This window comes from Diabrotica virgifera, chromosome 3, assembly GCF_917563875.1.
Source record: "Diabrotica virgifera virgifera chromosome 3, PGI_DIABVI_V3a".
In the NCBI taxonomy this organism is placed as follows: Eukaryota; Metazoa; Arthropoda; class Insecta; order Coleoptera; family Chrysomelidae; genus Diabrotica; species Diabrotica virgifera.
This window is the reverse complement of record NC_065445.1, coordinates 241,659,112-241,725,908: the sequence shown is the minus strand read 5'-3', so window position 1 is coordinate 241,725,908 and position 66,797 is coordinate 241,659,112. Positions and strand designations below refer to the sequence as shown.

Sequence of the window (66,797 nt, the reverse complement as noted above, 5' to 3'; positions counted from 1 at the left end):
TTTTTGGTTATGAATTTAAATTCAAATTATCAGTTAAGCTGAAAGGATGTTAATAACTGTATTAAAGTGCAATTTAAGTAATAATAAAATTAGATTTTATTGTAAAAGTCTCTGCTACAGAAAGAACTGTTATTATTGTTATGTTAATAAAAATGTTATTAATAGTAAAATCAATGATATCATTGATGACAGTTTAAAAAAGAAGAAGAAAGTTTAATTTAGTGTTGAAATAAAAAGAGGACTGAAAAAACTTGAATGTAAACAACTAATGGAAGGAAAATACAAGAAAACTATTAATATTGTAAAAAATTGAAAAAAGAGTAATGTTGGTTGCCTATGATTATGGTTGTAATGGGTAACAGAGAAAGGGAAATTGATAAATTCAGATGATTATTATTTGAATTAGTTAACTAACAATTTGAAATCTATTGATGGTACTGGAGGGAACAGACTGAAATGGGTGAAAATTTTTTTTTTATATTACTGTAGAAGTTTTTTAAAAAGAAGTTTTGCAAAAAGCATGTTAAATACAAAATAAAAAATAAAAACAAGTAGTGATTGCTTGCTATGGTAATGTTGAAAAAATATAATTTCATTAAATTACTGAAAGGATAATAGATATGTATTTACTGAAATGATAAGGGATGTAAAATGTCAGATTAAATGAAATTATGATTTGAAAGAATGTAGAAAAAAGGGGATGACAAAAATGTTATTATCAGAAATGCAAATTGAAATGTGTGACAAACAATTGTAAATGAGCTGTAATTAGTCATAGAACGGAATAGATGTAAAAATTAATGAGTTATAACATAACAGGCAAACTATTTATTGCGTGAATGAATATTAAGGTGATAGCTAACTAATCAATGTTGAGGGTTGAAGGTTATTGTCTGAATTGGCAAACAGAAAATTTTGAATGTTTGTAGCTGAAAAATCAGAGACATGACGAATGGCAAAATAACTATGAGATTGGGAAGGTGTATGAAAGAGGATTGGAAATAAAAGGAAGAAGGTAAACTGTGTTAGGGATGGCAATATAACTATGTGATTAGGAAATAGTATGAAGGCGGATTGGAAAAGAAAGAAGGTAAACTGTGTTGGGGATGGGGTAGTGAAAGAGGGAATAAAAAGATAAGAAACCAGGGGTATATTGAAATATGTGTTAATGGGTGATTAGTAAGGAAGTAGTAAATGTTAGATACTAGTGGGGTGAATGGAAAGGGGAAAAACACAGTTACAAAGGAGAAGAAAGAAGAATGGATAAATTATAAATTGAGTCTGATTTTATGTTAGGGGAATAATTGTCGGTTTGAATATATAATTTGTATACAGGGCGAGGCAAATAAAGGGCCTATTAGAAATATCTCGAGAACTAAATGCAACAGAATCATGAAAATTGTAATAAAGGGGTTTTGAAGGATGATCTATTAAATGAAAATATTTTCATCTCTTTGCAACTTCCGTTTATACCAGAAGTTGCTTATAACTTCGTTTTTTTAAATGGGACACCCTGAATATTTTTACATTTTTGGATTCTCTTCGATTTTTTCTTTCTTAAAATATGAGGTTTTGTAATAATATACAGGGTATTTTAAAATATAATTACGTTTTTTATTAATTTCGTAGCAAAATTAACACCCTGTATAATTGTAGTAGTTTGACATCTAAAACTCTACTTAGGTTCAAATGATTTTTAATAATTTCTACTATTGTTAAGAATCATTAATACAGCTAAATTTTTAATTTTAGTATACAGGGTTTATCGAAACTCGGAATGAGTATTTTCTGAGTTTTCTTAAATGGAACACCCTGTATTTTAGTATTGTAGTGAAATGATATTTTATGGTACTTTTTTATTTCTTAACATTCCCTATACCTAACTGCTTTAATTTGTGCCTAATTGTTAATCGCACCAACAATCTTAACAAAGTAGGTATTTCGATAGCTAAACCATTATTGGTAATTTTAAGGACCAGTCTGGATTAATATGTATTATTTCTGAAAAATTATTTGGGATTGAGTATTTTCACGGCCAACCTAATAAAATTTTACGTATTTTTTGTTGCAATTAATGTTTAGTTTGAATCACCAATAACTCACAAATTAAAGCAGTTAGGTATAGGGAATGCTTAAGAAATAAAAAAGTACTATAAAATATCATTTCACTACAATACAAAAATACAGGGTGTTCCATTTAAGAAAACTCAGAAAATACTCATTCCGAGTTACGACCAACCCTGTATACTAAAATTAAAAATTTAGCTATACTAATAATTCTTAACAATAGTAGAGTATATTAAAAATCATTTGAACGTAAGTAGAGTTTTAGATGTCAAACTACTACAATTCTACAGGGTGTGAATATTGCTACGAAATTAATAAAAAACGTAATTATCTTTTAAAATACCCTGTACAATATTAAAAAACCTTATATTTTAAGAAAGAAGACATCGAAGAGAATCCAAAAATGTAAAAATATATAGGGTGTCCCATTTAAAAAAACGAAGTTATAAGCAACTTCCGGTATAACCGGAAGTTACAAAGAGATGAAAATATTTTAATTTAATAGATCATCCTTCAAAACCCCTCTATTCCAATTTCCATGATTCTGTTGCTTTTAGTTCTAGAGATATTTCTAGTAGGCCAGTTATCTGCCTCACACTATATATATAATTGAAATAATTGTTTTTCAGCTACAAACATTCAAAATTCTCAGTTTGCCAATTCAGACATTGCCATTCTCAGTAGATACATATATGAGACACGTTCCCAATTGGTCATAAAGGGCATATTTAGTTAGGCTTTTCAGCGCGTGCATGAACTCATAGCATTAAGATGCTGCATAGTCTTCCTTCTCTTTCTAAACCATATGTAACAAATTGTTTCATACTAGGTTAAATTCCATGGCAGACGACAGCATACTTTTTCTTTTTCTACTTCTTTTTCTTCTTCTTCTTTTTCTTCTTCTTCTTCTTCTTCTTTTTCTTCTTCTTCTTCTTCTTTCGTGTATGTAGGCTTTAAAGGCTGTTTCTTCTTCAATATAGCCTCCTAATTTGTTTAAATTATCGCACCATTTTTCTCTTGGTCTGCCGATACTTCTTCGTCCATTTGGTGACTTATCTCGTACTATTCGTACTATCCTATCCTCTGCCATTCTACTAATGTGTTCGTTCCAATCCTGTTTCCCATCTATTTATGTCTTCTACATTGCATGCTCTTCTTATGTTTTCGCTTCTCTCTATTAATTTCGATTTTACATCTTAGTGGGTATATAGATTTTGTTATACATTTAGTTTTTTTGCTGATATTATCATATTGTATTTCTTGACTCTTGTATTGAAGATGTGTGTTAATATTTGGATTTTTTTGTTCCCCATTCTGTAACCATGCCCTTTACGAATTGCTTGTATTATTTCGTCCATTATTATATTAAAGAGCAGTGGACATTAGGATGGATCGAAAAATCGAAGTTTTGAAAACTGTTTTGGAATAGTGCGCAAAAGTTGCCAATTGGTATTACAAACCTAATCTTTATTTGCGATTTTTCAAAAAAAATTCATCTTCTGTCCTCTACCTGGGGTTAAAAAAATGAAAAAAATTAAAAATACGAACTTATGATTTTGATTGAAAAGTTAAATAATAAAGACATGTTATTATTATAAAAATGATATCCAATTGAAATATTTTTGAAACATGCATAATTTATTCTTCTACCCTCTCCCTACCATCCCCCTTAATTTTGATTATTTATTGTTTGTAGTTTTTTTGGGCTGAAATTTTGGCATATCTTTGCGCGAATCAATTTTTGTCTTGATAAATTTGTCTCTTTTTGTGACCCAATAACCGATGAAGATGCTTCAGTTACGAGCTTCACGATTCTCTCTACAGATTGGGTGTGACAGGGAAATGCAGCGATGTCAATGATTTTCTCAGGAGATTCGTAAATAATATTTGTCAAATCCTCTACTTTCATACCTTGAAGTAATGGAGGGCAAGTTATTTTATTGTTTTGCCAGTCAAAAAGATCAACAGAGCCATCTGCGTCAAAATTAATTTGTAGAATAATAAAATGTCGGATGTTAGATGAATCATTGTTGACCTTAGTTTTTGCATTGAGAATGCGACGAAGTGCAAGCTCTCTAATATGCGGGCGAGTGTCATGCAGCATGTATAGCAGAAGATTTTCCGGCAGTACAAAATAGGCATTTCTTTGAATTACAGGGTCTATAAGACTGAATTACTTTGGCAAATGCTTAGAGCCGATCCAGGAAGGGGTACTGTGTGACCTAAAAATATGGAGCCAGGCTCTTGAACTAATGAAACATGCTCTTCGAGTGCGGTTCTTCTGTGGGGCTTGCCTTCAATATTTCTGATAACGAAAGTTTTATCTTGCAAAAATCCACGGGGAAAAATTTTCCTGTAGTTGGCTGTATACCATATATTACAAGAAATAAGTAGAGCCTTTATGAAAGGTATATTTATTAAATTTCCCTAATAAGCGCTACAACACAGAACTAGTTTTTGATCGGATGACCGATCATCATCAGTACTGACACGATGCTAACATGCAAAATACATGGCAGAATATATGGGATATTTTGTACATCCATGTTCAAGTTCACAAATTTAATCTATCTTTCCATGACGGATCAATTTTAAAGGGTTTTTATTCGTATATTTTTTTGTATTTCGGTGGTTAGCATGTCATCATCGTTTCAGCACTGATGATGATCGGTCATCCGATCGAAACTAGTGTCGAAACTAGAATTTTAATAAATATATCTTTTATAAAGGATTTTACTTGTTTTTTGTTTTATCTTTCCTTCCGTCAAAATATATGGCCTTCAAAGTTTCTGGAGAGTTTTGCATAAAACCTTTTCTTGATTGGTCTCTTGCTCTTCTTAGTTTGTTTCTGTCTATTACGTTTTTCGTGTTAGCGTTGCTAACAATTCCAAGGTCGTGTAACACTGCCGTTGCCACAGCTGCTGCAGATCTGTCCGATAGTCCATAGCGGTAACAGACTTTGGCCAAGGTAGGAAGTTTAAAATAATTTTGTGAACACTGCATTTATGTATTAATATTAACATGCGATCATCGATCATGCGAAGAAGAAGGCAATTCAAGATCTATTTCTGGATCAGTTTCTAGGTTTCGTTTTCTTGATAAGTGGTTGGAGGACCGCCCTGACCGGGCTTCTGTTAATAATGCCAATTTTTTTTTCGATTTTCAAAAGCCTCTATTAGGTCTGGATCCCGCGGATGAAAAAAAAGTTGATTAATAGCAAGCTGAAAATTTGTTAATAGCTTAAGGGTGTCTAGTCGGACAAACTTTGATATATGGGAACACTGGAACAGGGGAAGTTTTAATTGTGGAACAGGTTAAAAATTTGGAACGGTCAGACAACGAAAACGGCACATGTATTTTGTCCGACAGAACAGACTTAAACTCTCCGAACAGAGATTAAACTCTCATGCAAAAATCAGACTGCTATTTGTCACCAAATGGGCGTTTTAATGAGTGGAACATGTAGAATATGTCAAATGACAGGAATTATGACAGGTGATAAATTGCAGTCTGATTTTTGCATGAGAGTTTAATCTCTGTTCGGAGAATTTAAGTCTGTTCTGTCCATGGACGTATAAATAAATCTTTATTTATACGTCCATGGTTCTGTCGGACAAAATAAATGTGCTGTTTTCGTGGTGTGACCGTTCCAAATTTTAACCTGTTCCACAATTAAAACTGCCCCTGTTACAGTGTTCCCATATATCAAAGTTTATCCGACTAGGCACCCTTAAGCTATTAACAGATTTTCAGCTTGCTATTAATCAACTTTTTTTCATACGCGGGATCCAGACCTATATAGGACAGATGTAATTTTATCCAAAAGTCGTAATCATACTTTGTTATTGTCGTTACTAAAGGTAAATTTTAGTGGGTATTCCAATTCAATGTGTCATTTGTTTTTTAATTTTGTGATTATTACCCCAACAATTTTTTTTTCGTTATTCAAAGACCGGTAGAGGGCAGAAGAAGCAATTTTATCAAAAAGTTGTAAAAACACTTTTTTATTGTCGTTACTAAAGGTAACTTTTGGTGGGTATTCCAAATCAATGTGTCAATTTTTTTTAAATTTTGCGATAATCGATCCACCATAGTGGACATACTGACTCATATTGTATTAATCGGTACACTATACTCTTTATAATAATAAAATTATCTTGCATAATAAAAAAATAAAAAAATACTTTATTAGTATTTATTTTTTATTTTCGATTTATACATTTTGTATATTTTACTTACAAGTATTTTAATGATAGCTTAGGTTAACGTCCATTCTTATTAATCTTTTGCATACGGTGGTTTACTGTTAGTATCCAAAAAGTAGGTTCCACGAGCCCTAAAAAAATTACAAAAATATAAATAAATATAAATACAAATATAATTTAAAAAATAGCGTTTATCAATGAAAATTACACACCTTTACATGACTCTAAATCTTATAAGAAAACAAAAAACAATAGAGAGTAATAATCAGACTTGGTAATATAATCATAAATAATCAGACAAATATGCACATAGCATACATATTTTAGGCAACTAGTAAACTTGTAGCGTCAAGGCAAGTAGATAAAACACATTCTTTGTCCAAAATTGTACAACTTTTATGATTTAACTCTCTGCTGTACCCCTCGAAAAATTCTTGCGTTTTTGTCTGACGCTGTTTCAGATACGATGAGGGTTGGAAAAAAATTACAAATATTGTATCCTAAAATTATTCATTTGATATGTTGCATGTAGCACATATAGTATTAACCCATTCGCTGCCGATCACGCGCCAGCGCGTGATATGGTTACTTCAGTCAGGTGCCATTTAACAAAACGGCTCGTAGCCGAGTTCCATTCTCTTTGATAGGCAGCGAATATGTTAATAAGGTTTTAATAAATTCGAAAAAACCTTTATCTTGTCAACGATTTAATAATTTCAAGTAATAAAAAAATGTTTGTTAAAGCGCCATTAATAGTTTAACTGAAGATATAAAGACAGGCTTTCTAACACACCAGTTTCCTCAAAACTTATAAGATGGAGAATCTGTTTAGAGAATGTTTAGACTTTAGACCGACAATTTTAAAGATATTAAAATTTTAATTTTTACATTTTTTGATGACGACAATATAATAATTTATTACGCTCAAAGAACATTTTAAAATAAAATTTTTAACAGATACATCCATCGTAAAAAACCAAAAAGGTAAAATAATTACAGATTTAAAAGAAAAACTGGCAAGATGGACAAAATACATTGAAGAACTTTTTGCAGACGAAAGACCTGAAATAGCAGTAGCAGAAGCTACACAGACGACACAACAGGGCCTGAAATCCCAAAAAGCGAGATAGAATATGCTATAAGGAACACTAAAGGGGGTAAAGCTGCAGGAGCAGATGAAATTCCTGTAGAATTGTTGAAAATTTTGGACGACGACACACTTGAAATAATGGTGAACCTCTTTAACACAATTTATAGAACAGGCATCATACCAAAGAAATGGCTCTCCTCTACTTTTGTCACAATCCCGAAGACGAATAATGCCAGAGAGTGTTCAGACCACAGAACTATAGCAACTGGAACAAAGATTGGATTCAGAAGTGGACTGGGAACACGGGCAGCTTTGTTTGGTCTGAGTGTGTTAATTCAAAGATGTTTGGATGTAAACGAAGACCTCTACGTAGGTTTCATTAATTTTGAGAAGGCCTTCGATAAAGTCAGACACCAAAATCTGTATGAAATCCTAAGAAGCAAAAACATGGACAGTCGCGATATTAACATCATATCCAGGTTGTACTGGGGACAAACAGCAAAAATTAAGGTTGATAATGAGTTAACCGAAGAAATTGAGATTCGTCGAGGTGTGCGTCAGGGTTGTGTGCTTTCTCCACTACTATTCAATATATATAGCGAAACAATATGTCAGGAAGGGCTTCTAGAGCAAAACATTGGTATGGACATTAACGGAGAGTTATTTAACAATATACCATACGCTGATGACACGCTAATAGTAACAGATAACCTAGAAAATTTGCAGTATTTGATGGAAAACATAAACACTCATACCAATAAGTATAGTCTAAAACTGAACATCAAAAAGACTAAATTCATGATTATAAAAAAGAAGCTATACACCAATGTGAATTTAACCATAAATAATCAGCCAGTTGAAAGAGTTACGTCCTACAAATATTTAGGGGTTTGGTTCACTGCTACTAATTACCAGACAAGAGAAATCAAGAGGCGAATAGAGATAGCGAGACAATCGTTTATCAAAATGAAAAAGTTTCTATGCAGCCGGGACATAAATATAAACTTAAGAACGAGAATGTTAAGGTGCTATGTTTTCTCCGTTCTGCTGTACGGCATGGAAGCTTGGACACTGAAAAAGATAAACATCAAAAACATTGAGGCATTCAAGATGTGGTGCTACAGGAGAATGTGGCAAATACCATGGACAGAAAGAGTAACAAATCAACATGTTTTGCTGAATATGGGGAAGGAATGCGAAGTCATAAAAACCATACAAGTGAAAAAACTGGAATATCTAGGCCACATAATGAGAGGAGAAAAGTACTTTCTGCTAAGACTCATAATCCAAGGAAAATTCCCTGGAAAGAGAAATGTGGGACGTAGGAGGATTTACTGGATGCGAAATTTAAGGGAGTGGTATGCGTGCAGTTCAATGTAGTTGTTCAGAGCTGCAGCCAACAAAGTTAAGATTGCTGTGATGGTAGCCAACCTCCGATAGGAGACGGTACTGCAAGAACAAGAACCTGAAACACTCAATAAATTACAAAAAACACAAAGCCCGCTTGGATTTTGGAAAAAAGTGAAAAGTAAAAAAACATCGTGCATATTTATGCCCCTATATTTTACGTTTGGATATTAATATTTGCATAAGTCTGGTGATAAGACATTTAATTACCGTCAATTAATTGTACTGCATTTTTTTATTAAAATATTAATATAAGACATTTAAAAATTAAAAATAACAATTAAAAATGTGTAATAAAATCTATATACTTACTGCCTTACTAATAAAACACTCGTATTCTAAGGTTATTCCGTATTTATATCTAGAATAGTTATCCTAAGTATAAGGTAGATATAATACGAAAATAATTTGTTACCAATAAACTCGGTATAAGTTAGTTATAAGTATTCCCACTTTATTCCGAAATAATAGTTTGGCAACGGCGCAATCTTCTACACAAATGCATAAAACAACGATATGAAACGGGTGAAATATGTCAATTTTGACTTTTCTCTACAACTGACAAACCAAATTCCTTCATTTTTTAGAACTTTGTTATTGTCTGCTATATTTTAATAAATCGTTATTTCGTATGTTGTATGTTGAGTTTGAGTATTTCATAAAATGGCTTCAAATAAAAGAGAACGTTGCATTCAATGGGAAACTAAAGAAAAAGTAAACAAATTGATTTATTTTACTTATAAATGCAATGTAAATACACTAATTTCAGCATATTTTGAAGAATATTGTGAGAGATTTTCTACATATTATAGAAAAAAAAGACCTTATTATTCTTGTAGAGTGGAGGATAAGCCTCATCCTCGCTTGTTCACAGTAAGTGAATCACCTATTAATTTTTCTAAAAACCTCACATCATCTTAAGGAAACCAGATTTTTATTGTGCAGTCTTTGAAAAGGAATTTATGCTTTCTTTGAAAGTTTTCCTTTTTCGTGTAGTTTCCATCAGGTTAATTAAATTATCAACTTCCTCGTTAGCTGCAATACCTCTTAAACACATTTTTTTTATTACCTATATATATCTACTCACAAAACAAATAAAAAAAATAATATATTTTTCCTTCTGATGACTTTGACAGTGACAAAATAGGTTATACCAGACTTAAACAAGGGTGTGGGTCGGTATAAACTTGGACTAAATTCTTATACCAAGTATAACCTATACCTAAGTTATTCCATGTTTATTGGTAGTGATTTTGCCTATACCTGATTTATTCTCAGTAGAACTTTTATACTTCGTTTATTAGTAACAGTGTTAGTCAAAAACCCTTTTTGTGTATTTAATAATCTACCTATTTAATTCGTGGACTTAAGATTTCTTACTTTTTATCAATATAAAACTCTCCCATATACGATTGAGATCCTCGACATCCAAATCTAAAACTCAAGTAATTCCTGCATTGTTTTGCGATGAAGCGGCCAGTTTTTATAGATTCTGCTAGTAATTGGTACGCTCTAACATGACTACATAAATCTTAAAAAGAAAATAATGATATTAATTAATAACTTACAAATCGTTAATCTTAGGGCCGGTTGTTCGAAAGCTAATCAACAATGATCATTATCAAATATTTAATTACTTTCACCAACTGTCAATGTCAACTTTGTTTGGGTTGCTGAAAACATAATATGAACTTACTTACTCAATTATGTTAATAATTGTTATGTTAATTGATTAACTAATCTCATAATTTTAATCAATTATGTTTTCAGCAACCCAATAAAAGTTGACATTGACAGTTTTGGTGACAGTAATTAAATATTTGATAGTGATCATTGTTGATTAGCGTTCGAACAACCGGCCCTAAATCTTCTTAAGAACCTACATCAGCGCGTCATCAATATTTTTTTTTCGAATGTTCTGCAAACTTTCAACAGTGTGGCAACAGTGCGTTGGCAGTCCGTTACACTATACAGTATACTATCAAAAACGAAGGCACAATATTGTGATAATAAAATATAAAGGAAAAGATTCCTCTCATTGGCTGTATACTATAATAAAAACTCACTAAGGAAGTAAAACTTCACTTGTAGGCAAATGGTATATAAATTTATTAAAATTTTTATCTAAAATGATACAAATTGGATTGAAGTGGGTACATCTATAGTACAAAAATCACACAAACGTTTTCGGACCAATCAGTCCATCATCAGGTGGACAACAAGAAGAACACGGGAAAGACGAACATTATTTGACGTCGCAAGACGGAAAGCAGACAAGACATGTAGAAATAAAAAAAGAGCCTATGAAAATGGACAAATAGAAAAAATGGAAGAACATTTCAAAAACAACGAAATTAGAGGGGCTAACGAATACCTAAAAAAGATAAAAAGTGGGTATAAACCTCAAACAAGTCTATGTAAAGATGAAAGTGGGCAAATAATCAGTGACCAACAGAAAGTCACAGAAACCTGGAAGCATTATTTTCAGACACTACTTGGAACTCAAGTAGACATGGAAGATGAAATGGGTATGATCTACGTAGAAGAGAATGGAGTAGAAGCTCCAACCATAGAGGAAGTTTTTGAAGCCATTAAGGCCCAGAAAAACAATAAAGCTCCGGGAGTTGATGAAATACCAGCAGAACTATATAAGGTAGGTGGCGACCACCTAGCAAGTCACATCCACGCGCTCATCAAAGACGTATGGCAAGAAGAGAAAATACCCGACGACTGGAAGAAAAGTATAGTATGCCCGATCTATAAAAAAGGAGACAAACTCCAGTGCAAAAACTACCGTGGAATCTCTCTACTATGTACAGCATATAAAGTCCTCACGTATATTATAAACCAGCGGCTCCAACCACTAGCAGAAAATATTATTGGAGAGTATCAGACGGGCTTCCGACGGGGAAGATCGACACTGGATCAAATATTCACAGTAAAACAAATCTTGAGCAAAGCATGGGAACACGATATTGATGTTCACAACGTGTTTGTAGACTTCAAACAGGCATACGACTCAGTCAAAAGGAACAAACTATACTATATATTGGCTGAATTGGCAATACCACACAAGTTAATAAGACTCATTAAAGCCACAATGGATGAAACTCAGGCATGTGTACGAATACAAAACCACCGGACAGACTTTTTTAACATTTCGCAGGGACTAAAACAGGGAGATGGGCTGGCCCCAACATTGTTTAACCTGGCACTGGAGTATGCGGTTAGGCAAATGCAAACTGGACGAGGAAATCTACTGACCAACCGAACGGTTCAACTGGCCGCTTATGCTGATGATAATAATATTATGAGTAGAACATCAACAGGAGCACAGGAAATATATGCAGAGTTAAAAACACAAACAAAAATGCTAGGTCTGGAAATTAACACAGAAAAACAAAAATAATGACTCAGACGAGAAGAAATATAGTCCCAGAAAACATTATACATGAAGATGACATTGAAACGGTTGAAAAGTTTACATACCTAGGAGTAGAAATATATGCCGACGGATCAGAAGATGGAGAAATAAGGAAGAGAGCAACGCAGGCAAACAGAGCTTATTTTGCCCTCTCCCATATATTTCGGTCAAAAGTGTCCACCGAAATACAAAGGAGAATCTATAAAACCTTAATTCGACCAATAACATGCTATGGCAGTGAAGTCTGGGTGCTGAAAGAAACATCCAAAAACAAACTCGACACATTCGAAAGGAAAGTACTTAGGAGAATACTAGGACCTGTAAGGGAAAACTGAATCTTCAGAAGTCGATACAACAACGAGTTTTATCAACTTTATAAGGAAACGCCCCTGTCAGACTTCATTAGATTACAAAGATTGCAATGAGCCGGACATGTGATAAGAATGGGAGAGGATAGGCTACCAAAACGAGCACTGAATGCTAGAATGCAAGGAAAGAGACCGGTTGGGAAGCCACGAAAGCGCTGGGAAGACACAGTAAACAGCGACGCACAAGCCCTTTTAGGAGTCCGTGTATGGAGAAGAGCAGCCACAGACAGGCAAGGGTGGAGGCAAAAAATAAAGGAGGCCAAGGCTCAATTTGGGCTGTAGTGCCGTAGAAGAAGAAGAAGAAGAAGTCCATCATCAGGTAGAAAATTTTAGATCCAAAGTAGTTGGAACTAGCTACGTAGTTAGGTCAAAAGACCTTAAAATTACAATAATTAGGCCATTTCGACTACAACAATGTCGACAATAAGTAGATGTTTAAATAATTTAGAAATGAAGTGGTACTACAATGTGGTCTTCATCTTGGCTTCAAACTGACAGACTGAAATCTGTCAGTCTGTCAGATTGTAATAATAATCAATAATCATTATTATACTCATAGGCGCGCTAAATGTTGGCAAGTCAATCAAGTTCAATTTCTTGGTTATAGATAATTGATTTTAGTATTTCCAATGTGACACAAAATCTAGGCATAGGATAAAAAATTTATTTGAGCAAAGTGTATTTTTTGTTCTTCTTAATGGCGGTACAGGCTCGTTTTTGTAATATTTTATTTAATTATAGAGTAATTTCCACACATTAACATATTTCTTAAATTGGGCTCTGTACCGCCATTCTTTACTATATTACGAATATGTGTGCCAAATATCTCGAAAAAATATTCAAAATTACAGCCTCAATCTTGGAACGCGTTTTCTGCGCGTTGATGTAGAATCTTAATGAAAAAAATTAGAAAATAAAAATGTATCCCATTTTTATTCAGTTGCAATGCGAAGCCAAACTGTCTTAATTTTTACTTAGTTCAGAGAGCACAACCAGCATTATTATCGACGATTTCGCCACTTTTTAGTGGCTCCTCAGTGAATGCGTAGGTTGCTATCTCTGAACCAAGTTTAAATGTTCGACTCTATTAGTCCCTGCATTGCAACTGACGTGATGATAGTAGGTGCCTAGCGGCATCTGCTAAATAAAAGTCGAAGTTTTCAACCTGATAAAAATAATTAAAATTATTTAAAATAATAAATTGAAAATTTATTAAACCATTTTCCTGGTAAAACCTCCATGGCTTCTAAAAATTTCAAGTCAGATGGATGCTGAAGCGAAGAAGACAAGAGGGAATTCTAAAATTTGCAATTCACAACCCCGTTTGTTCAGCGTGGTAAATTCCAACGGAAAATTGACCTACCTATGTTACTCAAAGGAGTAATACTAATAGAAAAAAAAAAAATGTATACCATTTTTATTCAGTTGTAATGCGAAGCCAAAACTGTCTTAATTTTTACTTAGTTTATCTGGCTTGCATTTTTTAGAAGCCATGGGGGTGTTACCAGGAAAATTGTACAATATGTTTTCAATTTGATATTTTAAATATTTCTTAATATTTTTATCAGATTGAAAACTTTTATTTTTATTTAGCAGATGCCGCTAGGCACCTACTACCATAACGTCAGTTGCAATGCGGGGACTAATAGAGTCGAAATATAAACTTGGTTTAGAGATAGCAAGTGATGAGATAAGAGTGCTGGTTGCGCTCTCTGAACTAAGTAAAAATTAGGACAGTTTTGGCTTCGCATTCCAACTAAATAAAAATGGTATACATTTTTATTTTCTACTAGTATTATTTTTTTGTCTGTTGCCTTGGAAAATTGCAAACATGGAATACTCCTAAATGAAGAACGCCTAAACAACATCCGATATGCAGACGACACCGTTATTTTTGCAGATAGTTTGAAAAGTTTACAGCAAATAAAAAACAAAGTAAATGAAGTAAATGAAAGATTTGCACTACAAGTAAATATATCAAAAATCAAATTTATGGGCATCAGCAAAAATAAAATTAGAGATGCCCAACTGCTTATCAATAATACACCAGTGGACCGAGTAAAACAGTACACCTATCTTGGAACAATAGTAAACGAACAATGGGATCACCCACAAGAACTAAAATGTAGAATAGAGAAGGCTAGGAGTGCATTTAATAGCATGGCCAAACTCAAAGTCACAACCTTAGTTTGAAAATAAAAGTAAGGCTTTTACGATGTTATATCTTCTCAATATTATATTACGGAGTTGAATACTGGACACTCACTGAAGCCCTCAGGGTAGTGTATTGGGTCCTCTACTTTTTATAGTATGTATTAATGATATAGCTTTGATAACTAATTCACTGAGTCGAGTTAACATCATCAGTTATGCGGATGATACCAACATTCTAGTCACAGCAACATCCGATCAAAATTTGCAAAATAAAACTACACAGATACTATCCACCATCAACAGTTATTTCTTATCCATCAAATTAGTTTTGAATAAAGAGAAATCAAAATATATGATTTTCACGTCAAATAATTTATTAAACCATCAAGCCACTATACAAGCAGCAATAGATAAAACAGACTGCACGAAGTTGCTGGGGGTCCTGTTAGACAGTAATTTTAAATGGTCAAACCACATTTCTAATTTGAAATCCAAATTAAGTAGCGCATGTTATGCAATGAGAATTCTTTTACGTCCCTTTAATACATCAATATTAAAAACAGTATACTTTGCCCATTTTTACTCAATAGCCAAATATGGCATTGAAGTCTGGGGTTGTACCTCTGAATTAGAGCAGATATTCGTACTTCAGAAAAGAGCTATTAGGATAATATATAAAATGAAATTTAGAGATTCTTGTAGAGGCATCTTCAGACAAAATAATATTCTTACAATTCCTGGTCTGTATATATTCTCGTGTATAATGTATTTACATTGAAAAATTTATGAATTCAATAAATTTCAATTTAACCATATTTATTCAACAAGATTCAGAGACAATCACTTTATGCTTCCACAACATCGTTCTGTTTTGTTGGAAGGTAGCACACATTATGCAGCCATAAGTTTTTTTAACAAATTGCGAATAGATATACGAATGAATTTACATCAGCCAAACTTTCGGAGGTGTGTACATCAACACATTTGTGAGCTAGAGCCATATTCTAAAAATAACTTTTAAGTATGTTTTGTCATATTTATTAATTTATATACTTTAAAGATGTACATTATATGTCTGTAACTTTGACTTGTCTCATGCATGTACAACTTTGTATAATGTCGCATGTGATGAATAAATTTGACTTGAAGCGATGGAGAAAAAACTTTAAGCCTTCGAAATGTGGCTACACAGGCGAATCCTAAGGATATCATGGACGGACAAGATAACCAACCAGACCCTATTACGAACAATGGAGAACGAAAGAGAGGTGATGTATACCTTTAAAAGGAGAAAGTTAGAATCTATGGGACACATAATGGGAACCGGCACTAAATATAGATTACTGAAGGTAATACTTCAAGGAAAAGTATTCGGAAAGTGAGGAATTGGGAGAAGAAGAATATCATGGTTAAAGAACCTGAGGAAATGGTTCTCCACAACAACGACTAGTCTATTTAAAGCATTAGTTAATAAAAGAATTATAGCCAGAATGATCGCCAATATTCGAAACGAATAGGCACCAAAAAAATATTACTCCTTTAAGTAACGTAGGTCCACTTTCCGTTCAAATTTAACACACTGAACCTACGGGATTGGGAATTGCAAATTTTAGAATTCCCTCTGGTCTTCTTTGCTTCAGCATGCATCTGGCTTGCAATTTTTAAAAGCCATGGAGATGTTACCAGGAAAACAGTCCAATAAGTTTTCAATTTGATATTTTAAATATTTTTAAATATTTTGATCAGGTTGAAAGCTTTGACTTTTTTTTTTTAATTAGAACTTAGAGACTGCATTTTGTTGCAAATCATAATAATGTATCACTCACAATAATATAATAAACAATTAGTCCTGGATCCCACATACCAAAGAAATTTGATTAATACCAAGCTGAAAAATTTGTTAATAGTTTAACGGTTTCTAGTCGGACAAACTTTGATGTACGGGAACACTGGAATAGGGGAAGTTTTAATCGTGGAATATTTTAAAAATTTTGGAACGTCAGATTACGAAAACGTCCCATGTATTTTGTCGGACAGAATATCTAATTGATTTGTTACCCTTTCATTAAACGCTCATGCGAAAATCAGACTGCTATTACTAACCAACACGATTCCTGTCATTTGACATATTCTTCGTGTTCCACTCATTAAAATGCCCAGTTGATGATAAACACCAGCCTAATTTTTGTATGAGAGTTTAGTGAAATGGTAACAACTCAATTGGAAGTTATGTCCGACAAAATACATGGGACGTTTTAGTAGTCTGACGTTCCAAATTTTTAACCAATTCCACAATTAAAACTTCTCCTGTTCCACTGTTCCACCGTTAAGCTATTAAACAATTTTCAGCTTGCTATTAATAAACTTTTTTGTACGCGGGATCCAGGCCTATAAACATTACTTACCGAAAGCAGCAGGGAGGCATCCAGGCTGACGAAGTCCCCCATTTGGATAGTAATCTGAATGGCCAAGAGGTCCTTGTATGCCCACATCGCTTGTATGGATAACTTGGACAAACTTTGCATCGGTTGGTCTTATCCGGATGTTTCTATGCAAAACTACAAACAGGGGCCACGCTGGATCCAATCCTAAAATATGGTGACTTAAGTAGATATACGTATTAATTGGTTTATAAAAAAATTGGTATGTTGTATATACAGTGTGGGCCAAAGAAAACAGTCCACCTCCATATTTGGCAGTATTTATTAGAGTTTAAGGAAATGACGAAACAGGTCGATTTTTTATTTAAGGGGGACACATATTTACCCGGGAACAGACGCGCTCACTTCTGTCACGTCAGCAGTCGCGCGTTAGATTTTATCTAAATATACGAATATAAATTCGAATTTAGGTACAACAAATATTTATTTTATAGGATTTTTATTTACTTGTTATGTTAGAAGTTTTATTTCTAACAATTATTAATGCTAATTGGTTCTCACCAAAGCCATAAATTCAACAAAAAGAAAAAGAAGAAGAAGAAAAAAAATTAAAAAAAATATACCTACGCATTACTACACCCTTCCTCGAAGCACTTACGAGTGGAAAATTATGTTGCAAAATTTTTCATCGATTTATCACCAAAAAGGGTAAAATATTAGATTTTTCTAACGGCGCGATTGCTCCCGGGTTAACGGTACATGCATCTGTCATTTTTCAACCCCTCCCTTCCACTTCCCCCGCCCCTTATTTTTAAATAGGGAATAGGGGTCGTGTGCTAGCTCATTTTGAAAGGTTATTCCATTCTCTATTCAGTAATATGAACATTAACACAATTATTTATACAGGATGTCCAAGAAAAAAAAATTTAATTAAATTGATTGACACAAAAACAAGAATATATGCAATTTATTTAACTCAAAATATATTCTACTACTGACAGAAAACAGAGAAAAATGTTTATTTGATAAATAAATATTGTTTTTCGCTTAAATTTAATATTCAACCTACCAAGAGGCAGATAGGTGGCAGCTTGAACATTGGAATTAAGCGAAAAGCAATGTTTATTTATCAAAAAACATTTTTTTCTGTTTTGTGATAGCAGTAGAATGTATTTTGAATTAAATAAATTACATGCACTCTTCTTTTTGTGTCAATTAATTTAATTAAAATACTTTTTTCTTGGACACCCTGTATAAATAATTATGTTTATATTTGTATTACTGAATAGAGAATTGAATGACCTTTTAAATGAGCTAGCACACGATACCCTATTCCCTATTTAAAAATAAGGGGTGGGGAAGTAGAATGGAGGGGGTTGACAAATGACAAATGTATGTACCGTAAAAATGTGTCCCCCTTAGATCAAAAATCGACCTGTTTCGTCATTTTCTTAAAATCTAATAAATAGTGCCAAATATCGAGGTGGAATCTTTTATTTGTCCCACTCTGTATATAATAAAAATATAATATATTGGTATCAAACATATACATTTTAAAATTATCTCAATTTATTGTCTTCTTATCAAATTCAGGAAATGTATTTGCACGAGTTATACTTGGTTTTAGTTGTCCCAAAATCAACTATATAGCATTGAAAACTGTAAAATAGGGAGGAAGTATCAATATAGTGTCCAGTGTCCATGCTTTTCGGCAATACTCTAGGGCGTAAAATTTGTTAAATTGCGTCATGTGTAGAACTGCATTAAGTTATTTTTTTTGTATAAAAATCTTCGACGTTCAAATCATTTTCGATTAAAAAGCTTTCTTTGAGGGTATATTTGGTATCTTGATGAATTATCGGAAATGATAAGAAGCTATATCAAGCACTATTAAATTGTTTGGCTCCAAGTTTGAAATCCGTGAATTTTCAAACAAATCTTCAAAAATATCAGCTCTTGTGGGAGTCAAGGTTACGATCCTCTATTTTCTTCCCACATAATTTTAAAACATTCAGAACCCGTCCTTTAATTTATTCTCAATGTATGCTCATGTTTGAACCATCTGTTTGTCCTTGTTTAACTGTATCGTAGATACAAACCAAGTTTCATCTAAATAGTAAATTCGCCAAATTTCTTGCTTTTATATTTAGTAATTTGTTCAAGGGATATGTTCTACAAATGGATAAGAGAGAAAACAAAAGTAAAAAATGTAACTCAACATATAACAGGGTTAAAGTGGAGATTTTCGGGCCAAAATTCGAGGCAGGAAGACAAAATATGGAATGCTAAAATACAAAACTGGAGACCGTGGACAGGAAGAAGAGGTTGAAGAAGACCTCAGATGCGATGGAAAGACGATATTGTAAAAGCTGCTGGAACTCACTGACAAAGCGCAGCCAAGAACAGACGGAAATGGAAAGATTTGGGGAAGTCCTATGTCCAAAGCTGGATAGAAATGGGCTAAAGAAGAAGAATATATTCTTTAGAAATATGTCCCACCCCATGTGTCTGAGAAAGTGGCTACATGTTCAACGGTTTCTGGCAAACTATATAAGTATTTTAAAAGGCATTTATCTCTGAGGCACCTTTGGAACCCTGGGTTTCATCCCACACATAGCACTGACAACTTTAATCAAATGAGTCATAAGTGGTAAAATTAAAAACTGAAAGTTTTCGTTTGTAATAAATCTGAGAATCTGCAGAAAATGGCACTGTCAAATTGCTTCTAAGTCAAACGTGATCGCTCTATAATTCACTCCTTTTACTTCAATAGCTTTCTTCTTGTCTGTTTTTTTCATTGTCATAGCTTCTTCTTCCCTTTGCTTATGGAGTTTCCAATTATTTTCCAAAGAAGATTTGTCTGAGGCATTATAATAAAAATATTGCATGTAGAACATTGATCCTTTTTGGGAATGTGGAAGGACAGCTCTGGAAGAGCACAAATATTGCATGTCCGGACAAACAATGTTTAGAGCCATGATAAGTTTGATCGCGTGAGCACTAATATTGTTTGTCCAAAACATACTATGTTTGTGCACTTCCAACGGACATAATATCTGTGCAAGTCGGTTTTTAGTACAAATGGGAAATACTATATTTTGGCAAGGTGGTTTAACCCATTTACAATCATTCTGGATTTACAATAATTATGCAGAGCATTTATACATATGACCCTACTGAATATTCTTATGATGTTATCTTGACACCAGAAAAAAGTGGACATACTATATCTGCGCTCTTAACCATCGAATGTTTTCTTTTAGGTTCTACTATTTAAGTTATAGGCTCTTATCGAGCTTAAAATGATTAGCAAATTTCACTGCTTCCCAACTAAACGCTTCGCAAATTCAAACCAATCGGTAAACAAAGAACGGTTCAAATATTTCACTCTTAAAGTGTTACTACCTTATTTCTTACATACAATTATACACTATTGGTTACAATTTGCTTACCTATAAGGTAATTTGCCTCTCCACCAACGGTGCGGCCTGCGATTCCCGCAACATGAGCCCCCAATGAATGGCCCACAATAGCCGTTTTATTTAAATCTAATTGGAATTTGTGTTGCAGAGTTTTAATATAATTTCCAACTATCTGTCCAATTTTTTCAACAGATGCACTAGCTATTAGATATAAATCGTTGGCCACACGGCTCCAGTCAACAACTAAAAGATTGATATTGTATTTGCTTAAGTAGGCTTCGGAAAGTACTACGTTAAATTCGGATTTGACACTACTTTTCCAACCATGGATTACCACCACTGTATTCTAGAAGAAAAAATAATGTAAAAAGGAATAACATTCACAGTTAAAAGGCATTTTATAATAAAGGGGAGGAAAATTAATAGGTCTGGATCCCGCGTATGAAAAAAAAATTGATTAATAGCAAGCTGAAAATTTGTTAATAGCTTAAGGGTGCCTATTCGGATAAACTTTGATATATGGGAACACTGGAACAGGGGCAGTTTTAACTGTGGAACACTTTAAAAGTTTGGAACGGTCATACCACGAACACGGCACATTTATTTTGTCCGACAGAACATACTTAAACTCTCCGAACAGAGATTAAACTCTCATGCAAAAATCAGACTGCTATTTATCACCTGTCATAATTCCTGTCATTTGACATATTCTACATGTTCCACTCATTAAAACGCCCATTTGGTGATAAATAGCAGTCCGATTTTTGCATGAGAGTTTAATCTCTGTTCGAAGAGTTTAAGTCTGTTCTGTCGGACAAAATAAATGCGCCGTTTTCGTGGTGTGACCGTTCCAAATTTTTAACCTGTTCCACAATTAAAACTACCCCTGTTCCAGTATTTCCATATATCAAAGTTTATCCGACTAGACACCCTTAAGCTATTAACAAATTTTCAGCTTGCTATTAATCAACTTTTTTTTCATACGCGGGATCCAGACCTATAATAGAGAACGTCAGTTCTACCTACATGTGATACTATATATACACGAAACTTTGATTTTCATAATCTGACTTATGTAATTGAAGATTGGGCCAAAGCCCATCTTAATGTTTTCGAAAAGACTCACCCATCCAGATATGTCAACTTTCCATTATGGTCCAAAGGTGTGGATTTTATGACCCTTCCCATTTAGGGCCTGTTTTTCGTTCTCGTCCCCAAAACTCCCAAAAATTTTAAAAATTTAAGTCCGAGCTTTGCGGCTTTTGATAGTACTGATCATTACTTTTCCAACGCATGTCTAATTTTGAAAATAGGATATACTATTCAAAAGTTACCGAACTCAAAAATATGATTCAATTTTTATTTAAAAAGGGGAAATGTTTGTGGATATGTATGTATGTATGTATACAGGGTGTCCAGAAACTCTACCGACAAACGAAGACAGGAGATTCCTCAGATTATTTCATTCATAAGAGATTCTGACCAATATAAAGCTACAGAAATCTGAATTAAATCGATAATTTTTGATAATCTCCCGTCGTTAAGTATTTTACGTCAGATGCCCTTCGTTGCTACGAAAAAATACATTCAGTGACATTAATGACAATTAATGTTTTAAAAATTATAAAAGTGATGACTTTCAATCGTCAAATATTTATAAAAACTGTGTGTTTAATGGTACTTACATAAATAAATTACAATAAAATTTTGGTTTTGAACAGTTATATTCATGAAATAATCGCAACAAATTGCACTCGACCTCTGAAATCAATATAGAATTTTTGCTCTCGTGACACTTTGACATAATTTCACTCGCCTTCGGCTCGTGAAATTAAAACTGTCAAAGTGTCACTCGGGAAAAATTCAATAATTTCAGAGCTCTTGTGCAATTACTACTGATTATTTCATTCATAGGAGATTCTGACCAATAGATAGCTACAGAAATCTGAATTAAATCGATAATTTTTGATAATCTCCCGTCGTTAAGTATATTACGTCAGATGCCCTTCGTTGCTACGAAAAAATATATTCAGTGACATTAATGACAATTAATGTTTTAAAAATTATAAAAGTGATGACTTTCAATCGTCAAATATTTATAAAAACTGTGTGTTTAATGGTACTTACATAAATAAATTACAATAAAATTTTGGTTTTGAACAGTTTTATTCATGAAATAATCGCAACAAATTGCACTCGACCTCTGAAATTAATATAGAATTTTTGCTCTCGTGACACTTTGACATAATTTTAACTGTCAAAATTAAAACTGTCAAAGTGTCACTCGGGAAAAATTCAATCATTTCAGAGCTCTTGTGCAATTATTACTGATAATTTTAAGACAATTTAATCACATTCACCTAGTCCGAAAATGCTTTTTAAGGGAGCTAGAGCTCTTTGAAGATGGCGTGTGGTAATTAGTTTTTCTTAAATATCTCCAGAACGCTTCTATTTAGAAAAACGAAACTTGGTACACATAATTATCTTCCAGAGTTAAATCGATTTCATCCATTGCAAATTTCTAGTACAGGTCATAGTCGTCCGTTTTGGTTAGGGCTACAGTTATATTATCGCATAACTTTTTTTGTTTTTAATTTCTAAGCATTCTTGAGTCTGGATTATTAAAATGTAAGGCATTGTAGTACCAATAGGTACTCTTACTTTATGACGATAGGGTACACCGTTTTCTAGAAAAATCGATTTGAATATTTTTCGTTTTTTGAATATCAAAAAAAAATAAAAAAAAACTATTTAGAAAAACGAAAACTGGTACATTTATTTATATTCCAGAGGTGAATCGATTTCAATAATTGCGAATTGCTAGTACCGGTCATATGCGTCCGTTTTGGGTAGGTCAACGGTTATTTTCTCTCATAACTTTTTTGTCTTTAATTTTTAAGAATTTTTGACATTAGATTATTAAATTATGAGGTATTCTAGTACTAAAAGGTACTCTTGGTTTAAGTTGGTAAAATACACCGTTTCTTTTCAATTTTTTTCAATTTTCTTTTCAAATTCAGGAAACGAAAAATTTTCAAATCGATTTTTCTAGAAAACGGTGTGTCTTACCCACTTAAAACAAGAGTAACTTTTAGTATTATAATACCTCACAATTTAATAATCTAGTATCAAAAATGTTTAAAACTTAAAGACAAAAAAGTTATGCGATAAAATAACCGTTGTCCCACCCAAAAACGACGCCTATAACTGGTAAAAGAAATTCACAATGGATGAAATCGATTTATCTCTAGAAGATAAATATGTGTACCAATTTTAGTTTTTCTAACTAGAAGCGTTCTGGAGGTATTTAAGAAAAACTAATTACAAGACGCCATCTTCAAAGAGCTCTAGTTCCATTAGGAAACATTTTCGTACTAGATGAATTTGGTTAAATTGTTTTAAACTTATCTAAGGAATCTCCTGTCTTCGTTTGTCGGTAGAGTTTCTGGACACCCTGTATATGTATGGGTGTGGAAAAGTTACACCGATCTGAATTTTTTTCTGTGTTTCAAGAGGGGGTCAGGGCCGATTCAGAACCGGTGTAGTTTGTGACTTTTGACCACCAATAAGCCAGCTATAGGTCTAGTTAGTAGGTGGATACAAGATGACATATTTTTTGGGCGTATAAATATATATTAGGTTCAAGGAGAGACAGGAGAACTGCGATTACAAAAAATTAATAGCGTTCAATTAATCTTTCTAATGGTGCCTAAGCGGTCACAACCATACCTACACACGGCTCTGTATAGCCGAAAAACTGAAAAATTAAACTATGAAAATTTGGTTTTTCGACCATTACTCAAAATTTTAACCTACGAATTGCACCAATAGCTAAGTGTTTGTAGGAAGACTCTAGTCGCGTCTAACGGTGTATACCTCACATCTGGGAAAATTCAAATTTTTTAAGTTATAGCCTTCATAAATACGATCCAATCTATTTCTTATGGAAAAACGGTTTTCAAGCCCAATAATTTCTATAATACCTTCAGTTATCATACTTGACCTTGGATGCATCAGATACTACTTGTCAATACGTTTCAAACTCATGTTTAATGATCAAAATCGGTTAAGTCTTTCAGAAGTTATCTAACTCCAAAAGTATAATCCATTTATCCATTATCGCCGAAATGATTTATTTAGTTGTAGTGGGTACTACGCTAAGTTTGATCGGACAATCCGAGTTTATTTGCCCCCATAATTATTAGGATGGCTGGGACATGAACTCTGATTGTCTTACCGTCTGGTGTGGTAACTACTAGATCATTTGGGAGAGAATGCGACAAAGGCGACCATTTATAATGCTTAACGTGTAATCGAGAAACATTAAATTCAACTTCATACATTTAATTTATAAAAAACTTTGAAAAACTCTTGCTACAAGAATAAAAAACCGCTAAACGCCGTAAAAATGAGTGGCGCATACAAAATTCCAGCTACAAAAGAGCTTATCCACAGAGAACGGCAGTTCTCACCAGTGGCGCACAACACCCCTACAAGCGACACTATATATACACGAAATTTTCGATTTTCTAAACCTGACTGAATTGAAAATTGGGCCAAATCCAATCTTAAATTTTAGGAAAAGACTCGTCCATCCATATGTTACTTCTCCATTTTGGTCCAAGGGTGTGGATTTTACGGCCCTTCCCATTTAAAGCCTGTTTTTCGTTCTCGTCCCCAAAACTCCCAAAAATTTCAAAAATTTAAACCCGACCTTTACGGCTTCTGATAGCATAGATCATTACCTTTCTAACGCATGTTTCATTTTGAAAATCGGTTATACCATTCAAAAGTTATCGAGCTCAGAAATATGACCCAATTTTTATTTAAAAAATGGAAAATGTTTGTGGATATGTATGTTTGTATGTATGTATGTATGTGGAAAAGTTAAACCGATCTGAATTTTTTTTCTCTGTTTCAAGAGGGTGTGAGGGCCGATTCAGAACCGGTCTAATTTTTGACTTCTGACTACCCGTAAGCCAGCTAGAGGACTAGGTAGATACAAAATAGCATATTTTTGGGCGTATATATCTTAGGTTCAAGGAAAGACAGGAAAACTACAAATATACCAAATCAATAGGGTTGAGTTAATCTTTCAAATGGAGCTTAAGCGATCAAGCTAAGACATACACACTGCTCACCATAGCCAAAAAACTTAAAAATTCAACTTTGAAAATTTTGGTTTTCCGACAATTATTCAAAATTTCAACCTACGAATTGTGCCAATAACTGAGCGTTTGTAAAAGGACTCAGGACGCGTCTAACGGTGTGTACCTCATATCTGGGAAAATTCGAATTTTTAAGTTATAGGCTTCATAAGTATGATCAAATCTATTTCTTATGGGAAAAATGGTTTTTCAAGCTCAATAATTCCTGTAATACGTTCAGTTATCATACTTGATCTTGGATGCATCAGATACTACTTGTCAATACGTTTCAAATTCATGTTTAGTGATCAACATCAGCTAAGCCGTTCAGAAGTTATAGAGCTCCAAAAGTATAATTAGTCCAGGAACTGAAATTTTTCACTTCGCTATTTTTACAGAATGGATCGATTTGCTTGAAAATTTGACAATAAGTAGTGGATAGTCCAAGGATCAAAATCTATATGATGCCGAAAGACGCTTTTGCCATAGGGTGGTTGCCACTTTATCTCGAGGGTGGAAATTTTTTATTATGTTTTGACCGCAAATGCTGGTAAAACATTAATTATAAGCAAAAAATGTTCATTATACATTTTTTTGGTAAAATTAATAGTTTTCGATTTATTGGTTATCAAAGTATAAGTTTTACAAGAATAAAAAACCGCTCAACGCCGTAAAAATTAGTGGCGCATACAATATTCCAGCTACAAAAGATCTGATATGAATATTACGTGGCGCAAAAATGTATTTTCATTTTCATGCAAACCAAAATTCTAGTTTTATTTTAAAAGATGTTTCCATAATATTTGCTAAATTTGAAGTAAACGCGCCACAAAAGAGTAACTTTGATACAGTTTGAATTTTGAAACTCCTTTGTGGCGCGTTTACTTCAAATTTAGCAAATATTATGGAAACATCTTTTAAAATAAAACTATAATTTTGGTTTGCATCAAAATGAAAATACATTTTCGCGCCACGTAATATTCATATCAGATCTTTTGTAGGTGGAATATTGTATGCGCCACTCATTTTTACGGCGTTGAGCGGTTTTTTATTCTTGTATGAATATTACGAGGCGAAAATCTTTTTTCATTTTGACGGAAAATAAAACTCTAGTTTTATTTTGAAAGATTTTTCCATAACATGCGCTAAATTTGGAGTAAAACTCGCCACAAAAAGCCTCAAAATGCAAACTGTATCAAAGCTACTCTTTTGTGGCGAGTTTTGCTTCGAAAGCAAATAATATTATTACGGAAAAATCTTTCAAAATAAAAATAGAATTTTGTTTTCCGTCTAAATGAAAATACATTTTCGCGCCACGTAATATTCATATCAGCACTTTTGTAGCTGGAATTTTGTATGCGCCACTAATTTTTAGGGCGTTTAGTGGTTTTTTATTCTTATAATAATTATACTATGAAGTTAAAATTATAAAAATCTTGAATGGGTTGCATGTGAGAGTTCATTTTAAATGAAGTAAAAGCCAGACTTACTCTCAATCTTTATTATAACTTCCGACGACCGGTTTCGCTCTTTAAAATATGTAGAGCATCTTCAGGTCAAAGGTAACAAGTTACAAAATGCTACAAATAAAAAACCAGAGTTAGAACAGTGTCTGGTTACAAAAAAAGCTAAAGATCCATAAGATCAAGCCAATGTTGAATAACATACATAAAAATAGCTAAATAGCATACAACTGCCTATGCATGCAAAACGGGGGGTGGTAAAAAAACGTCCCCAAACTCACAAACACAGGCAGATGTATGCCATATATAATCATGCAATTAAAACGTGTCGTACTTACATTCGGATACAAGGAGCTACTATCTCGGTATTCATTTTCATGATGTTTATGTTAAAGTTATGTTGACGGGATATGGTGGTATAGACGGAGGATGCAGCAAAAGTAAATAAATTTATGGGATTTGGGAATTCTTAAGGGTGATGAGATAGTTAGTGTGGGTTGATGAGGGTGATCAGTTCATTAATTGTAATTTAACTTTAATTTCTATTTTCTCCTTTTTCCTTGCATTTATATTTAATTTAAATTACATATTTTATTTTATTTCATTTCATTTATCGTATGTCAGCGTGTCTGTTTTCGTTTTTCGAATTTCTAAAAATTTAAAAATAACATTTACCAACTATAACATACCATTACATGGTAATTTGTCTAATTTGTCTAAATTGAATCATCTGTTAACTCATTATCGCATGTCTTGTATAGTTGGTATATCTTATAGAGTTGATGTATATTACTATTTAGTTATAATTATTACATTATACTCATATACAAAAACAGCAATACTAACGTGGTTGTATAAAATATTTCTTCATGAATTTCAAATATTTTCAACAGAATGTTGGCAACCTTTGATACATGATTGAGAAGAAGAATTAGACAACTAACCTAGCTTGTTCTGAAACTTCATAATTCCCACAAATTTTTACAAAAAACACAAAGTTTAAAAAACTGATACCATGAAATAATAAAAATCAATACAGTTAAAATAAATCAAATTAAATGCAGTGCTCGTAACCAACCAAATTCCGTCATTTTCTGTTGTATCGTCTTTTGTCCTGTGTGTTTTCTGTTTTATTTAATTGTGAGGTGAATTTACTTAATTAGTCATTTATTTATGGACGAGATTTATAAGACAATGTAGGTATACCCTAAAAAATATAATTTACTACTACATTTTCTTTTATCTGGTTCAATAGATTATTAATATTTATCCAGTGCTTATATCCCTAAAACAGAGTTTCAATCTACAATCAATTACTTATTTTAATTCCTATTTCTATCTATTCCAATTCTCCACCCTTTAATTTATAATGGTGTTTCATTTACCTACATTGTTGTTATTTAATTCACATTCACATTTATAACTATTTGTTATATGACTGCTAATACAGTATTTTAGCTATAATTTGAAGCTTTCCGATCTACCAACTCTTAATAGTTCAGAGAAATAAGGAAAAAAAAAATAGCCTGTTGGTGACACAACCCCCTCCAGGCCGAAACCAAATTTTTTGAGTAACATGGACATCTATAATAATAACCTATATATTTCCTGCAGCCGATTTTGATGATATACATAGTTATAAACAAATGAAGATCAAAAAACGGTAAATTTTCGCTTTTTTCGTCTATTACTAAGAAAATAGGCATTTTAAACAAATTTGAGAGTAAGAAACTCATAAACGGTATAAAAAAACTTCAATATGGCGTTTGCTTAATATGTCTATCCTTATTGGTTGCTTAGAAAATTGCAAAATAAATCATAAATTTTGAGTTTCTCTAAATATTTATAACTTATTTAAAAATTAACTTAGAACCTTCTTATTACACGAAATGCTGAGACTTTTGGTGCTTAGTTTATACCGTAAATTTTGAAGAAATTGGTCAAATAGTTTAAAAGTTATTTAATTTGTTTATCCCAAATTTATTTTTTTTTGCAACACTGTAAGTCAGAAAATGATGAAGCTACAGTAATACTTTGGACAGTTTATGGAAGAAGGAAATTTACAGTATTAATTTAATTAAAAAAAAATTACAAAAAGTAATTATAAATATGGCAAAATTATTTTGCAAAAACATGTGAATTAAATAAATGGGGGGGCTAAGGGAGAGGGGGGGGCTAAGGGGGCTAAGGGGGGCTAAAATAATGGGGGGGAGAGTTGTTTTTCTTTCTAAATGTGTATAAAAATTCAGTCTTTCTAAATATGAAAAAATAATTTTTCTACAGGTAACGGTTAAAAAGTTATTCTAATTGTTTTTAAGTAAGCAAAAAATCGACATGTTTTTTCAAAATAATTTTACACTGTTTAAAATTATTTTTTGTCATTTATTTTTAATAATGGTAATAGTATAAATGTTCTTCTTTCATAAACTGTCCGAAGTACGAGTGTAGGCTCATAATTTTCTGACTTGTAGTGTTGCAAAAAAAATGAATTTCGGATAAACAAATTAAATAACTTTTAAACTATTTGACCAATTGCTTTGAAATTTAAAATTTAATTTAAGTACAAGAAGTATCAGCATTCCGTGTAATAAGAAGGTTCTAAGTTAATTTTTACATAAGTTATGAATATTTTTAAAAACTCAAAATTTATGATTTATTTTGCAATTTTCTAAGCAACCAATAAGGATGGACATATTCAGCGAATGCCATATTGAAGTTTTTTATACGATTTATGAGTTTCTTACACTCAAATTTGTTTAAAGTGCTTAACTTTTTGGTAATAGACGAAAAAAGCGAAAATTTAGCGTTTTTTGATCTTCATTTGTTTATAACTATGTATATCATCAAAATCGGCTGCAGGAAACATATATTTTATTATTATAGATGTCCATACTACTCAAAAAATTTGGTTTCGGCCTGGAGGGGGATGTGTCACGAGAAAAATCTTATTTCTCTGGACTATAACGATCAAGTACTGACCCTAACTATTTAGTTTATAACTGCACATCTAGTTCTAACATACACATTAAATACTCGCCCCACTGTCTTATCCGAACGTAGTCAATCTTACATTTACTAATAAATATAATTCTTTTAATAGTTATAAATAAAATAAAAAATGACATAATGACAAGCACAGATTTGTTGGTTGTCTTACACCAACTATCTCATCACCCTCAAGAATTCCCAAATCCCATAAATTTATTTACTTTTGCTGCATCCTCCGTCTATACCACCATATCCCGTTAACATAACTTTAACAGAAACATCATGAAAATGAATACCGAGATAGTAGCTCCTTGTATCCGAATGTAAGTACGACACGTTTTAATTGCATGATTATATATGGCATACATCTGCCTGTGTTTGTGAGTTTGGGAACGTTTTTTTTACCACCCCCCGTTTTGCATGCATAGGCAGTTGTATGCTATTTAGCTATTTTTATGTACGTTATTCAACATTGGCTTGATCTTATGGATCTTTAGCATCTTTTGTAACCAGACACTGTTCTAACTCTGGTTTTTTATTTGTAGCATTTTGTAACTTGTTACCTTTGACCTGAAGATGCTCTACATATTTTAAAGAGCGAAACCGGTCGTCGGAAGTTATAATAAAGATTGAGAGTAAGTCTGACTTTTACTTCATTTAAAATTATAAAATTCGTTATCCTGAATTTTCTAAGACCTTTTGAATCTGTATCTCTAGTTCCGTCCCTCCTTGTGGAGTATTGGGAGCTTATGCGTTTCTTGGCCAAAAGGGTAAGATTGCTCACTGGCCGGGTCAGCGCATCTTCTTTTGTGTTTATTCTCTGGATAAACTGTGTACTAGTTCCTTTCATTCTTTTGTTTTTTTTTTGATTTGTTGTTGACTTCGCCCTATCTTAATCCAATGTTTTCCTGTTCTCATTTGTATTTTTTTCATGTGTTGTCTTTTTCCCTCCTCTCCAAGTGCTTGCTATGTTGTTTTTTATCTTGCCTCAAAATGTGGCCAATATATTTCCATTTTTTTCCCTGACTGCAGTAGATATGTTAGTTTGCTTTGTTCTTTCCCATAGTTTTGTATTAGTTATTCTGTTGGGGCAGTATATTTTCAGTATTCTTCGTAAATATTTGTTTACAAAATTTGTTTTTTAGTTGTAGCTGTAGTTTAAAAATTACGATTTTCTCAAAAGCATAAGTAAAAAATATCATCTTATTTTATTAGTTTAATTTTATTTATTTAATTATTTAATTTTATTAGCTCTTCATAAGTATTTTGGGCTTATTTCATTTTAAAATATTGTTTTTTTAGTCGCTAATGCGGCCCGATCGCCCGTCTTTCCATAAAAAACCTTCGTCATTAACAATTAAAAAATATATTTTAGAATAAAACAAAATATAAATTTTTATCAGGTTCCGATAGAAGTTGATTTAAACTTGAATTTAGGTACTTGACGATTTCGAAATTATGTTTAGTACTTGTGTTTTTGAGTCTTCAAAATCGTAATTTTTCGTTCTTTTTTCAGTTTGAAATTGTTTCTAACACGAAAACGATCAATTTAAGAGAAAAATTACAAAAAACCTTTTTTATTTCGAATGATCCAAAAAATCTAAAATAGTATCTGCCGGGTCAAAAAAATTTTAGTGGAATTTATAAAAAAACAAGCTGAAAATGCGAGCATTATCATAACAAAAACTTTGTTTATTTAGGTATTTAAATTCATAATAGGGAGAATTACTATTACGAAAAGTTGTTTAGAATTAAAAATTTTGTTTCAATTTGCAATTATATTATTCTAATTTAAATGTTGTGAACTATAAAGATACTTTACTCAAAATTCACATTTTTTATATACCTCATGTAAAATTAATAAAATTTTATATGTGATGGTTACATCATAAATCTTACACCATGAAGAGCTTTTTATGAAGAATAACTTTTCTTCATCAAATTAAAATGCAAGAGTTATAAATGAAAGTGATGATTTAAAATAAACCTTATTTTCGTTTTCAACACCATCAAAACCTTAGGTTAGACGAAAATTAGCCATTCACCACATCGTGGTCAGTATCTTGAGAAATAAGCGTTATCTTAAGAGTGCCACTCGTCTATAAAGTCACATAATTTTTTGGTATTGCATACTTTGACTTGAAATTTTCCAAAAAACTTCTCCATGAATTATATTTTATTCCTGTGTTGGTGAAAATTATAAACTAAAAAGTTTGTCACTCAACTTTTCTAAGTAAACCTGAAACTAACGAAATTTGACGACAAAATGTTTAAAAATTAACAGATCCTCTTTTAATTTGTCTAAACACTTTGAATAAAGCACATTGTTATTTAAATACATCAAAGATGACACAGTAAAATTTCAAAAGGAAATATTTACAGCGACCAAAGATACAGCGAGGTAAAGTCGAAAAATCACTAAAATCGATTTTTCGCATTTTTGCATAAAATTTCATTTTTTAAAATGTACCACCAAGTCTAGATAAAAATAAACTTCATATTCAGATTCAGCGGTATCGAAAATATAAAGAATCACCAAAATTGGTCATTCATCTTAAAGTTGATTTTCGTGGTCGGAGTAACGTAATTTTAGGAGTTGCTACCGCTCACCTAAAAATGGAGCAGTCTATTTATCATTAAATGGGGGGCCGTATACTCGTACAAACCTTTGTTGTTAATGAATTATTGCTTTCAAAATATACTCAAATTGTATTTTTAAACATCTTATTTATTTTATATAATAATTAAATTATTTTATTAATAGCTAATTTAAAATTTAGTTTGACATTCACGAAGTGTCAAACTTAAATGTAAATACCAAATAGCCTATGCTTTGATTAACAAATTTAGATTAAAGCTATCCTACTTACTAATAGCAGCGATTTCAGATGACGTTTAGTGTGTAGTGTATCAGAAGAAAATAAAAGGATTGTGACATCACATTTTAGACCTTGAGGTCAATTATCTCGAAGAAGGTTAGAGATATCGAAATTTCGTTTTCAGATTTGGATCCAGAAGACAAAACTACATGAGAATCCATCGATAAATCTGCTCTAAGTATTGCAGGAGCGGCAACGCAATAACACACAGACTTTGCGAATTTATAAACGAAATGTTTTCGTTGAGAATCATTTATAATTATTAATTAATTATTATAGTCTTGACAAAATTATATCGGGCACCCCTCATTTTTTATAATTTTTAACATACTAAATTACGTATCACAATAATGGTTATCCTTAAACAGATCTCTGAAGGTCGTTCTCATATCATATAGTAGTGAGGTATCTATATACTTCCTAGAATTGAAACAAAACAAAGATTTCGTAAAATTTGTAAACAGGAATTAGAATCGTTTGATTGATTGATTACTTGAACTATGTTTTAATCATAAATTACCCAGTATATAAACGTAATTAAAAAAAGAATGTGTGTGTACTTTGTACGCACGTAAGAAGTTATACTTCTATTATATATGATTTAAACGCAATTAATATATTTTATTTAAATATAAACTAATTTATACTTACTACTTCTCAAACATTTTTATTAAAACAGTGCCAAAAATTAAAATAATAAAAGAATAAAACACACACAAACACATTAAAAATGCCACAAATGATTTCTGAACATTAATTGTCGGAAAATTTTTTAACTAAATACGTGTTTTCTGAAAATAAAATTATATAATAAATATACTTACAATCATAAAATGTATAAAAAAATAAAAAAATAAAAGTTTCTAATTGGGGTTTGAACCAGCTTACCAGCGCGGTTGGTATTGGTGTTCATTCGCCTTAAATGCTTCGCCACGGAGACGATGTGTCATTACGTGTGAAGATCGACTAACTAAACGGATTAAACTTTTGACATTTTTGAATAAAATCACATTATTTTGATTTTGAATTAAAATTATTTAGAATTGAAAAAATACAACAAAACATAGAGTAAGAAAACAATATATTAGGTGAATATTGTTAGAAATTTTGATGGTAATCAAATTATGTAAATAAAAGTATTACATACTATGTATTTTGGTAGGTTCAAATAGGTAGGTCCTATGATACATTTCCAATTATTACGTACCTGTTGCTTTTAAAAACTATTTAAAAGTCACTACAATTATAATTTTTTTGTTTCTGTCCTCACAACAATAAAACTAATATATTATACATTTGTTTACCTTCATATTGAACAATTATTTATTATTGACAGATCATTTCAACACCCAATCAGAGCCCGTATAAAGACTAACACCATACTGTCGGTGTGCGCATGCGCACAGATTAATATAAATTCACCCTCAATCTCAATCGCGCCTAAAGGAGTATAACTTCAAAAATCTAGTTAATTATCTCTTTTAATTATATAATTAAAGAAATTATTATTATTTTTAAATTTTTGTTTCAACAATTTTTAATATGAATTAAAATTTTAAAAATTAATTTTTAGATAAGATAAATGAGGTCTTAAAAACTAATTTTATTAAGCAAAATTACTAAAAATTACAAAAAAAGTAGTAACCTTAATGAAACAATAATATGGAGAAATAAAAATATCGGAAAAGAAGTGGACGGCAGAATTTTCAAAACAGTCATCAAACCAATAATGACATACATGCCAGAAACACTGATACAGAAAGGCCAAAATGAATGCTAGAAACATCAGAGGTAAAAACCGTCCGAAAAATCGATAGTGAGACACTACCGGACAAAGCTAGAAGTGCAGATATACGACGGAGATGCAAGGTGGACAACATTAATAACTGGATAATAAACAGAAGAGTAGAATCGAATTTATATTTTTATATTGATAAATAGTAGTTAATTCAAATATGTGCTTAAAACCCAGATCATTTGATCTAAGCATGTTCTGACCTGTAAAATATTCTTGACCAATTTTAAATTTTCTACAAAGAAAAAATGTAACCATGAAACCATGAATAAAAAAATGAGACCAAATATAAAATAACAAATTTAAGCGAGAATTATGGCTGGCAATCGTTGTATCTTTGCCCTAAACAGCTTATTAAGAAATAAGAACATATCTAGAGGGGCTAAGATAAGAATATATAAGACAGTGTACAGTATTGCATGCCAGTGAAACATGGACAGATGAACAAATCCGAGCAAGCCATGCAGAAAATCCTAAGAAACATATTTGGCGGAAAGATATGGAATGGAATGTGGATAAGAAGACCAAATGTAGAGCTGGAGAGGATGTATGGTGAACCGAATATAGTAGGGATCATAAAATCACAAAGACTGAGACGGTTGGGACATATCCAAAGGATGCCAAATACAAGACTTCCCAAAAGAATACTACCGGGAGGAATAGGAGGAAAGAAGAAGAAAGGTAGACCTAAAACCAGATGGAAGAAAGATGTTGAAAGAGGCACAGAAGAACTTAAAATCACACATTGAAAAAATTAAGCAGCAAATAGAAGAGATTGGAAAGGAATAGTAAACCAAGCCATGGGCCTTGACCGCTAAACTATACAAGGTGTTTCATTAATAATTGGCCATATAATAACTGGAGAAACCTTAGCAGAAAATACGAAAATTTAACCTAAAGCACTTAAATAAAATGTGGTTCCTTACTGAGTTACAGGGTGTTTTATCTAAAAAATTAAAAATTATTTTTGCTCAGCATTTTAGAACTATTTGACGTATCCTTTTCATACTTGGCAGGAAGTATAGGTATTGTAGAAACTACTAAGTTATGTTAAAAAAGCGTTTCTGGTTGTTACCAGAGGCGTATGACAGGGGAAAGTGAATGGTTGACCCTTTCCAAATTCTACGCCACTGGCGGAATTGCTATTTTAGTTTAAATTTTGGATTCTCCAATATTTTCTATAAAAATAATATCCTCCTTATTCGTAACGATAAAGTCATTAGTTTTCGAGATTTTTGAAAGTAAAAATGAAACGACACGGTTATTTTGATTAATGTAGTGTGTCGCTTCATTTTTAATTTCAAATATCTCGAAAACTAATCATTTTATGGTTACGAATGAAGAGTATGTTATTTACGTTAAAAGTATTGGAAAATCAAAAAATTACACTAAAATAGCAATTTCATCAGTGGCGTAGAATTTGGGAAGGGTCAACCTGGCACTATCCCCTGTCGTACGCCTCTGGTAGTAGCTAGAAACGTTTATTTATCTTTATTTAGTAGGGTGTATAATACCTACACTTTATGCCAAGTATAATAAGGATATGCCAAACAGTTTTAAAGTACTGGCTACAAATAATTTTTAAATTTTAATCATATGAATCATATCATAAATTAATCAAAATAACTGTGCCGTTTCATATTTAACTTTAAATATCTCGAAAACTAATGACTTTATAATTACCAATATCATACCAGTATCATTACCTTATATCATTACCAGTATATTATTTATATAGAAAGTATTGGAGCACCTAAAAATGGCACTAAATAGTAATTCCTCCAGTGGCGTAGAATTTGAGTAAGGTCAACCATTCACTATCCCCTGTCGTACGCCTCTGCTAGTAGATAGTATTTTTTGTGTATCATAATTTAGTAGGGTGTATAGTAGTCGCACTTTCTGCCAAGTTTGAAAAGGATATGTCGAATAGTTTTAAAATGCTGAGCAAAAATAATTTTTAAATTTTAAGATAAAACACCCTGTAACTCAGTAAGGAACAACATTTTATTTAAGTGTTTTAGGTTAAATCTTCTTATTTTGTGCTAAGGTTTCTCCAGTTACTATATGGACAATTATTAATGAAACACCCTGAATATTATACAAAAAAATGTGGGTATTGGTACTTACCCTTTCTGCAGAAAACCCACTGGATCCTAATTGTGAAGTTTCTGACGTACTTACGGGAATATCATTTTGTGGTTTTTGTTGATCCCTAAAATATATTTTTACGTCATCTTCAGAAATTAGTGACAGTTTTGAGTTTATAGTAGCATCGTCAACACGCTGAGGATTGAGTGGAGTTTCCTCACCAAACGCTGAAATATAAGTTTTTATTACAAATCAAAAGAGAAAAAGTACAAAGTATATAAACCTGTTAGGATAGTTACCAGAGAATTAGATAATATTAAAGAAAATGGAAATATTAAACAAACTTAGATTCAAAAAAATAGATATAAACAAAGCAGCGCAAACCAGTAATAGAAATATAAAGATGCATACAAAAAAGGGTTCAATGAGGAATGCAAAATAAAACTGACGAACGAAATAAATTGAGATTTACCATAATACATAAAAAAGACCAGAGTAAAAAAGAAAATACAACGAGCACAGGAAATCAGTCAAAAGAATCACAAAATCCAATGAGATAATATCCAATAATCCAAAAGATAATAAAATACCATGGAGGTTAGGTTGAGATGTATAGAAGAAAGCTTTAAAAATACAGAAATTAGAAACTTTTATCAAGGGGATTGTAACGGAAGGGGAACTTAAGGGAACTTAATATACCTACAGGGTGTCCAGAAACTCTACCGACAAACGAAGACAACAGATTCCTCAGGTAATTTTAAGACAATTTAACCAAATTCACCTCCAGAACGCTTCTAGTTAGAAAAAAAAAATATGTACGCATATTTATCTTCCAGAGCTAAATCAATTCCATCCATTGCGAATTTATAGTACCGGTCATAGGTGTCCGTTTTGGGTAGGGCAACGGTTATTCTATCGCATAACTTTTTTATCTTTACACTTTAAGCATCTTTCACTTTGGATTATTAAATTGTGAGGTATGCTAGTACTAAAAGGTACTGTTGATTTAAGTCGGTAGGACACACCGTTTTCTAGAAAAATCGATTTAAAAATTTTTCGTCTCTTGAATTTGAAAAAAAAAATTGAACAAAATTTTGAAAAAAAAGGTATATTTTACTAACTTAAAGCAAGAGAAACTTTTACTACTAGAATACCTCATAATTTAATAATCTAGTGTCAAAAATGCTTAAAAATTAAAGACAAAAAAGTTATGCGATAAAATAAACGTTGACTTACCCAAAACCGACGCATATGACCGATGCTAGAAATTCGCAATTAATGAAATCGATTCATCTCTGGAATATAATTGAACGTACAAGTTTTCGTTTTTCTAAATATTTTTTTTTGGAATTTTTTTTTTATTTAAAAAACGAAAAATTTTCAAATAAATTTTTTTAGAAAACGGTGTATTCTATCGACTTAAAACAACTACCTGTTAGTACAAGAATACCTCACAATTTATTAATCCAGAGTCAAAAATGCTTAAAAGTTAAAGACAAAAAAGTTATGCGATAAAGTAACTGTTACCCTACCCAAAACGGACGCCTATGACCGGTACTAGAAATTTGCAATGGATGGAATCGATTTATCTCTAGAAGGTAAATATTTATACCAATTTTTGTTTTTCTAAATAGAAGCGTTCCGGAGGTATTTAAGAAAAACTAATTACCAGACGCCATCTTCAAATAGCTCTAGCTCCCTTAGGAAGCATTTTCGGACTAAGTGAATTAGGTTAAATTGTCTTAAAATTATCTAAGGAATCTCCTGTATCCGTTTGTCGGTAGAGTTTCTGGACACCCTGTATAATTAACTTATAACGGGAGGCGGCCAGCATATTGAGAGGGTAAAAAAATATACTTGGGAACGGTAATCACAGAAAATAACGACTATACTGCAGAAATAAGAGTGAGAATTGAAAAAGCACGTGCCAATTTCGTGGAAATGGAAAAGATTTTATGCAGAAAAGATTTGACATTGGCCCTAAGATTAAGACTAATTAAATGTTATGTACACAGTGTGTTTTACTACGGAGCAAAATCATAGACATTAAATCAAAATGCAATAAATCCACTTAATGCTTTTGAAATGTAGATATTTAGAAGAATTTTAAGGATTTCATGGGTAGATAGTCACGAATAAACGGGGAGTCCCCGAAATAGTTTGTTCCTTAAAAGTATAGGTAGAAGGCACCATGTAGAGCAAAAAAGTCTTATAAAAGTTTTTTCTAAACTCAACCGTTTGGCCAAAAAACGAAAATACATTTTGGTATGCAAATTGAAATCTGGCAACTATGAATACAAAATCTAAAGATAGATACAGTACAATTCAAGAATAGTTGCCCAATGGGCCTTTAGTATTTACATTAAACCCTGTTTTCCTCCTCAACAAACAAACAAATTCTGGTTTGGTTTGATTTTCACACATAGGGTGGTATAACTATTTTGCAGGTGTCTACTGTCTGACCTACATTGCTGATGTAAATTACCTAGTCACAAACAGTTCTTGTATAGTGATGTCAGATTAGTTTATTTTATGAAAATTAAAGTTCGGTTATATGAAGAACAATGTATTTTTTTTGGAAACGGTTAACTATGTTATAGGACTTTTTTTGTTATATATTGTGTATTATATCCATACCTAAAAGGAACGATTATTTTCGGGAACCCTGTAAAGTGTTAAGGAGAATTGGCAGAGAGGGGAAAATTGAAAACACCATAAAAGAAAGGAATGGCAATATCTTTGACATGTGATGAGAGACGAAAGGTATACCATTGCGAGACTTTTAATTCAAGGAAAAATAGGGGATAGGAGAAGTGTAGGAAAGAGACACGATTCCGGGTTGAGGAACCTGAGAGAATAGTTTGGTTGCAGCTCAAGGCAACTATTCAGAGCAGCTGCCTCGAAGGTCAAAATAGCCATGATGCTTGCCAACCTTTGGGTTCGCGAAGATGGCACTTAATGAAGAAGAGCAAGGAGTGAAATATGAGAAAACTGAGATCCAAAGAAAACCTTACAAAGCAAAAATTGAAGTTTAGAAATTGGCGAAAAAATACTAAATTTGACAGAAAAAATACGAGTACTTTTAAGAGCTTTTAAATCAAATACCCCTAACAGAATATGAAGAAAAAGAACTGAAGGAGAATACCGATCAAGAACGAACAGAGGAAAGAGCGTCTAATGAAAAAGAAATAATATGGAAACGAAAGAAAAATGCCAGCCCAGGAAATGATAAAGTAACAACTGAAATGTTTAAGTATTGAAGATTAGTACTAATTAAGCATATTATATATTTGCAAAAATTGCTGACAGAAATATAGGAACCATACCGAAAGAACGGACCAAAGCCCCACTATACCTAATTAAAATGTGGATTCAAAAGAGGACGGAGAACAGTAGATGAAATTTTTTTGTTGCATAAAATATATAAACAAAAAGCTACGAATATGGAAAAACTATAATGAGATTCCATATACATCGAATTTAAACAAGATTTTAACGGAGTAAAACGGAAGGAAACATACAAGGCACGACGTGAAAAGGGAATTAGTGAAATATTGGTAAGCATGATAAAAGTAAAATGCAGTAAAACAGGGAATATGGTTAAAATAAATGGAAAAGAAAGAAATAAGATTGAAGTCAGTGAAAAGGTGCGACAAGTGGATCCACTGCCATCACTGTTGTTTGTTATCCTGCTTGAAATTGTCGCCAAAGCAGAAATTCAAAACACTAGAAGTAAAAGGAAGAAAAAAAGGGACATACATAATCGAAGAACAGACCAAATATATGAAATGGACAAAACTAGAATATATACAATAACAATACCACACACTAACCGCAGAAGAAAAATATATGACATATAAAACAACATAGGTAATGTTACTCTATATCCCACCAGACTGAAAACAATGAGAAACTTCTCTGGTTACACCTCCGACGCTTCTACAATTTGTAAGCCATAACGGATGATGAGACTAATATATACAATAACAATACCACACACTAACCGCAGAAGAAAAATATATGACATATAAAACAACACAGGTAATGTTACTCTACATCCCACCAGAGTGAAAACAATGAGAAACTTCTCTGGTTACACCTCCGAGGCTTCTACAATTTGTAAGCCATAACGGATGCTGAGACTAAGGAAGATGAGGGAATTTTAAAATTTATAATTCACGTCCCATATGCTCAGCGCGGTAAAGTTCCAACGAGAATGGTTCCCTTTGTACTCCAATCAGAGTAAACATATAAATCAAAAATGAATAACCATTTTCAATTTCGTAGCAAAACGAAAATAACGCTGCATTATATTCTAGTCCAATCAGAGAGTGCAGCAAGCACCTCTACCGGTTTCGAAACCTATTAGCCTCTCATCAGGAGGCACATATGCTGCTCTCTCTGATACAACCAAAACAAACCCCGGCGTGCAGTCACGGATTGCAACGAAAGAAATGGCATAGATGCCCTAGAGGCAACTTCTAGCAAAAGACTAAGTTTTCAATCTAGTGGCATATAAAACAACATAATGTTACTCTACATCCCACCAGACTAAAAACAATGGGAAACTTCTCTGGTTACACCTCCGAGGCTTCTACAATTTGCAAGCCAGGAGGTGTAACCAGAGAAGTTCCCATTGTTTTCAGTCTGGTGGGATGTAGAGTAACATTATATTGGTTTATATGCCATTAGATTGAAAACTTAGTCTTTTGCTAGCAGTTTCCGCTAGGGCATCTATGCCATTTCGTTCGTTGCAATCTGTGACTGCACTCCGGGGTTTGTTTTAGTTGGATCAGAGAAAGCAGCATATGTGCTTCCTGATGAGAGACTAATAAGTTTCGAAACCGGTAGAGGTGCTTGAGGGAATATCATCACAGACAGAAATCAAGAAATCAGCATATGGACAAAATTCATACAGGAACTCTTTGATGATACTAGATCCGAGCAACCTCCATCCTACACTTGTGATGACCACTTACCAATCATATCAGATGAAGTGGAAAGAGCAATATCACAACTAAAAGATGGCAAAGCTCCTGGACCTGACAATGCATATGCTGAACTCATAAAATTATTTAACACCGACTGTACTTAACGCCTAACCAAAATATTTAACGACATATATTTAAGCGGAGTACTACCAAAAACAACGTTGAAGTCGACGTTTGTTGCTTTACCAAAGAAAACAAAGTCCATATCCTGCAGTGATTTCCGAACCATTAGCTTAATGAGCCATATTTTAAAACTATTTCTAAAAATTATACATCAAAGGATATATAGACTGTGCGAAGAAAAAATCAGCCGAACACAGTTTGGTTTTCGAAATGCAGTGGGTACAAGAGAGGCTCTATTTAGTATACAAGTGCTATTTCAACGATGTAGAGACGTAAATTGCGATATTTATGCATGTTTCATTGATTACCATAAAGCGTTCGATACAGTAAAGCACGACAAGCTGATGGAGATATTAACCTATATTGGAATTAACACCTGTGATTTAAGGATTATCAGCAATCTCTACTGGAATCAAACATCCGCTATCCGGTCAGAGGCAGGAGAATCCGACGATATCAAAATCAAACGTGGGGTCCGTCAGGGATGTATACTATCCCCACTGCTGTTTAACATCTACTCTGAGGAAATCTTTCAAGAAGCAGTGGATGATGTTGAGGCTGGAATTCGAATTAACGGAGAATGTATCAATAACATAAGATACGCAGATGACACTGTGGTATTCGCTGACAGTTCTGAAGCCCTGCAGGAGTTAATGAACAGAATCGCGGAAGTCAGTCAGAGATACGGACTTTCACTAAACACTAAGAAAACAAAATGTATGATTATCTCTAAGAACAAACAGCAATTTGGACGAATCAGTGTGAATGGTCAACAAATAGAAAGAGTAAAAACATATACCTACCTTGGTACGAACGTCAATGAAAATTGGGACCATTCTATAGAAGTCAAATGTAGGATAGAGAAAGCAAGATCTGCATTTCAAAAAATGTCCAAGTTGTTCAAATGTCATGATTTGTCGATACTCAGAAAAGTCAGATTACTACGATGTTATATCTTTCCTATACTGTTGTACGGAGTTGAGTCGTGGACTCTCACAGACGCCACCTGCAAGAAAATTGAGGCTTTTGAGATGTGGCTTTATCGTCGAATCCTGAAGATATCTTATACCGACCACATTACTAACGAGGGTGTTTTGCTGAGAAGGCAAAAAGAAAAAGAGCTGTTAATCAGAATAAAAACAGCCAAAATCGAATACCTCGGTCACATCATGAGGAACAGTGAAAGATATGGACTGCTGCAACTGGTCTTACAGGGAAAAGTAGAGGGAAAGCGAGGACCAGGAAGGCGAAAAATTTCGTGGCTGAAAAATCTACGTACGTGGTTCAACACAACCACTACAAATCTTTTCAGAGCAGCAGTGTGCAAAGTACAGATTGCCATGATGGTCGCCAACATCCGAAACGGATAGGCACTACAAGAAGAAGAAGAAGAGGTGCTGGCTGCACTCTCTGATTGGACTAGAATATGATGCGGCTGTATTTTCGTTTTGCAACGAAATTAAAAATGGTTATTCATTTTTTATTTATATTTTTAATCTGATTGGAGTATGAAGGAAACCATTCTCGTTGGAACTTTACCGCGCTGAGCAGATGAGACCCGAATTATAAATTGTAAAATTCCGTCATCTTTCTTAGTCTCAGCATCCGGCTTGCAAATTGTAGAAGCCTCAGAGGTGTAACCAGAGAAGTTTCCCATTGTTTTCAATCTGGTGGGATGCAGAGTAATATTATGTTGTTTTATATGCCATTAGATTGAAAACTTAGTCTTTTGCTAGCAGTTGCCGCTAGGGCATCTATGCCATTTCGTTCGTTGCAATCCGTGACTGCACGCCTGGGTTTGTTTTGGTTGGATCAGAGAGAGCAGCATATGTGCCTCCTGATGAGAGATTAATAAGTTTCGAAACCGGTAGAGGTGCTTGCAGCACTCTCTGATTGGACTAGAATATGATCCGGCTGTATTTTAGTTTTGCAACGAAATTGAAAATGGTTATTCATTTTTGAAAAATATATGAATTTGAAGAAGTATAAAGATTCCAGTACCTAAGAGCGACGTTCTCACTGATACCAAGTATGAAGGAAGAAATAGAATCAAGCATTATGGCTGGTAACTGTTGCATCTTTGCTCTAAACAGGTTATTAAGAAGTAAAAACATATTTAGAAAGCCTAACATAAGGATATACAGTGATGAGCACGCTAATAACCGGCAGAATAGCTCAAAAGATAGAAAATATAATACATTACGAAACAAAAAGAGATGAAACTAGTGGAGGAGGAAATTAGCGTTATAAACGTGTTAATTAACATTATACTACATGGTTTACCACCTTTAGACGTCTGTGACAGAAGTATTTTATAAAATTCTACTGTCACAGTAACAGTAGTTGTCATACTCATCTGATACGTCTAAAGGTGGGAAACTATATAATTTAATGTTATTTTAGACGTTTATAACGATAATTTCCACCTACACTAGGTTCATCTCTTTTTGTTTCGCAATGTATTATTAGACCAAGCCGCATCTGTAAAAATATTAGTACATTTGGACGTTGAGAGGTGACTCAACTTTTTTTGCAGAAATTGCTTGAAAATAAATCAAATAATAATATTTGAGTTATCCTCGCTCTCAAAAAGGTCTGGAACATTGTTTAAATAATCAAAATGTCAAAAATTGAAGGAAAAATTCGATTTTTTCTTCGTTTTTTGATTATAACTTTAAAACTATTCATTTTCGAGAAAAGTTGTACTGACATAAAAGTTGCGTAATTAAATTTCCTACAATATAAAATTGGTTGAAAATTTAAAAAATAGTCACCCTTGTTGCAAAATAACAATAATTGTGAAAAAAACATACAAAAACAAGTATTCGCCTTATACGTTTTTCAACCATTTATGCTACACCTAGGACCTTCATATTTCACCGTGAAAAACTATATGATACAGTAAAATAACACTGTATATTTCATTAAGATCGGTTCAATAGATTTTGCAAAATAAATTTTGAAATCCAGCTTTCGTAAAAAAAATCATTTTTTCAAAATGTTACAGGACTGAAAATAAAGCAGATAGCAAGTTGAAAATTTTTTTGCGTATAGAAGTGTACTGTACCTTTCATTTGCAATTTTGCAAAATTAAAATCGATTAACACCACGGCGTCAGGAATTTTTTTAAAATAAACTTTAATTATTTGTGCTACGCGCAGGACAGCGGATAGTTTGTTTTGATTGGGCATTCCAATGACTTTGATAATGATTGATACATTTTAATTTTTATTACATTTCGATATAAATAAATAAATTGTTTATTGCAAAATAAAAACACATACTCTATATTTTGAAATAACACTTTTATTAGCAAAAACTTTTTTTGTTAATATATTTTAACTTAAATAATAAAAGTTTATTATTTTTAAACATATGCAATTGTTTAAACAATATTTCACAAACAATAATAAAATTAGTTTGATTTTTGTGGAATTAAAATATTAAAATACAACAAAATATAGAGTAAGAACATAATATATTAGATAAAGGTTAGAAGAAATTTTGGTGGGAATCAACTTGTGTGAATCGAACACCAAAAATTTTCTGACGCCGTGGTAATTAATCGATTTTAATTTTGAAAATTGCAAATGAAAGATACAGTACACTTCTATAAGCAAAAAAAAATTCAACTTGCTATCTGCTTTATTTTCAGTCCTGTAACATTTTGAAAAAATGATTTTTATTGCGAAAGCTGGATTTCAAAATTTATTTTGCAGAATCTATTAAACCGATCTTAATGAAATTTACAGTATTGTTTTACTGTATCATAAAGTTTTTCTGGGTGAAATATGAAGGTCCTAAGTGTAGCATAAATGGTTGAAAAACGTAAAATGCGAATACTTGTTTTTGTATGGTTTTTTTCGCAATTATCGCTATTTTGCAACTAGGGTGACTATTTTTTAAATTTTTAACCAATTTTATGTTATAGGAAATTTAATTACGCAACTTTTATGTCAGTACAACTTTACTCGGAAATGAATACTTTTAAAGTACTCTTAAAGTTTATAGTGAATAATCAAAAAACGAAGAAAAAATCGAATTTTTCCTTCAATTTTTGACATTTTGATTATTTAAACAATGTTCCGGACCCTTTTGAGAGGGAGGATAACTCAAATATTATTATTTGATTTATTTTCAAGCAATTTCTGCAAAAAAATTTGAGTCACCTCTCAACGTCCGTATCAAAACCGATGCGCCCTAGACTATATGTTTTCCATCTTTTGAGCTATTTTGCCGATTATTAGCGCGCTCATCACTGTATAAGACAATAGTAAGACCTATAGCATTATGTGCCAATGAAACATAAATAATGAATACATCCGAACAAGTCATACTTAAGTGTAGAAAGAAATGTCGTCAGAAAATATTTGGAAGAAAGCTATGGAATATAATGTGGATAAACACACCAAATATAGAACTAGATAAGGGAACATAAAATTACAAAAAGTAAGATGCTTGGGGCATATTCAATGGGTGCTAAATACGAGACTACCCAAAAGAATACTAACGGGAGGAAGAGAAGAAAAGAAGAAGAAAGGTAGGCCGAAAACCAGGTGAAAGAATGATGGCGAAAAGCATATAGAAGATATTAAAATCTCTAGTTATAAAAAATAAAGCAAGAAAAAGAAAGAAAGTGGAAAAGAATAGTTAAACAATCCATGGGCTTTCTAGGTCTGGAGCTAGAAAAAACCATCTCCTTTTCAACTGAACTCTCAATTGATATCTAGTGATGAACAAACTCAGCTACATTACTTTAAAATCAATAGACACAATGCCATTAGTAAAAACTTGAAACTAATGTACAATCTGCGGCAATTGGATAGTTTACAGCTATACATATCTAGTAGCTATTTTTTTATTTTGGCCTCGTTCAAATGCACTTTTTACTCCAAAGTGACGTAAGTTACCAGTGATGGACCGATAATATGTTAATTAAAATTAAAAAATCAAAATAAATGGTAAATAAATAAATCAAAAGATAAATCAAAATAAATGTAAAAATGAGTGGCAAACTATTCAGCAGCAGCAGATGTACATAAGGAATAATAAATTATAAAACTTACATGTACTTATTATTATAAGAGCATAGAGCAACACTCGAGCTAGCAAAGTTTTCATACTGAAGAATTACTTCAATAGTTGTGTACACAGTTAAAAAGTAGTTTATATATAGCGTTAAATTGGTAATAGGTAAACTGATAAAATGTTTGCATTAATATTAAACAAAAAAAATGTTAAATACGTGCAGTATTTAAAAGCAAATTTCTTGTATGTACATTACCTATCCTACAAAACAAAAAAAAAACACAATAAAACTAACATTGTCGGAAGTTATTCTCATGTGAAATTTTAATAATGTGTACTTACTATGCTTAAAGAGAATTAACTACAATTTGAGATAAAATACGTTTATTTTGACGTTTCTATTTCCACTTCAGAAATTGTTCTTGAAATACATCGTTCTCGAAATGTAAACACAATTTTTACTTTTTTTCTTAAATTCTTTTAGATTAATGGATTGTGTACCCGTATAAACATGTTACCGTGTAAGAAACCGCTGAAAACTTTTGTTTTCTATCCTCTCCACAAAATGTATTACAATTTATATTAACGTCAGCGGTTTCGGTAGATAGCTTTTCTCAAGTAGTGATGTATTTTTACTAAGTGTTACATATGAATTTTTTTCATTAATTAATTTCCTTATTCTCTAATTAAAAAAAGCTTACGGCCTTTATTTTGAATGTGGAAAATTTGAAATTCATCGCTAAAAGAATGAATATTATCTAGAAGGTGAAGTGCGTAAGTAGCATTTCTTTTTCTATTATTTAAAATTCTTGTGTGTTCTGATATACGTTTGTTAAAGTTTCTACCAGTTTGGCCGATGTAAGTTTTAGGGCAGACACCATAATAATATGTCAGTTTATAGACACCACTGTGTAAGTGCTTTTTCTTTTGTTTTTTGTTGTTGTTAATATATTCGATTAGATTATTGTTTGTTCTGAAAGATGGTGTTAGTACTTTCTTCGTATGTCTTTTACCTGAATATGTAGTCGAACAAAAGGTATTGGATTGTTCCTGTGGTGGTGCAAAAAGTAATTTTAGGGCTTTCTTATGAAATTCTTGGTTTAAAATTTTGTTGATTGTTTATTCGTTGTATCCATTGATTACTGCTATTTGCTTAATGATATTCAATTCTATCGTGAAGTTATTTTTTACCATGAGAATTTCTGTTAATCTATTTAACATACTATGGTAGGCTGGTAATTAATGATGATTAGGATGGGATGATGAATTATGTATAGTTATGCCGGTATGCGTTTATGAAATACGAATAACTCATGTTTGCTTTCAAGCAGAAGCAATCTTTTTATTAAATTTCATTGACACTTTTGAATAAGTAAATATAAAAATAAAAAGTTCAAGTTTGCTTTTCATTTTTTCCTTCCTTGTTATTTTATTAAAAGGTGTCTAAAAACCATATTTGATAGTTTAAACATTTAATACAACAGAAAAAAATACAAGACATACATAACTTAATGCATATGTGTAGTACATTGGACAGGACCATACATATGTATCAAGAACATTTTTTCTGAGAAATTATGATGAAATCCTAGTTAAATTTGAGACACCCATACGGTTGTTAATTTGTTGAGAATATGAAAGTAGCTAGCAGAGTTTCTTGTAGGGATATTATCTGCTTTCATTTTGTATCTTTCTTCTTAATCAAAGGGTACACAACACAGTCACAGCAACTCGCTGTGCACTGATTATAAAATATGCGGTAAAATAAAGATGAGGTACTGAAAAGAATATTGAAAGGTTTATGATTATTTATATATTCAGTATAAATGATACAGCCTTGCAAACATTATTCATAATGTCGTTCCCGACAAAACAAATGTTGAAGATACCCTCTGGCACAAGAAACTTTAATTCTAGTCCACAATTCCGGAATGTCAGATGCTGGATCGGTCTACCCCCTTCAGCTTTCCCCATATGTACGCATCAGGTGGCGTTAAGTCTGGTGAGTGGGGATCCCCCAAAATGATCGGACAGTATTCGAAGAGACTCCCTGGCCGTGTGACAGGTTGCCCCGTCCTGCTGAAACCCTTGTTGATTCTAAGCTTGGATCTTGTTCGCGACCTTTTCCGTATGGACATTCACTTACATTATAATGACGTTCGGAAGCCACTCAGTAGGTTTCGGCGCATGACACATACACATTTGAGGCATACACATTTCAGTACTGTTTATTGTGCCGCATACCGTATAATACTGATACATATAATCAAACGATCCATATCTAAATAATTCGTTAAAGGATTTGGTAGATTTCGGTGGCGCCCAAAATCCCGAGAGCCAAAATCAAAATGCAACCATCCTCGCATAAGTAAAAATTCCGACCACTACATTTTGAATATTTATTTTTTCCTTTTTAAATACAATACCAAATCATATTATAGAGTATTGAAATTGAAAAATTATTACTTACTAATAAGTATGGGTACTAATTTATTATTATGTATTTTTAAAGAAAAAATTATTTAAACACTTCATTTATAATATAAAAGCTATACTTACTGATATGGAAGGTTGTAAGTGACATGATAATATATATTATATGAAAGTAAACTTGAATTCAGGATTTGATTATACATATATTATTGGACTATATATTGGCAAAAAAAAATAATCTAATTCATATACCCACGTTAGAAATTTTATTTAGAAAATAAGTTCATATTAAATGGTAAATATTTTTAGGCTATTGATTATATTCAAAATAAGATAGCTAAAAAGAACTACAACGTTACCGGAGTTTTATTATTTCATATGGTCAATGGACATGTATATATGAAAAAACCGCGGAGTGCTACCATTTAAAGGGGTGCGTTTTTGAGAAATACGTGAATTAGTCCCTGGGCACAAGTTACATTAGGGTGAGTTCTATGCACTTTTGGTACAAACGTATCTACATAATAATTGTTCCTGCTTAAATTTCCTATCTAAATATCACTTTTTAAAGTCAATCATACTTTTTTTACAAAAATATATTCAAAAGAAAAAGCACAAAGAAACCCAAAAGAAAGAAATTTTGTTTTTCGTCCTATAACTTTTGTCCACGAGGATATAGGTATAGACATTGCTTTACAGAAAAAAAACCTAGATACATATTTCTTCTTTAAAATGTTGTTTAGTAGAGGTAATTCACTCACAGCAATTTTGGGCAATTTTCCTAGTTATTTCGCAAATATTTTTCTGTAACTTTTTGCTACGTAACTTTAGGTATATGGTTTACTATATATGGTATTATGGTTTAAAATGGTCTACTATATAACGTTGTACGACTTTTCTTAAAGAGATTATGGTTTTTTAAGGTTTTATACTTTTAACGATTTTTTTTAAATATAATATAAAAATAAAATAATATTATTATATAATATATTATATATTATATATTATATATTATATATTATATATTATATATTATATATTATATATTATATATTATATATTATATATTATATATTATATATTATATATTATATATTATACATTATATATTATATATTATATATTATATATTATATATGATATAATATAAAAAAATATTATTTTTTACATTTTTTACGATTATTTTTGAAATTTCTCATAACTTTTTTTCTTGTACATGAATATACTATACAGAGAGAGTCTGTAAAGTGGAATAAATTCAATATCTCAAATACTAATTGTTTTTTTGGAAAATGCTCAGACCCGTCGATTAGTATTTCAAATTGTCCTTTTTGACATTCAATAATAATGTATACAGGGTGTCCCAATTTAGAGATATGACGTCATCGTCGATTTTCTTAAATGGCAACACTGTCATTTTGATAGCTAATTTGATAGGGTTTGTAAAGTTATACATAACTGCAAAATATCAAATTTTTATTCTCTACCATTTACAAGATAATAGAAAATAACAAAGTTATATCTGTAATTTGGAATATATTCAATAATTAAAATACTAACTGTTTTTTTGAAAAATGCTAGACTCGTCGATTAGTATATCAAATTGTCCTTTTTGACATATAATAATAATGTATACAGGGTGTCCCAATTTAGAGATATGACGTCATCGTTGATTTTCTTAAATGGCAACACTGTCATTTTGATAGCTATTTTGATAGGGTGTGTAAAGTTATACACAACTGCAAAATTTCAAATTTGTATTCTCTACCATTTAGATGATAATAAAAAATAACAAAGTTATGAAAAAGAAGTAATCAACTAATAATTGAATTTAATTATTTCAATAAATTAAGCAAAAACTCATAATGTTGCCCTCAATTATTGTTAAATTGTCAATGGGCAACGTTATGAGCATTTGCTTAATTGAAATAAATAAATTCAATTATTATTTGATTACTTCTTGTTCTTCATAACTTTGTTATTTTTTATTATCTTGTAAATGGTGGGGAATAAAATTTTGAAATTTTTCAGATGTGTATAACTTTACACACGCTATCAAAATAGCTATCAAAATGATAGTGTTGCCATTTAAGAAAATCAACGATGACGTCATATCTCTAAATTGGGACACCCTGTATACATTATTATTATATGTCAAAAATGACAATTTGATATACTAATCGACGGGTCTGAGCATTTTTCAAAAAAACAGTTAGTATTTTAATTATTGAATATATTCCAAATTACAGATATAACTTTGTTATTTTCTATTATCTTGTAAATGGTAGAGAATAAAAATTTGATATTTTGCAGTTATGTATAACTTTACAAACCCTATCAAATTAGCTATCAAAATGACAGTGTTGCCATTTAAGAAAATCGACGATGACGTCATATCTCTAAATTGGGACACCCTGTATACATTTTTATTGAATGTCAAAAAGGACAATTTGAAATACTAATCGACGGGTCTGAGCATTTTCCAAAAAAACAATTAGTATTTGAGATATTGAATTTATTCCACTTTACAGACTCTCTCTGTATATTGCTCAATAAAGAGGGCTTACTTTCTGTACTTTAAAATGGTGTATCATCTATATTTAAATATGTAATGGAAACCGAGTGATTCTTTGATATTTTTTTACCTGTATTATTTAAAATTATTTCTTTTACAAAAATTACATAAACATTAGTCTTAGAAAACATCACTTTAGTTAAAATTATTTAAACGTTGACATTTAAAAAATTTTCAAAATCAAAGTCCATCTCTTCGTTAGCATTAGCTTCAATATCTTCCTCTGACACCTCAGTTATCTTAGAGTTCCCACAATGAGTACCCATGCACATGCACCATTTGTAGAATATTGAACAACTAATTCCTATCTTCCTACAACCGCAGTTTTTTGTACATCCTTTGGTACATTTACATGCTATTTTTGTCAAGCAAAGCTTGTGGTGCAGGAGCTTTAACAATAAATATTGAAATTAATCCATATTTTGAAGTTTGCCCGGCCGAGTCAAGTGGATCCAAAGTATTATCTATAAAAAATAAAATTCAAACATAACACACACTCACATAAAAAAGTTATAATGAGGAATTTAAAAAATAATCCTAAAATCAAAAAACGTTGCAAGTACTTATTACATTTTGAAAAAGCATATCTTATTCAAAAATATTCCTAAAATTTTTTATAATACACCATTTTAAAGTAAACAGAATAAGCTTTTTTTTATTATATAATATATACCTAAATGTAAAAAAAAGTTATAATGAGAAATTTAAAAAATAATTGTAAAAAATATAAAAACTCGCTAAAAGTATAAAGTCTTGAAAAAGATAACCTCTTTAAAAGAAGTCGTACAACATTATACAGAAGAACATTTTAAAGGTAATTGATTTCTATTCCTCTTACATGTACCATTGCATATGCCAAAAGTTACGTAGAAAAAAGTTGCAGAACAATAATTGCGAAATAACAAGGAAAATTTCCCAAAATTGCTGTGAGTGGCGAACTTTGAAAAATCATATTTCGAAAACTGCAAATTATAATGATCTCTACCAAACATCATTTTAAAGAACAAATATGTAAGTTCTTTTTCTGTGAAGCAATGTCTATACCTATATCTATTCCCGTGGACAAAAGTTATGGGACAAAAACAAAATTTCTTTCTTTGGGCTTTCTTTGTGCTTTTTCTTTTGAATATATTTTTATAAAAAAAGTAACTTTGACTTTAAAAAGTTATATTTAGATAGGAAATTTAACCAGGAACAATTTTCCTGTAGACGTGTTTTTACCAAAAGTACATACAACTCACCCTAATTCGCCCTGTGCCTAGGGACTAATTCACCCATTTCTCAAAAACGCACCCCCTTAAATGGTAGCACTCCGCGGTTTTTTCGTATATAGAGATTCATTGACCATATGAAATAATAAAACCCCGTTAACGTTGTAGTTCCTTTCCATAGTACATAATCAATAGCCTAGTTGTTTAGTAACACCAAATAAAAAGAGATATAAACAAAAAACAAGAGGTAAATATAATTACACGTTAAAAAGAAACTTATCAAACCTGTCGGGATTTTGGCCTGTCGTGATTCTGGCGTGTCGGGATTTTGGCCGTCGGGATTGTGTCTGTCGGGATTTTGGGGTAGACCAGGTAGATTTATATATTCCCTGCAAGCATTTAGTCTTATATTTAGTCAAAATTACACAAAATATGGATAGGAAGATCATCTTCTGGAGAATCCATGGTGAACTGACAAACTTGACAAGTATACATGCAGAGTGTGCGTGCTGTTCAGGACTACCTGTAAGGTGTACCTGATATTGTGTGGCCGGCCTTACTGGGTTATCAAAACCTTCTGAAGGTTAATGTGTTTGTTTGGGTGTTATTCATTTAAAATTATTGTAACAACGACCTATTAAACCATTTATTATTTTTTAAATAACATTCCACCATTAATATTCTATCACCAATAGTATAAATTATTTATTATTTTGCTGATTAACAGATTTGAATTATTAACAAGACAATAAATGAAACAAACAATCAATGAGCAAAAAGTTTATTTTTAAAGTCTGATAAGCCAACCAGAAAAGTTTTGGACAATCTATATTTAGAAATGCGCTGGGTATTTTTTTGGCTTAAATGTTCTTTTCAAAAACTGGCGCGACAAATATACTACTGCTAGCAATTTACAGCGTTCTATGGCGCCTTCCAACTCCTAACCGCCATTCTTCTCTGTTTAGCCATTGACCTGGAGGATTTTCTCTTCCCTCTAGTTCTTTTTCAATTCCCTCCTTCCAGCTTCTTCTAGGCCTTCCTCTTTTCCTTCTCCCTTGTGGTGTCTACGGCAACATCGGTTTAGGGATCCTGTCATCTGGCATTCTCGGAATATGGCAGTACCATATGAGTTGTTTTGTTTTTATGTCATCAACGCTATCAACATAAAGATATTTATATGAAGATTCTGTATCCTTTACTTCTGAGATTTTTCAGTTGAAATTTTACTGGAAATATTTTTTATTTCGGTCGGTGGTTATAAAATTTTGTGGAATATAAGAAACTGAAGAGGATTTTAGAATGTGTGTCATATTTTTATCACCTGCTCCAACTTGATGTAGTTGGCTACCAATATCGATACAAGAAATTTCTAAGGGTAAGGACAGAACAAGTGGGTCGCGGCGGAGGTGGAGGCCGATGCCATCCAGGAGGTTTACATCGATGCTTTTGAAAATGAAGTGAGTTTGTTTTTACTAAGATGACTACTGCGATACTTGCCTGTGATTGGTGCGTTAAAGCCCAAGTCGTCATTCACCTGCCCCTACCATTTCGTGCGCTACGGTACTCGAGTTGCTACCTATAATCTCTTTTGCGTAGTCAGTTCATTTTTAATTTCACCCCACTTTTTCCGTTCGTACCGTTCGGATAAGAACAGAACAAGTGCGTCGCGGTGGAGGTAGAGGCGGAGGTGTATGTCGCGGTCGATATCGGTATCCATGTAAAACAATCACATTGTAATGAATGGAAGCGAACAGAGCAGGTAAGTCGCGGTGGAGGCTTAGCGCGATGCCATCCAGGAGGTTGACATCGATGCTTTTGAAAATAAAATGAGTTTGTTTTACATGGATATCTACTGCGCGGCCTACAAAGATGCTTCGCTGTGATTGGTCCGTTCGAAGCCAAGTTGTCATTACCTGCGTCATCTGAGTTGATACTTTTTATATAATCCCTTTTTTTTATAGTATATTTTTGAATTTATAAAATATTTAAATTCAGTAAATTTTTTAAACATGAAGAAGGATCTGATTATTTACAGCTGGCATTTCATCACTATCATCACTTGACGGGCACAACATCGCAAAAGCACAGTCTTTTTCTCATTCAAATTTCATTAAACTACTTCACTTGATAGTAGTTCTAGCTCGACTGACAGCTCAGGTGACCTCTTTGCTATGTGCTGTCGACATCGACCGCGACTTAACTAGTAGTATCCACCACAACCTACACCTCCACCTCGACCCACTTGTTTTGTTCTTACCCTTAGGGTACGAACATGCCGAAGATACATGGATGTGCGCGATGTAGGTCGCGATCGCGATCGCTACATCGATGTCAAAACAAACTTTCATTTTGTTATGAGACGCACATAACAAGGATGTGCCACCGTTCACCCTCGCGACCTATCATCGCGGTTTACAGCGTTGTCGATGCCGAAACAAAATATGTAGTTTGTTTTACATCGCGATTGAGCTGCTGATCGCGCGGTAAATTAAAGTTTATTGGTGGTTTTAAACCACGTGGCATTCGCCGGAGATACGGCTGGTGTATTTATTAATTTCTTATTGTAATCAGGTTGCAACAAGTTTTAGATATATGGAAAACGCAAAGAAAACCGAAAGGAAGGTATTTTAAGTATGTTCTGCCACCTAAGGGTACAAACCTGCCAAAGATACATGGATGAGCAAGCGCGGTGTAGGTCGCGATCGCGGTTAAGGTTTACATCGATGACGGTTAGAACATACCAAAGGTATCTTTCTTTCAGTGTTCTTTGTCGTTTTCGTATAACCAAAACTTGTGGCAACCTGATTACAACAAGAAATGAATAAATACACCAGCCGTATTTCTTTCGAATGTCAGTGGTTTAAAAACCAGCAATAAACTTTAGTTTACCACGCGATCGGCAGCTCGCGGCCTAGGCCAAACTAGTTTGTCCTGAGATCGGGTTTGGCCGGTAACTCTCTCTTCAATCCTGACCCCCCGGAGGGAGTGTAGTAGTCGACGTGATGTCGTGTATTGTCCGTCTCCAAAGATCTCTGTCTCTGGTCATTTCTTTTAACTCATGCATAGGTCTTTTACATATTCCTATAATTTGATCGATCCATCTTGTTGGGGATCTTCCTCGTGATCTTCGGCCTTCCACCTTTCCTTGTATCATGAGTCTTTCCATGTTTTCTGTGTTGGCTCTCATAACATGTCCAAAGTATTTTAATTGTTGGAGATGGACTTTACTGGAGAGCCGTTGGCTAACTTTTAGCTCAAAATCGAATTATTTGTTCTATGGTCTGTCCAAGGAATTCGTAGCATTCGTCTCCAACAGAACATTTCAGTGGCGTCTATCTTTCTTCTTTCCGAGTTTCTCAGGGTCCAAGATTCGCATCCGTAAGTCAGTATTGGGAATATTAAGCAGTTGATCAACCTCATCTTTAACGCTCTTGAAATTTGATAGTCCTTCCATATTGTGGTCATTTTTGTTGTGGAGACTTTTGCTAGATCACATCTACGTTTTATTTCTTCCTGTAGTGACCCTGTGTTTGTGATTAATGATCCCAGATATAAGTATGAGCTCACAACCTCAAACCGATCAATTGTGATTATATGTGGATGATTGTTATGTAGTCTATCCACTATCATGATCTTTGTCTTTGATATGTTTGATTGCAGACCAAATATTTGACTTTCGTTTTCAACCAGTCTGATTGACTATTTGCAAGAAGCGCTGTATCATCTGCGAAAAGTAGGTTGTTTATTTTATGACCATTTATTGAGATGACATTTTCCCATTCTTCAAGTGCTCTTCTCATAATATTCTCTCCATATATATTGAATAATTGTGGAGATAGTATACATCCCTGTCTGACACCCCGTTCTGGATGAGAAATTCGTTTGAAAGTGTGTCAAGCATTTTAACTGATCCAGTAGTGTGTTCGTATAGTTCAGTTATAAGCGAAATAAGGTGTTGGGGTACGCCTACTTCTTTTAATATTTGCCATAAGTGTCTCCACTTGACCCAGTCGAACGCCTTACGATAATCTATAAAGCATATGTACAGTGGAATATTGAATTCCCTAGATTTTTCGATTATCTGTCTTATATTCAACAGGTGTTCTCGAGTACCTCTACCTTTGGTAAATCCAGTTTGCTCTTGTGAAATTTCTCTTTGAAGGAATGTTTTTTATCTCTCGTTGATTATGTAGCATTATTTTACTGGCATGTGATATAAGAGAAATAGTTTTTATGCTGGACTTCATCAAGTTGTATAAGTGGCACCATGGGTTGAGTTTAAAATTATCACTTACAATCTAAATTCATCTTAGAAAAGAAAATGTATAAATAACTTTTCAATAAAACTTATTATTTTTTATTTAGTTTATGTTGACTAGTTTATAAAATAATAATTTGAAAAAATCTGACATTACTGGATTAAAAAACATCTATTTACGACATTTATTCTTGAACGGCAGTAGTATACCAGGCATTTATATTAATATCCCTTTGCAAATGGAGATTTTGCGTTAGTATCTAAAAAGTAGGAACCTCTTGCCCTAAAACATAATAGAAAATTTATTGGCACGTGTATTTACCATGTATTGATATTGATTGTATGCAAAGTATTTGCTTATTTGAAAATATTTGGTAATTGTAAAATTAGTTACGTATTTATCAATGACAAAAAAAGATTATAGATAAAATAGTTTAAATGAATAAATATGATTAAATAAATAGTATTTTCAAATTTTTCGTTATATTGTTATAATTGTTTTCAAATTGATGAAAGTGTATATTACTGTACTCAAAGTAACAAAAAAGTTGAAAAAAGATTATCTAAAATTTTATGATTGAAAGAGGTAGGTGAGGGTATAATACACAAAATAAAAATAAAGTAAAACTGAATGAATAAATCAGAGCTCAAATGCCACTTTTGGTGGTGATTTGAGAGGTTTATTTTTTTGTTTCCGGTGAAATTTAACCTCCTGGCGAAAATATTGAATGACCATTCATTGTACAGCAATTGACTAAGGCAAAAAAATATGACGTCTTGAAAAATGAGAAAAATAAGTCTTGTGGAATTTTGTGTAGAGCATCATCTTGTTGAGCCGATTTTCTACACTTGGTCAATATTGCAATATCGAAAATACGTAGCATCTCAAAACTCTTACTTTCAGTTCTAATCTAAGATCTTTGTTGCAGATAATTGTTTTCATTTTTACAAACATATTTCTTGCTATTTCTATCCTGGCTCTAAATTCTGTTGTTTGATCATTATTTTCTCAAGTCCTGGTCCACAGGTATTTGTATTTATTAACCTGTTCTATCGGTATATTTCCCAAATGTATGTTTGTATATTTCTTTTCACTATCAGTATATTTAGTCTTCTTTAAAATCATTTTAGTCCATATTTTTCACATAAACTTTTTTTTTGTTTAGGAATAGTTGAAGGAGTTCAGCAAAGTTTGTCATAATCACTGTGTCATCTGAAAATCTGATGCTATTAATAGTTCTTCCGTTAATAATTATTGCTTCACTTTCAGATAGTCATGCTTCTTCAAAAATGGATTCCTTATATACATTAAATAGTAATGGAGACAAAATACGTCCCTACCTAACTCCTCTCCTGCCTTGCATACTTTTATATTAGGTTAATTTTGAAGATTATGGAAAGACCGTTTTTGTTTTGGGTTTTGCTTTTTAGAAATTATTATTTTTTAACTTACCTCCTATCCAAATTATATTCACCCATATAAGAAACTTCTTTGCAAAATAGCCCAATGAACAAAATATTAACTAGACAATTCTTTGTCATAAAATTTCCCGTTAGTAAAGATTCAACGTAATAGTCAATAGCGATTAAATGTGAGCATGTGCCAAATAGCTCTATACCACAGGAAGGTATCTGCATCCATCCCCCATTGACATAATAATCCGCATGTCCACTTGGCAGAATATACCCACTACCCAGCCCATTGGTATGTATGATTTCTACAAATTGTCCACTGGATTTCGCTATTCGATTTGATGATATTAAAGGGCTAAATAGTATTGATGTTGGATCCAAACCTGGAAATTGAAGAAATAATTTATATAGCAGATGCCGCTACGCACCTACTATCATCTCGTCAGTTGCAATGAGTGGACTAATAGAGTAGAAAATTTCTACTTGGGACAGAGATAGCAAGCTATGCATTCTCTGAAAAACCAATAAAAAGTGGTGAAATCGTAGATAAGAATGCTGGTTGCGCTCTCTGAACATTTTTATTTTATATTATTATTACTCCTTTGAGTAACGTAGGTCCATTTTCCGTTGGAATTTACCACGCTGAACAAACGGGGTTGTGAATTGCAAGTTTTAGAATTCCCTCTTGTCTTCTTCGTTTCAGCATCCATCTGCCTTGCAATTTTTAGTAGCCATGGAGGTGTTACCAGGAAAATGGTCCAATAAGTTTTCAATTAAATATCTTTTAAAATATTTTTAAATAATTTTATTAGGATGAAAACTTTGACAAATAATTTAACCATCAAAGGCTCGTTTGCCTAAAAAGATTGGACGTCATATCTTTTTAGCTGAAAATGTAATTGTCATCAAGATCAACTGACGCTACCCATGATAATACAGTAAAACCTGTCAATAACGGTCACTAAAAATGACATACCTATTGGCCGATATAAAAAGGTGGCCGTTAATACCAGGTTTTGTAGTCCACAAATTTTGGTTTGGGGAACTTTTAAACTGGCTGGCTAGTTCAGGTGGCCGGTTTTGACAGGTGGCCGTTGACACAGGTTTTACTGTACAATATTTTACTTACACAAGCCAGAAGAAAACAGTTTCAGAAGCATATTGAGTGTGTTACTAATATATTTAATTTATTTAAATTTTTAAATTTTGCAAATGATTCTTTTGTGTTTTACTTCCCTGTGGGAGTTTTTGTCAGTTCTTCTATCAGGCGCGGCCCCCTGCGAATGGGGGATGCTTTCTGGGTATTCGTAGCGCCTATACCCAGAGAGTAGCAGGGATACTTGCCGTGGAACAAAAACTGACACCTGGCAGTAGGTATAAAATGCACACCCATGAGAATGGAGAATAATAATTTATGTTTAGGATCGCTGCCTGGGGATCGCCAGGGCAGGTCTGGAGCCGGCGCTGGACGTGACAGCATGCGGGACGTCGGTGACAGGGTGTTGAGGAGGCGGGCCCCTGTCATACAATCAGCTACAGCCCAACCACAAGCACAACCACAAGCGAGCCAAACAACAGCAAGAGCTCCACCCGCCGAAGGTGCTGCGCTGGATCATCAGCCGGCGCTCACTCAAGCGGGACGTCCGAGGCAGCGCATGAAATGGACTGTGTACATTATTGAAAACATTTTGCGCTTCTACTACAAGGTGACAAACCTCGGTCAAGAAACAATCGGCTACCGACAACAGCTGTATGCCGAATTTTGCAGGACGTACCCAGATATTCAAGTATCGGAGCAACGAGTATCAGACCAATACCGGGTAATTATAAGAAACAACCTTATCCCAGAGACTAGTTGCAATACCATCAGAAGCGAAGTCGAACGGGAGATTCATAACAATGTTGTAATTGAAGATCAAGTCCCCAATGAAGTTCTTGAGCAGATTCCTGAGCTTGCCATACAAGAAACTCAACCTGACAATACAGAGTAGGAAAATAACGAGCTACATGATAACCTAGTAAGCGAAATGGCACGTGCTGTACAAGAGTTTAATGGAACAAACCGACTTAGCAGACCACCGCTACCACGAACAAACTCTTGTAAGAGACTAGGTGTGCTGTTACAAATTGTGAACACTGAAGTCCTACTCAATTATGTCGTAGAAGCCCACACATTAGAGTATCTGCACATGCTAATCTACTGTGCAGCAACAGCAATTGCTAATGTAATGGGCATTAAGATCAGAACACGACGGGGTACTAATAACGGAAGGACTGGTAGCAGAATTGCACCATGGGAAAAAAGACTGCTCGGAAAGATTGAATTGCTGCGCAGGGATATTGGTCAAGTCACAGAATATATACGAGGTATAAGAAGTACAAGAGTCATCAGGAGAGCTGAAGAAATAATACGGAATACTGCAAGACACTCAAGATACGATCCAGAAAACAACACAGCCCAACAGTGTCTGGATACACTAAAACAAAGACTCTCAGTTTATTCAGGACGACTAAGAAGGTACAAAGTGAGTAACATCCGAAAATCCGACAATGCCCTTTTTGAGACTGCTGAGAAAGCCTTCTATCGAAAACTCAATTCAACCGTAGAAAATCTCGATAAGTCTTACCCAAGCCAAGAAGAAATTCATGAGTTTTGGGGAAATCAACTTTCCACCCCAGCTGCTCTTAACAACAATGCTGGATGGATAGAAGATACGGCACAGAACTGCCAACACTACACTACTACTCTCTACGAACCCTTCACCACTGAAGAAGTCTCAAATATCATCAAAGAACTTCATAACTGGAAATCTCCTGGACCAGACGGAGTTCAAAACTTTTGGCTCAAGAAGTTTTGGTGTGCTCATGAATGCTTATCAACACTAATTAATTATGTTATTTCTAATCCGCAGGATATACCATCATTCCTAACTCAGGGAACCACTTATTTAATACCGAAGGTTCAAAATAACACCCAAGATCCACAATTACTTGTCTTCCAACTTTGTATAAATTGGTCACATCCTGTGTAGCCCGGCGTATCTACCAACACTGTGCTCTGAACAATATCATAGAGCCTCAACAGAAAGGATGCGCTAAGGATTCCACGGGTTGCAAAGAACAACTTATCATCGACTCGGTCATTTCTAATCAAGCATATTCCAAAAAGAGGAACCTATTTACTGCTCTTATTGATTACAAGAAGGCCTTTGATTCAGTGCCGCATGAATGGCTTATAGATATATTGAGAATATATAAAGTCGATGATAATATAGTGACTTTTTACAGCATATAATGACAGAGTGGAAGACTAGAATTTACCTTCAAATACCTGGTGAAAGTAACATCGAAACTGAAAATATCGCAATCAGCCGGGGCCGGTTTCAAGGAGATTCGTTGAGTCCTCTGTGATTCTGTCTAGCTATGAACCCACTATCTCAGCTATTGAACTCCACAGATTCAGGTTTTAGCATAAAAAATAACAACAATGTGGTGGCGAAGCTTAATCATTTATTGTACATGGATGATTTGAAATTAATGGCTTCCAATCGAAACCAACTCGACGAGATGCTAGAAACTTTTTCTAATGATATTAGTATGCACTTCGGACTAGACAAGTGCCGTATTTTAAATATAGTCAGAGGAAAAGTACAGCCCGGAGGATTCGATATGCAAAATGGCCAGAACATCGAGGCCATGGGTGAAAACGATGTGTATAAATGTCTTGGAGTAAAGCAAGCGCGGAAAATTGACCAAAAACAAATGAAAACAGAGATAACTACTGAGTTTATACGAAGGGTAAAACAGCTGCTTCGCTCACACCTTAACAGTAGAAATTTGTTTAAGGCACTAAACACCTACGCATGTTCCGCGCTTAGCTACTCATTTGGTATTGTTAAGTGGACAAAAACAGATGTAGAATCTCTTCAGCGGAAAGTACGAACACACCTCACAAAGGCACAAAAACACCATCCTAAAAGTGCTGTATAAAGAACAACATTACCACGGAATCTAGGAGGAAGAGGACATATGGATATAGGTGAGCAATTAGATAAACAAATTGCTAATTTAAGAACTTATTTTCAGATGCAGGCTGAGACATCTACTCTGCATCGCGCTATCTGCGCAGTAGATGACACAACACCGATCAAACTGAGGGAACCAGAAATAATAAACCACCTTACTAAGGACGAAAAGTGCGCGCCTGGATGGGTAAACCTCTGTACGGGCGACATCCCAATGAGGTCAGCCAAGATGATGTCGACAATATAGCGTTGAACTACTGGTTGACATCAGGAAAGATGTTCCCTGAAACGGAGGGTTCATTACTGGCCATTCAGGATCAGGTTATACCAACCAAAATTACTTGAAATATATCATCAAAGACCCTCAGGTTTAAAAAGACAGATGCCGATATGGATGTCAAGCCCAAGAATCCATCCAACATCTTACAGGGGGCTGCCAGGCATTTGCTGCAACTGAATACAAGGAACGGCATGACACAGTGGGAAAAATCCTTCATCAAGAGATAGCTATCAAGCTGGAACTTCTTCAAACGGACCATCTCCCGTATTATCAATACGTCCCTGAGAGTATGCTTGAGGATGGCAACTACAAGCTATACTGGGACCGTACTGTGCTCACAGACCAAACAGTGGCAGATAATAGACCAGATCTCGTACTAATAGTTAATAAATTAACAAGACAAACAACACTAATTGATGTGGCGATACCTAACAACAATAATCTACGTAGTAAATTGACTGAAAAGATCGCCGAGTACAGAGATCTAGAAATTCAAATACGAAGGCAATGGAGAATGCAAAGTACCCAGACGATACCGATTATTATGTTTACTACTAGAGTCATTCCGAAGACCCTCCTCGAACGCATAAAAAAGCTGGGTCTGAATGAACATCTTTTTAAGACCATGCGGAAAGCTGTACTACTCGCGACGGCCAGAAGTGTACGAAAATTTTTGGGAGATACACCTACATTCCAAGTCATTGTGTTTTACTTTATTATTATTATTTTAATTATGTTGACGATTTATGTAATTTTAGTAAATTGAATTGTTATTGTTTTGTTTTCTTGATTTTTATAAGCTTTGTCAATAAAATTGTACAATTTTTCATGACAATAAAGCATATTTCTATTCTATTTAATTCTATTCTATTCTATTTAGAAGTTGTTTTGCAGCTATTGTTTTTTCATTTTCTTCGTTGGTCTATTGTGAAATTCACACTGGGATTGCAATACGGTTAAGATAGGAATGCGCATTCAGTATTGCCACAGTTCCTGTGCGACGCTCTTGAGAGAGCAATCAACAACTGGTGAAGACCGACAACCATGTGCGTTTATTCCCCATTAGAAATGCCTATCTATCTTAGCCATACTGCACTCTCGGTGTGAATTTCTCTCTAGACTAGAGTCTAGGCTATGGTTCAGAATCTAATTTAGTATCGGAGGAAAATGTTTGGTTGTAGCTATGGTTAGAGCGTCATTGTGGGTAATTTATCTTCTAATTCTGCGACTTATTTTGATGTCGTGGTATGTTACTGCGGATTTCACCGGAACAATAATTGTGGCGCACTGAAAAGCCACATATACTTCCACAGTTTCCTCTGTATCTGTAGAAAATTTATTTCAGACGTTCGAGGAGTGCTGGAGTTTTGAAAGTTTAGTTTGGTATCCAAACTAGTCAAGATTGAACTTGGAGATAAACTCGGAGACTATAGAAGTTTTTGCATCTTGTGTTGGAGGAAGAGATGCGATGATAAGGTAAATGTATTTTTGCTATCATATTGTCCAGATCATAATCTGTATTTCCACCATACTAAAATATGACAAAACGTTCGCCAACAACAACGAGCAAAGATGTCACGACTTTCTCACTGAGAAATAATGCTGTTCCGCCAGCTAACTCAGGATTTTTTGTAAAATTTTGCTTTTAAGTTTGACCTGAAGCCGCTAAGCTGATGTTTTATCGACTCTTGAAAAAGCACGGAAAATAGTAAATTCTCTGCTATGAAGTCGCCAAATAAAAACTTGAAGAATAGTATAACTGATCCGACTTATACTCTTTTAAAGGTTAAAAAATATATTGGTCAGCTTCATTACTAGTGCCGTTCGCCGTGAGAAAGTAAAAAATGTCAATGTTTTCCCTAACAATAGGAAAAACCGAAAAAAGCGAGAATAGTGCAAAGAATTCTAACAGGAAAAAAAAAACATATGGGATAAATAAAAATCTTCTGAGAACAAGACTCTAAGTAAGAGAACAAACATGAACCAATATAAGACGTTAATAAGACCTAATGTTACATATTATGGGATAGAAAAAACGATGAATAATAAGAAAGAGAAAGATAGCCTTGTGAAATTTAAAAGGAACATAATGAGAACTATCCTGGGCCACAATGTAACAATGAGAGGGAGAAATAAGAATGAAAATAAATGCCGAAATTAATGAAGAATTAAAGGGAGAAAACATAGTGAGATACATAAAATGTCTCCACTTGGAATGGATAGGGCATACATATATACAGAGAAGCCCACAATCAGATATATCGAGAAGAATAACTAACTGGACACCACTATGGCCCAGGTGAAGCGAAAGACCTAGAAGACGATGGCTGGATGATGTAGAAGAAAACATATTCGATAGATGTGAAAGACTGGAAAGTTCAGTGCAAGGGCAAGAAGAAATGGAAAAGAGTCGCAACACCAGGAAAGACACACAGCTATAATTAAAGATGAGTAACCCACCTCACCCGAGAATATAATTTTGAACGTCATAACGGTAGCTATAATCTCTTACCCTTAGGGTAAGAACAGAACAAGCGGATCGCGGTGAAGGTGGAGGTCGCGGTCGATGTCGATATCCATGTAAAACAAACACATTGTAGTGAATGGAAGAGAACAGAGCAGGTAAGTCGCGGTGGAGGTTTAGCGCGATGCCATCCAGGAGGTTTACATCGATGCTTTTACATCGGACTGACAGCGCAGGTGACTTCCTTGCTATGTGCTGTCGACATCGACCGCGACTTAACTAGTAGCATTCACCGCGACCTACACCTCCACCTCGACCCACTAGTTCTGTTCTTATCCTAAGTATTGTAATGCTATTAATGAATATATGAATAATAAATGTATTTATGTTTATATTTACCGACTACTTGGTATAATCTTCCTCCTAGATCAGTACCGGCAACTCCAGCCACATGAGCACCCAATGAATGACCACAGAGTGTAGTTCTATTAAAATCCAGCAGACCAGTCATAGAAAATTTTTCCATAAAGTCTGCTAAATATCTACCTACCCTTTCAGTCTGTAGAAAGGAGCTTATATAAAATGTGGAATTTGATGCCAGGCTCCAATCGAATACGAAAAAGTTAATGTCATATTTTTTTAACAATGCGTTCTTAATTTTTTGTACAGTTTTTGTTGAAGTATAATAGTCATTCCAACCATGGACGTAGAAAAAAGTATCTTTTTCTGGTGAAAAGCCAGCTTGAGTTACATCGGAAGCATTGGAAATGTCCGTCCGAATACCTTCTGAAGGATTGGCTTGGTTGTAGAAGTAATGGGTTACATCTGACTCACTGACAAAACACGATTCTACAAAAATTATAATGTCAAATATAAATAACAGTAATAAGATCGTATCATAATATAGTAATATTGCACATTATATTAATAATAGCTTAAATCAACTATTTTCAGTTGGAAATAAGCCACAATTATACCAAAAAAATTATTTTATTAACGTTTCGGCACCCAAGTCGGGTGTCGTCAAAATACAAAATAATACTAAATTAAACAAAAATGTTGTTGCTTAGTTAAACAATTCTTTAATTTATTTAATCTGACTCATATCGGCAATTCAT

The 66,797-nt window shown here is 33.1% G+C and overlaps 2 protein-coding genes across 2 annotated transcripts in view; both read right to left on the bottom strand.

Annotated features, from left to right (window-relative positions):
* Positions 1 to 6,248: 6,248 nt before the first annotated feature.
* LOC114325854 (pancreatic lipase-related protein 3-like) lies at positions 6,249 to 47,169 on the bottom strand. Its single transcript, XM_028273988.2, has 6 exons — positions 47,059 to 47,169; positions 36,918 to 37,105; positions 20,549 to 20,864; positions 17,121 to 17,303; positions 10,150 to 10,300; positions 6,249 to 6,403 (listed from the first exon to the last, which is right to left on the bottom strand). The coding sequence occupies exons 1-6, from the start codon at positions 47,111 to 47,113 to the stop codon at positions 6,346 to 6,348; spliced, it is 951 nt and encodes a 316-aa protein (XP_028129789.1). The 5' UTR covers positions 47,114 to 47,169; the 3' UTR covers positions 6,249 to 6,345.
* A 10,446-nt stretch (positions 47,170 to 57,615) lies between these two features.
* Positions 57,616 to 66,797, bottom strand: part of LOC114325851 (endothelial lipase-like) — a 13,575-nt gene continuing 4,393 nt past the window's right edge. The window contains exons 2-4 of the mRNA XM_028273986.2: positions 66,079 to 66,528; positions 58,951 to 59,293; positions 57,616 to 57,780 (exon numbers count right to left, since the gene is read on the bottom strand). Of these exons, the coding sequence (XP_028129787.1) occupies positions 57,720 to 57,780; positions 58,951 to 59,293; positions 66,079 to 66,528 (854 nt within the window). The 3' untranslated portion in view covers positions 57,616 to 57,719. The remainder of the gene's footprint in view (positions 57,781 to 58,950; positions 59,294 to 66,078; positions 66,529 to 66,797) is intronic.

What these genes read in the sequence shown, in the direction of transcription:
- LOC114325854 (XM_028273988.2), bottom strand. Translation starts at nt 47,113, where the DNA reads ATGAAAACTTTGCTAGCTCGAGTGTTGCTCTATGCTCTTATAATAATA. An exon ending in TCTTATAATAATAAGTACAT is followed by an intron (nt 37,106 to 47,058) that starts GTAAGTTTTATA and finishes CTTATATTTCAG; the next exon opens with CGTTTGGTGAGGAAACTCCA. An exon ending in AGAGGCAAATTACCTTATAG is followed by an intron (nt 17,304 to 20,548) that starts GTAAGCAAATTG and finishes ACCATATTTTAG; the next exon opens with GATTGGATCCAGCGTGGCCC.